The sequence below is a fragment of the Salvelinus alpinus genome, chromosome 2, assembly GCF_045679555.1.
Source record: "Salvelinus alpinus chromosome 2, SLU_Salpinus.1, whole genome shotgun sequence".
Classification (NCBI taxonomy): Eukaryota; Metazoa; Chordata; class Actinopteri; order Salmoniformes; family Salmonidae; genus Salvelinus; species Salvelinus alpinus.
The window spans coordinates 130,094,684-130,166,772 of NC_092087.1; the positions used below are offsets into that span (position 1 = coordinate 130,094,684).

The 72,089-nt window shown below is 43.1% G+C and overlaps 1 protein-coding gene across 3 annotated transcripts; it reads right to left on the minus strand.

Moving 5' to 3' along the window:
- Positions 1-22,540: 22,540 nt before the first annotated feature.
- Positions 22,541-58,301, minus strand: LOC139568820 (oocyte zinc finger protein XlCOF22-like). 3 transcript variants are annotated; one of them, XM_071390918.1, is made up of 2 exons: positions 57,700-58,301; positions 22,541-25,559 (listed from the first exon to the last, which is right to left on the minus strand). In XM_071390918.1, the coding sequence occupies exons 1-2, from the start codon at positions 58,043-58,045 to the stop codon at positions 24,433-24,435; spliced, it is 1,473 nt and encodes a 490-aa protein (XP_071247019.1). In that variant the 5' UTR covers positions 58,046-58,301; the 3' UTR covers positions 22,541-24,432. The 3 variants fall into 3 exon arrangements, with proteins under 3 accessions (XP_071247019.1, XP_071247020.1, XP_071247018.1); XM_071390919.1 differs by lacking the exon at positions 57,700-58,301 and adding an exon at positions 34,681-35,253; XM_071390917.1 differs by lacking the exon at positions 22,541-25,559 and adding an exon at positions 42,027-43,992.
- Positions 58,302-72,089: the final 13,788 nt, after the last annotated feature.

The window sequence follows — 72,089 nt, forward strand, 5'->3', positions numbered from 1 at the left end:
CATTCCAACAACTCGCCTACAGCTCCTCGACTTAAATGCCTCAAGTACTGTCAAATGTAACAGGCTCACATACACACACACACAAGACGAATCGCCTGGGATATTTCTCAATCTCCATCCTAGCTATCTCAAACATTCGCAAAATGTCCTTCCTGGCATGTTTGGGTGTGAATAGAGGAGGACATTAATATTGGGCCTAATCACCGTTCAAGGTCCCTCATCCATGTATGGCCTTGCCCCCGACCCAGTGTTTGAAAAGCAGCTAATATCAGCCGGGAAGGAACAATGGACAAAGCTGAGCACTTGAGTCACAATGAAGGAGAAGGAACTGCCCTGCTAACACAAGCTGTGAAGATCCACCCGACCGACAGATGCCTCACAATACGCCAAACAATAAATCACAGTGATTGAAACAAAAGAACCCAGACTATAACCTCTTATTGCCCCCTAAATACAGCACAAAAACCTATTCATTCATGTATAGTTTCCACCGGGAAATTTGATTCAAAACTCAATAAGCAAAATGGCCGTCAAACGGCACACAAACAACTTTTTTTTAAATTAGAGTGTTGTACTGGAAAACCCATACTATAATGGTCATTTCCTGGGTTTAAATAAATCATGAATAGGCTTTCAAAGGGCTATAGCAATGGCGGCTGTGAGAGAAGTGCTATTTCGGCTAAAGATTGGAATCAGGTCGGGGTCCCAGACAATACAAAGTGCCGTTGGCTATTTTTGGCGCTTCGTTGTCAGGGAAATGGGGTTCCTTTCTTTCATTGTATCCAGTATCCACTCTTTCTTTCTACCCCTAATCAAAAACAAAACATCCCAGGTCTGTACTATGGGGCAATCAGCGAAAGCGTATGTAATGCTATTCATTGCATTAGGAGGCTAAGGGGTTGAGACTAGTACATTCTTGTGGTCATTTTCGTAAGCCGTTGCACTGCAGTCACCCTATCCAGGTCAGCTCGTGGGAGTGCGTCGATGACTTCTTTGCTTTTACTGTTCATTGTTTTGGAAACGTGTGTTAAAAAATGGGCAAAGTTCATGTGGTCGACACACACAACAATATTTGATCATAATACATTTTCCTGGTGTAACTTTTGTCTTGTGTACTATAACAAACATTCCCCTCTCTTTTCAAAGAGTGACTGTATCTGACTTTGACTGGCATCGACTGAAATACTATAGGTCTCTTGGCCACAATTTAGAGGACGAAAAATACGTTGTTTTCCATTCACCCCAAAAAATACCCTTCGTTTTTCTGTAGAGAAAACATCCTAACAAAAAAGTGCATATTCCACGCATTATGTGGATATTTTCATCTTTCAGTTTCAATGTCTGTCCCATACTGGATTATGATCTTTATGTTCACTCAGTCCTGAACAGAAATCACAGAGCATAACAGAGGGTAAAGTCACTATTCATAGATAATAAACAGAGAGTAACAGCAGCATGTGTGAAGGAATGTGAATATGTGTGTGTGTGTGTGTGTGGGGGGGGGGGGGGGGGGGGGTCAATATGCATGTGTGTGTGTTTTGGTGTGTCAGTGTAGTGTGTGTAAGTGTATGGTTAAGAGTCCAGTGAGTGTATATCCAGCCTGTGCAAGCGAGTCAGTGCAGAAAAGAATAAATATGAATAAAATAAGGGGGTCAATGCACATTGTCCGGGTAACCATTTGAATAACTGTTCAGCAGTGCTATGGCTTAGAGGTAGAAGCTGATAAGGAGCCTTTTGGCTCTCCGGGACCGCTTGCTGTGCAGTAACAGAGAGAACATTCTATGACTTGGGTGGCTGGAGCCTTCGGCAAATTTTTAGGGCCTTCCTCTGACACTGCCTGGTATAGAGCTTGAAGAATATTGAAAAGAATAATGGGCAAATGTTGCACAATCCAGGTGTGGAAAGCTCTTACCCAGAAAGACTCACAGCTGTAATCGCTGCCAAAGGTGCTTGTTCAAAGTATTGACTCAAGGGTGTGAATACTTATGTAAATTAGATATATCTGTATTAAATATTCAATACATTTGCTAACATTTCTTAATATATGTTTTCACTTTTTCATGATGGTGTACTGTGTGTAGCTGGGTGAGAGAAAAACATATTTAATCCATTTTGAATTCAGGCTGTAACACAGCGAAATGTGGAATAAGTCAAGGTGTATGAATACTTTCTGAAGGCACTGTAGACAAGGATGGGGGCTTGGGGTTTTGATGGGAAAGGTCTAGACTTTACAGGGAAGGACCATGGCTAGCAGGGTTGGCCTTCATTCCATTTCAACTCAATTAACCCTGAAAATGAAGTCAAATGCAGTTCATGAGTTCACTCAGTTCAGGAAACGACAATATCATTGAATTGGATTTTCTACATTTTCAAATGTCCAATTACTACATTTGCTGAGCTGAGCCAGACAGGAATGGAATCAGAGTTTTGCAGGCAGATCACCCGTGATACAAGTCAGTATTCGACATCCATCCATGGCTGAGGATGTCAGGATATGACGTGGACACCGGCCACTAGAGGCAACAGGGAGCGCCGTTACCTTTAAGTAAGTTTTGGTTTTTCGAGGACATTGTGAATGTGGATAAGCATCTGCCTCTGATTCCAAAGGTTTCATGGTTGAATCCAGCGATGGAAAGTCATTATTGATAGTTTTGTTTTAAGCCCTATCCCAAACCTTACTTACCTTAACCATTTGGAGTTAATGCATAACCTTAAGATTTCGGAGTTAATGCCTAAACTTTAACCCTAACCTTAAAATCCGGAGTTAATCCCTAAATTTAACCTTAAACACTTTGAGATTTTACGTTTGGAACAACTTTGAAATTTGAAGTTTGAAAAACATGGATGAACGTCTAATTCTGATGTGAGACTGTGAGACCTTGCAGGAATTTTGACTCTTGCTGATAGATTTGTGGATCCAGGATCACATGTTGGGATGTGGCTCCCTCTAGTGGTGCTTTTCCATATAGACTTACCCACACTCCAGGGTTTCATGTTAATGTCAACTCTAAAGACTTATGGCGAGGGCATCAACAATCTCCGCATCATTCAAGTCTGTTGCTTTGTGAGAAGATGTTAAAGTTCACAGTTAGCCATTGTTATGTAAAAGACAGCTGAAAAGAACACAGAGCATTGACCAAGTGAGAGCAGGTCTACCAGACCCATGGGTAAAATACTGGGGTAAATCCTGTATGTAAATGCAGCATTAGAAGCTGGATGTAGAAACCAATGGTATAAACTCTGGGTGGTCGTGTTTGTGAGGCACCATCTTTTACTTGAACATTATTTAGGTCACTGTAAACAAGGGCAACAAAGCCCAAATCCAGTGATAATCAAACAGAACAGAAAATACAACCACTGTTGTAATGTGTGGCGGAAAGAAGCAAACATTATTTTTGTCCCCACCAGTGACTACGCTTTTCCACTTGTGTTTTAACTAGCTATCCCCCTTTCCCTTTCTTCACATTTTCTCATGAATGGATTTCATATGAATTCTTGGTTAGTCCCATCTATGCAAATGGTATGTCCGGCATCTAGTGTTTTGACTGGAATCCTGTCTATCTCTGTAAAATGCTGACCAGACCAGACGCGTCACGTGCGCGAGCGTTGCAAAATAAATGTTATTCAATCACTGCACCCACACTGCTTGCGAGCGTGAAGTGAGCATCTGCTTAGCCAGGTGCTGAACTTGGTTCTATTTTTGACACTGGACCCGCTGCAAGTCCTGCATCTTCCATCTCCTCATTGGTTTTTAGGAGCATATATCAAATCTAATTTCAAATCAAATGTATTTATAAAGCCCTTCTTACATCAGCTGATATCTCAAAGTGCTGTACAGAAACCCAGCCTAAAACTCCAAACAGCAAGCAATGCAGGTGTAGAAGCACGGTGGCTAGGAAATACTCCCTAGAAAGGCCAGAACCTAGGAAGAAACCTAGAGAGGAACCAGGCTATGAGGGGTGGCCAGTCCTCTTCTGGCTGTGCCGGGTGGAGATTTTAACAGAACATGGCCAAGATGTTCAGATGTTCATAGATGACCAGCAGGGTCAAATAATAATAATCACAGTGGTTGTCAAGGGTGCAACAGGTCAGCACCTCAGGAGTAAATGTCAGTTGGCTTTTCATAGCCGATCATTCAGAGTATCTCTACCGCTCCTTCTGTCTCTACAGAGTTGAAAACAACAGGTCTGGGACAGGGAGCAAGTCCGGTGAACAGGTCAGGGTTCCATAGCCGCAGGCAGAACAGTTGAAACTGGAGCAGCAGCACAGCCAGGTGGACTGGGGACAGCAAGGAGTCATCAGGCCAGGTAGTCCTGAGGCCAGGTAGTCCTGAGGCATGGTCTTAGGGCTCAGGTCCTCCGAGAGAGAGAAAGAAAGAGAAAGAAAGAAAGAAAGAAAGAAAGAAAGAAAGAAAGAGAGAATTAGAGAGAGCATACTTAAATTCACACAGGACACCGGATAAGACAGGAGAAGTACTCCAGATATAACCAACTGACCCTAGCCCCCCGACACATAAACTACTGCAGCATAAATACTGGAGGCTGAGACAGGAGAGGTCGGGAGACACTGTGGCCCCATCCGACGATACCCCCGGACAGGGCAAAACAGACAGGATATAACCCTCCCCACTTTGCCAAAGCACAGCCCCCACACCACTAGAGGGATATCTTCAACCACCAACTTACCATCCTGAGACAAGGCCGAGTATAGCCCACAAAGATCTCCGCCACGGCACAACCCAAGGGGGAGCGCCAACCCAGACAGGAAGATCACGTCAGTGACTCAACCCACTCAAGTAACGCACCCCTCCTAGGGACAGCATGGAAGAGCACCAGTAAGCAAATTTAAATAAAATATCCCCACAAAATTTTTTTTAATGCTCACGAATTTCTACAAAATTAGCACAAATTTATATAAAACATGGCTACAAATTATGAAATGAGCTCACAAATTGTATAACTTCCACGTACTGTAATATACATCCACTATACTTTTAGTTTTGGGCCCTGCGTGCCCATTCGGTAATCTGGCCCTGATCATCAAGTTAAACCACAGGTATTGTTGTTACACATCCTCACACTGTCTTGGAGGATAAAACTGAGACTGTAGCCAGCTTCCATTTCACCTAATTTTATTGTCCAAAGAATGTTCTCATAGTCCTGAAGTATTGGATAAAAATCCACAATGTTGGTGCCATACAGGAGCACTGACCAATCTGCCTCCAAAAGAGGACTGCTGGTTTTGAGGATGGTGTGGAGGTCAGTGGTTGATGATCTGAGCACCCCCTGAGATGGTGAGTATGGTTTCAGTAGACCACTATTGAGCTGGTAGATCAGATAGGAGCTTCGAGGTAAGGTAATTTAGTGCTTTGAATGTGGTTTATATTGCCTTATAGTGGATTCAGGACTTGGACAAGGAGTCAATGCAGCTTAAAGATGGATTTACATGGGGGTTTGGATGATAGTGTCAAATTTCTTAGAATGAGCGAAAATATTGGAGTTGGGGACTGGAGGGGAAAATAGTCAAGTTGGGAAATGTGCAAATATTTTGATACAAATATATAGTCAAATTGGGGATTATTCAGATATTCCTGTTGAAAAAGAGAAAAGACAGAAAGATAAAATCTTACAGTATATTTAATTCATATCATTGTGCCAAAACTGGTTGAATAAACGTTGTTTCCACCTCATTTCAACAACAACAAAATCTATGTGATGACGGTGAATCAACATGGAAAACACAATTGGATTTTTTTCACCCAACTTTTAACCAACATTTTTGGTTGATTTCACATTTTGGTTGAATCCCAGTGGGATTGGATTTCTGTAATCATATCAGCTCATTTGTCATACTTCTTCTAATCATCCAGAGAGAATGTATCTTTCTTTGAGGTTAACCTTTGAGATGACTTCCCTCAAGGATTCTCGCTGGGTATTAACCGTTCGTTATTATGAAAATCTTAGCGAATCTGCACAGCGCTTGGCTCAGGTCGACCATTGTGATCAAGTAGGGTTGTCTTCATTAGGCACCAAATAGAAGGAAGGAAACTGAATCAGGTACTGACTATTTGGACTCATTTACATTTTAAATTTTTACCCCAATTCCATGGTATCCAATTGGTAGTTACAATCTTGTCCCATCGCTGCAACTCCCGTAAGGACTCTGGAGAGGCGAAGGTCGAGAGCCGTGAGTCCTCCGAAACACAACCCAGCCAAGCCGCACTGCTTCTTGACACAATGCCCGCTTAACCTGGAAGCCAGCTGCACCAATGTGTCGGAGGAAACACCATACATCTGGCGACCGTGTCAGCGTGCATTGCACCCTGCCCACCACAGGAGGTCGCTAGTTGGCGATGAGAGAAGAACATCCCTGCCGGCCTTTGGTTTTGGATTCGGCTAAGCTTTTGGGTTTTTAACTTTCAACCCCACATGAGTGCCTGGACTTGGATTTTCCTATGCCACGTAGCACTTATTTGTGTTTATAATTTTTCCTTTTTGTTTTCAATTACTATTCCCCTCCAAGAGAACTTGTGGTTGTTTTGGAATACCTAAAATCCGCAATTCAATCCATGACACCCTTTAGCATAGATGCTGTAGACAGCCAACAATGTGGCTTTTAAAGGCAGTTTCAATTTGTATTCGTGGTAAACGCTGCAGATGTCGACTCAAGAGTAAATTACCTTTAAAAGCTGCATGGTCGGCGATCTAGTGCAATAGAGAGCCATGGATTGGATCCCGGCCTTACATTATGTTTAAGCATTATGTTTTTGATTCCCATATAAAATCATAAATGTGGTGAATTTGTAAATACTATATATATATATATATCTATATATAAACTCAGCAAAAAAAGAAACGTCCCTTTTTTCCCTTTCAAAGACAATTCGTAAAAATCCAAGTAACTTCACAGATCTTCATTGTTGTAACGATTGTCTGTGGTGGAAGAAGGATCTGACCAAGGTGCGGCGTGGTAAGTGTTCATGTCTTTTTAATAAACAAAAACTGAACACTGGAACAAAACAATAAACGAAGTGAACAACCGAAACAGTACCGTGTGGCGACAAACACTGACACGGAAGACAAACACCCACAAACCAAAAGACAAAACAGGCTACCTAAATATGGTTCCCAATCAGGGACAACGATTGACAGCTGCCTCTGATTGAGAACCATATCAGGCCAAACACAGAAACGGGAAAACTAGACACACAACATAGAATACCCACTCAGCTCACGTCCTGACCAACACTAAAACAAAGAAAACACAAAATAACTATGGTCAGAACGTGACAATTGTAAAGGGTTTAAACACTGTTTCCCATGTTTCCCACACACAATCCCTCCATCAGTGCTCAGACTGTCCGCAAAAGGCTGAGAGAGGCTGGACTGAGGGCTTGTAGGCCTGTTGTAAGGCAGGTCCTCACCAGACATCACCGGCAACAGCGTTGCCTATGGGCACAAACCCAACGTCGCTGGACCAGACAGGACTGCCAAAAAGTGCTCTTCACTGACGAGTCGCAGTTTTGTCTCACCAGGGGTGATGGTCGGATTTACGTTTATCGTCGAAGGAATGAGCGTTACACCGAGGCCTGTACTCTGGAGCGGGATCGATTTGGAGGTGGAGGGTCCGTCATGGTCTGGGGCGGTGTGTCACAGCATCATCGGACTAAGCTTGTTGTCATTGCAGGCAGTCTCAACGCTGTGTATTACAGGGAAGACATCCTCCTCCCTCATGTGGTACAATTCCTGCAGGCTCATCCTGACATAACCCTCCATCATGACATAGCCACCAGCCATACTGCTCATTCTGTGCATGATTTCCTGCAAGACAGGAATATCAGTGTTCTGCCATGGTCAGCGAAGAGCCCGGATCTCAATCCCATTGAGCACGTCTGGGACCTGTTGGATCAGAGGGTGAGAGCTAGGGCCATTCCCCCCAGAAATGTCTGGGTACTTGCAGGTGCCTTGGTGGAAGAGTGGGGTAACATCTCACAGGAAGAACTGGCAAATCTGGCGCAGTCCATGAGGAGGAGATGCACTGCAGTACTTAATGCAGTTGGTGGCCACACCAGATACTGACTGTTTCTTTTGATTTTGACCCCCCCCCCCCCCCCTTTGTTCAGGGACACATTATACAATTTCTGTTAGTCACAAGTCTGTGGAACTGGTTCAGTTTATGTCTCAGATGTTGAATCGTGTTATGTTGATACAAATATTTACACATGTTAAGTTTGCTGAAAATAAACGCAGTTGACAATGAGAGGATGTTTCTTTTTTATATATATATACACACAATATACAGTTGAAGTCGGAAATTTACATACACCTTAGCCAAATACATTTCAACTCAGTATTTCACAATTCCTGAAATTGAATCCTTGTAAAATTCCCCTGTCTTAGGTCAGTTAGGATCACCACTTCATTTTAAGAATTTGAAATGTCAGAATAATAGTAGAGAGATTGATTTATTTCAGCTTGTATTTCTTTCATCACATTCCCAGTGGGTCAGAAGTTTACATATGGTTAATTTCAGCTTTTATTTCTTTCATCACATTCCCAGTGGGTCAGAAGTTTAGCATTGCCTTTAAATTGTTTAACTTTGGTCAAACGTTTTGGGTAGCCTTCCAAAAGCTTCCCACAATAAGTTGTGTGAATTTTGGCCCATTCCTCCTGACAGAGCAGGTGTAACCGAGTCAGGTTTGTAGGCCTTCTTGCACGCACATGTTTTTTCAGTTCTGCCCACACATTTTTTATAGGATTGAGGTCAGGGCTTTGTGATGGCCACTCCAATACCTTGCCTTTGTTGTCTTTAAGCCATTTTGCCACAACTTTGGAAGTATGATTGGGGTCATTGCACATTTGGAAGACCCATTTGCGACCAAGTTTTAACTTCCTGACTGATTTTGCTTCAATATATCCACATAATTTTCCTGCCTCATGATGCCATCTATTTTGTGAAGAGCACCAGTACCTCCTGCAGCAAAGCAACCCCACAACATGATGCTGCCACCCCTGTGATTCACGTTTGGGATGGTGTTCTTCGTCTTGCAAGCATCCCCCTTTTTCCTCCAAACATAATGATGGTCATTATGGCCAAACAGTTCTATTTTTGTTTCATCAGACCAAAGGACATTTCTCCAAAAAGTACGATCGTTGTCCCCATGTGCAGTTGCAAACCGTAGTCTGGCTTTTTTATGGCAGTTTTGGAGCAGTTGCTTCTTCCTTGCTGAGCGGCCTTTCAGGTTATGTCAATATAGGACTCGTTTTACTGTAGATATAGATACTTTTGTACCTGTTTCCTCCATCATCTTCACAAGGTCCTTTGCTGTTGTTCTGGGATTGATTTGCACTGATTTGACCCCAGCCCTGGTGGTGACTATACAAAATACTCTTTATTCAGGGAGAAGATGGAGTTTAGTTCAGTCGAAAAGGAAGAGGTTTGTGTTGTTCAATGGCACCTTGTATACTTTGTATACATTACGACATCATACTTTGTACTCAAATTAGCACACTTAGAGTGTGATTCAATCAGTAGCTGAGAATATCTGCGTTGTAGTTCATGTTTAAATAACATTTTTGATTGAGCCGACATATGCAGTGTTTACCATGAATGCAGCCTCCGCAACTGCGGAAACATTGCCTTTGTCAGTTCAGGTTTAAAGATAATTTCTGATTGAGCCGACATATGCAGTGTTTACCGTGAATGCAGTATCCGCAACTGCGGGAACATTGCCTTTGTCAATCGCCCTATAAAGTGGATCTCATCGCTTCAGATTGAATTTAGATTTAGTCAATAATCTTTTTTGGGGGAATAAATCATGGAAACATACTTCGAGTAAATAATAATTTGAGTGGGGAGATTTTAGAAAAGAGAACCTCTCTATGTCTTCAATATGTTTTTTCATCAATACATTATTGATGTGTGTGTACAACACATATAGCCTAACCCGGTATATATGGAACGCCGTTTGGGTCAAAAAGATAGTCAAATAACACTTCTTGACCAATCAGGACCTGAATATGACTCCACGTCACATAATAATTTAATGCGTTCATAAATTTTTTCGTAGTTATTACACATTGATTACACTCTCACTCATATTTCATATGTCACAACGATTCACCGATACGTATGCTATGAGTCATAGATTTTGTCACTGATGATTATGAGTTACAGCCAGAAGAGGATAGGCTCTCTGAGCTGGGTTCCTCTCCAGGTTCCTATATGGGAATTTTTCCCAAGCCACTGTGCTCTCACTTCTGCTTTGCTTGCACTTTGGGGTCTAGGCTGGGTTACTGTAAAGCACTTTGTGATAACTACTGATGTATAAAGGTCTTTATAAATACATTTGATTGATTGATCTCATCAGTTTACAAATTGGTGTCAACTGTGTGTCCGTTAGCAGAGCCATGCCAGCGAAGTTGGTGCAGTTCACCGGTTGGGAGGCTGTGGTTGAGAAGCAGATTGTCCTGAAACCTGGCCAGGCACCACGGGGCAGACAAGGCTACACCATGTACCACGGCACCCACCGTGACAGCACTCGAGCCATCATCACAGGGGGGTTCCGGCCCTCGGCGAGGGGCACGTTGGGCCCGGGGGTCTACTACAGACGGGACATAGCCAACCACAGCCTCCCAGAACAGGGCTCCGGGCAACCGAGCGGAAATGGAGGAAAACTCGCCTCCCTGCGGACCTGGCATCCTTTCACTCCCTCCTCTCTACATTTTCCTCTTCTGTCTCTGCTGCTAAAGCCACTTTCTACCACTCTAAATTCCAAGCATCTGCCTCTAACCCTAGGAAGCTCTTTGCCACCTTCTCCTCCCTCCTGAATCCTCCCTCCCCCCCCCCCCCTCCTCCCTCTCTGCAGATGACTTCGTCAACCATTTTGAAAAGAAGGTCGACGACATCCGATCCTCGTTTGCTAAGTCAAACGACACCGCTGGTTCTGCTCACACTGCCCTACCCTGTGCTCTGACCTCTTTCTCCCCTCTCTCTCCAGATGAAATCTCGCGTCTTGTGACGGCCGGCCGCCCAACAACCTGCCCGCTTGACCCTATCCCCTCCTCTCTTCTCCAGACCATTCCCGGAGACCTTCTCCCTTACCTCACCTCGCTCATCAACTCATCCCTGACCGCTGGCTACGTCCCTTCCGTCTTCAAGAGAGCGAGAGTTGCACCCCTTCTGAAAAAACCTACACTCGATCCCTCCGATGTCAACAACTACAGACCAGTATCCCTTCTTTCTTTTCTCTCCAAAACTCTTGAACGTGCCGTCCTTGGCCAGCTCTCCCGCTATCTCTCTCAGAATGACCTTCTTGATCCAAATCAGTCAGGTTTCAAGACTAGTCATTCAACTGAGACTGCTCTTCTCTGTATCACGGAGGCGCTCCGCACTGCTAAAGCTAACTCTCTCTCCTCTGCTCTCATCCTTCTAGACCTATCGGCTGCCTTCGATACTGTGAACCATCAGATCCTCCTCTCCACCCTCTCCGAGTTGGGCATCTCCGGCGCGGCCCACGCTTGGATTGCGTCCTACCTGACAGGTCGCTCCTACCAGGTGGCGTGGCGAGAATCTGTCTCCTCACCACGTGCTCTCACCACTGGTGTCCCCCAGGGCTCTGTTCTAGGCCCTCTCCTATTCTCGCTATACACCAAGTCACTTGGCTCTGTCATAACCTCACATGGTCTCTCCTATCATTGCTATGCAGACGACACACAACTAATCTTCTCCTTTCCCCCTTCTGATGACCAGGTGGCGAATCGCATCTCTGCATGTCTGGCAGACATATCAGTGTGGATGACGGATCACCACCTCAAGCTGAACCTCGGCAAGACGGAGCTGCTCTTCCTCCCGGGGAAGGACTGCCCGTTCCATGATCTCGCCATCACGGTTGACAACTCCATTGTGTCCTCCTCCCAGAGCGCTAAGAACCTTGGCGTGATCCTGGACAACACCCTGTCGTTCTCAACTAACATCAAGGCGGTGGCCCGTTCCTGTAGGTTCATGCTCTACAACATCCGCAGAGTACGACCCTGCCTCACACAGGAAGCGGCGCAGGTCCTAATCCAGGCACTTGTCATCTCCCGTCTGGATTACTGCAACTCGCTGTTGGCTGGGCTCCCTGCCTGTGCCATTAAACCCCTACAACTCATCCAGAACGCCGCAGCCCGTCTGGTGTTCAACCTTCCCAAGTTCTCTCACGTCACCCCGCTCCTCCGCTCTCTCCACTGGCTTCCAGTTGAAGCTCGCATCCGCTACAAGACCATGGTGCTTGCCTACGGAGCTGTGAGGGGAACGGCACCTCAGTACCTCCAGGCTCTGATCAGGCCCTACACCCAAACAAGGGCACTGCGTTCATCCACCTCTGGCCTGCTCGCCTCCCTACCACTGAGGAAGTACAGTTCCTGCTCAGCCCAGTCAAAACTGTTCGCTGCTCTGGCCCCCCAATGGTGGAACAAACTCCCTCACGACGCCAGGACAGCGGAGTCAATCACCACCTTCCGGAGACACCTGAAACCCCACCTCTTTAAGGAATACCTAGGATAGGATAAAGTAATCCTTCTCACCCCCCCCCTCCCCCTTAAAAGATTTAGATGCACTATTGTAAAGTGGCTGTTCCACTGGATGTCATAAGGTGAATGCACCAATTTGTAAGTCGCTCTGGATAAGAGCGTCTGCTAAATGACTTAAATGTAAATGTAAATGTAAGGCATAGTCAGAGGCAGATTTTCAAAAGTTTGTGAATATTTAATCGCTGTTTGTGATTTTATGAAGCCTGTGCTGGTTAAAAAATATTTTGATGTGGGGCGCCGTCCTCAAACAATCGCATGGCATGCTCCCACTGTAAAGCCTATTGTAAATCGGACAATGCAGTTAGATGAACAATACTTTATAAGCTTTTCACCAGTATAAGACACTTGTATGTACCTAAAAGTTTAATATCCATAATTTTTATGGTTATTTATTTGAATTGCGCGCCCTCCAATTTCACCGGAAGTTGTCGCCCTAACGGTATTTATGGTCACGGATGAGAAGAGGAAGGAGAAGTCAAGGAGAGGACAGACTTTTTCCCAATTGAGAATATTCCCTTGTTATAAGAGGCCCTTGCTCTGGCTTGAGCTAGTCCTACCTGTCACAGATTAAACATGGAATAGCATTTTTGTAATTCTTTTATAGTAGGACATTTACATACATTTTTGATCACTTAAATGAATGGTATTTACACATTGAATCCGACTGCAGATTACTTTAGCATAGTGGTAGATACAGTATCTCAGAAGGTGTCACGGCCATCAAAAGGAGGAGACCAAGGCGCAGCGTGGTATGCGTACATTCTTCTTTATTATAAGAATGAACACTGAACAAAACTAACAAAATAACAAAACGAACCGTGAAGCTATACAAATGAGTGCTGACAGGCAACTACACATAGACAAGAACCTAAGAACACAAAAGGGAAAATGGCTACCTAAATATGATCCCCAATCAGAGACAACGATAAACAACTGCCTCTGATTGGAAACCATATCAGGCCACCATAGACATATAAATCACCTAGACCTACAACAACCCTTGACATACAAAAACCATAGACAATACAAAACTAACGTACCCACCCTAGTCACACCCTGACCTAACCAAAATATAAAGAAAACAGAGATAACTCAGGTCAGGGCATGACAGAAGGACTGTTCCGACTAGGGGTTAGGCAAACTTAGTCCTTATCTCATGTTTCAGGCAAATGTGGATTTAGGCTGGGATTTAATCCCCTTAAACACGCTTGACATCTAAACGTAATTTCCGATTGAGCATTCATCTGCCGAATTTATTGTTAATTCGATCTCTGCGTACATCGAGGAAAATTAATTTAAACACTGCATCGTCAGCTTTCCAGTGTGCTGCGCTATAAATTGAATCCCTGCCTAAACTGGACTGAACAGCTAATGATTTAGGTTTGTTAGGTTTGTATGCTTAATTCAACATTTGTGTTACTCTTGGACCAACCGTGACTCTAAAAAGCAAATACTGAAGAAACACTAAAGTCCAGAAAGTTAGTCTACTCCTGGTTGATACAAGGCTGCTCTGTGAAGTCTAAAGAATTTTGTAATAACACACACACACACACACACACACACACACACACAGTATGACTATGTCTGCCCAACCTGGTCTCAGAGCATTTCGTATTATTCTGTATGGAAATCCAAACCTCCATTTAGTATGATATGTTATGTTTCGTATGGTTCATAAGACAAATGGTTACTTAAGGCCAAAATGAAAGTACAGTGGTTGGTCAGGGTAGATAGGTGGGCGTATAACGTGAACGTCTAGCAACCCAAAGGTTGCCAGTTCAAATCTCATCATGGACAACTTTAGCATGTTAGCTAATTAGCAACTTTTCAACTACTTACTACTTTTAAGCTACTTTGCAAATACTTAGCATGTTAGCTAACCCTTCCCCTAAACATAAACTTAACCCTTTTAGCTAACCCTAACCTTAACCCTTTTAGCTAACCCTTCCCCTTTATACCTAACTCCCAACCCTAACCTTAACCCAAACCCCTAGCCTAGCTAATGCCAACCAGGTAGCTAACGCTACCCACCTAGCTAGAATTTGTGGCATATCATACATTTCACAAATTCTTAACATATAATACGTGTACCAAATTTGTAACATATTGTACGTTTTGCAAATGTGTAACATAATATGAATTGTAACATATCATACAAAATGGGTGATGGACAACCAGAAATGAATACATACCATACGAAAGGTAACATATCATACTTACTAAAGTGTCTCGGATTTACATACAGAATACATACTGACTTGCCTAGTTAAATAAAGGTTAAATAAATAAAAACTATAATAGTACAAAATGCTCTGAGACCAGGTTGGTCTGCCCCCAGAACAAAATCTAGTAGATGGCCAGCATGCATGCAAAATTTGGTTCTGGGTTCTGAGACTGCTGAGCTATACATGGGTTGCACGTTTCATCACAATATTGTTTTGAACGTTCGTTTTAGGACTGCCAGGACGGCCGGCTGAACATTTACTCAATACATCCTCAATAGGCACGGATGAAGATTTGGTCTAAAGTGCATTACTGTGGCTTAAAAACACGATGCAATTTCTAAAGAAGGCAACTTATTAGTAGCAAAACCTTGTGTCTTCATTTTGATGTCTCCAGATTGACTTTAGTTGCAGTGTAACGTTAACTAGCTAGCTAAGAGATTGAGTGGAGACCACCAAATGTGTTCTTACAAACTTTGCTAGCTAATGACAACATTGCCATCTGTCTAAAGTAAATTCAATGACATGATGATATAATGGCAGTCATTTCCTACTAAATATTTGCCTACTTTAGCAATGTCATCGTATTTTGAAGCCACTATAGTGTAATTTAGGTGAAACAGTCATAGCTCCCATTCAAAGTCATTTACTTTTGGACATCAATGTGGCTGTAGAACGTTGATAACAATGCCAACCACTCGACCGCGTGATGGAGTTGCAACCCAAATGTACGCTCCAATTCAGATACCTACTGACTTTGTCTCTACCAATGTGATCAAGTTGCTTGTCTCACGCGACATACATTACAGATTACATTTACGCAACGTGTCTCTCTCTCATTTACTGTCACCGTCTCTCTCAGGCACAGACCTATCAGGAAAAGTGATCTTCTATGGGAAGGGTTTTGTACGATTACACCGAAGAGTCACATCGAGTCTTCAACTGTCTGCCTGACTTACTTCACCGACCTCTCCCTTCTTTGGACCACTCTCTTCTTGCTCAACAACCTACATCTGAAGCTATCACGAGATATCAGGCGCTTCCAGTATTAGGCACTTTCAGGTTCTGAGAAAAGCACCAGGCAGCTATAAAGAGTCTCTTAACAACTCCACAAGGCTGCTGGGCCAGCTGGATTACCAGGACATGTACTCAGAGCCAGGGGCAGGCCTTTGGTTTTAGAAGTGGCGGGAGGTCTGGGGGTCCTACCTATGAATCTTTGGGGCATCTAAAGCTCATTTCCTGCATTTCCACACAATCTAATACGACCCTTTTGGGGTCATTTTGTGGTCACTTTTATTGTAAATAAGAATAGAATATGTTCAGGGCCTAAAATTAACAGCCACCAACTGTCAAATGCAGGTAGATTTTGGCAGTGTTGGGTAAGATGTCTATTTCACTAGCCACGTTGATGGGTGGGCAGGGCTCCACTGTGCCAGCATTTCACTCACTTGTAAATCAAAATAGTCAAGTATGATCACATTTATAGTAAAATAAATGCTGCAGTAGCTGTATTTCTCCTGTTTTGTTTCATAGCTAGTAAATGAATCGCACAAAGTCAAAGAACAACGAATTCTATATAGCCTATCCCACCTTGCGCTGCAACACTGTCTGGTTGGGGGTTGTGCGCACATGAAGATCTGAGTGAAAGATACATTTTTAGAAGCGCTGAGCACAGGAATAAAAATTGGTCTAATTTACTTGAAACTAAAGTCTACTGGAGGGAGACTTTGTCCTTGTGTTTCTTGGCTATTTACATTGTTTTGTTCACAAGCTAGGTTGTTTTTCAATGTTTGAGTTTCAACTGCTAGGGAAGAGAAGACAAAGCTGCTACTAGTCAGACTCAATCTCACAGGTAGTGGTGGGGAGTCGACTTCAAAAGAATTGAGTCCGTCCACTCCCAGTGTCGACTACAATTTTGGGGTGTCAAGCTTGGCGGAATGGACTCCTCGACTCCTAAGATTCAGTATTTTCTACAACGGAGGAAACTATTTTCCATGGTTTACTTCAACAGCACAAACTCTTGCATCTTTCACAGCAAAGAAAGACGGAGTTAGCGATGGAGAGAGAGAGATGGGAGGGGCAAAGCCAGGCATAGGTAGGCACGGAGTTAGCGATGGAGAGAGAGAGATGGGAGGGGCAAAGCCAGGCATAGGTAGGCATGTTTGCCACCAGGCAGACAGTCAGAAACGTGCAACTATTTTCTGAAGTCTACTTCAACAACACAAATTCTTGGATCTTTCACAGCAAAGAAAGATAGCGATAGAGAGAGAGATGGGAGGGGCAAAGCCAGGCATAGGTAGGCATGTTGGCTACCAGGCAGACAGTCAGAAACGTGCATCAGTAATCAAAAGATTTAGGCTATAGGCTATTGCAATGCTGTATTGTGCAATTTCTTGGCTTGCAATGTCTCTTGCAAGTTCACTAAAGTATGGGCTATCGATGAGTATGCTGAGCTATTCGACATGCAACAGACCGAAGAGAAACGCACACTAGCGTTTTTCATAGCGAAGAGAAAGGGGAGCAGGCGAGGGAGAGTGAGGATCGGGGCAGGCAGAGAGACAGTCAACCGTGTGCATAGGCTATACCAGTGGTTCCCAACTTTTTTGGTTACTGTACCACCAACTGAATTTTGCTCTGCCTGGAGTACCCCTGAAGTACCCCCTTATGTGTATTTTACCAGTAGGCCTATGGTCTGATGAGTCTTTTCAAGTACCCCCTGTGGTTAGGCCAAGAACCCTCAGGGGTCCTAGTACCTGGTTGGGAACCACTGGGCTATATGTAACAGTTTAACTTTACGTCCGTCCCCTCGCCCCGACCCAGGCGCGAACCAGGGACCCTCTGCACACATCAACAACAGTCACCCACGAAGCATCGTTACCCATCGCTCCACAAAAGCCGCGGCCCTTGCAGAGCAAGGGGAACCACTAATTCAAGGTCTCAAAGCGAGTGACGTAACCGATTTGAAACGCTATTAGCGCGCACCACCGCTAACTAGCTAGCCATTTCACATCCGTTACATATACTGTATGTAACCCTCTCACCAGTTTTGAATATGACTCTCACAATATTAATTTACATTACATTTAAGTCATTTAGCAGACGCTCTTATCCAGAGCGACTTACAAATTGGTGCATTCACCTTATGATATCCAGTGGAACAACCACTTTACAATAGTGCATCTAACTCTTTTAAGGGGGGGGGGTTAGAAGGATTACTTTATCCTATCCTAGGTATTCCTTAAAGAGGTGGGGTTTCAGGTGTCTCCGGAAGGTGGTGATTGACTCCGCTGACCTGGCGTCGTGAGGGAGTTTGTTCCACCATTGGGGTGCCAACTTATGTAGAGTATCTCAACATCATGGGATGTTAGGTGAGAAGGACATCTACAATAAGAATTCCTATTGTAAACTGTCTAGGGTGATGACAATAGGGTATTAACTTCAGATTAAATTATTATAGGTTTCTGTTATTGTATCAGGATAGGCTATCCCATGCATTAAATTAAATTGAAACAGTAAATGACTCCACTAAGGCAACATACATAAGGTTCAATATGTGTATGATTACATTTTCATAGCACAACATCAAAAAGAAATAAAAAATAATAAACCCCAATGAGTCGTGCACAACCCATGTCCAAATTATTTAAAGCTTGCTTAATAACCCGTTGGTGCGGGTTGGAGCTATAAAAAAACGACGACACACATAAAGTCCAGAAGCACCTCACATTGTGATTACTCACTACTTGTAGATATTCCTTCAGCGAAGTATGGCAGTTCTGATATAATAATTTGTATGTTTAAGATAATGACTAAAGTATTCCACCCTGAAACCATATAATTGTATGAAATGTGTTAGAGTCATAATTCAATCATGTGTGTGACTTGGCCATTGTGTTACTATTTCGCAATATGAGCTGGGTATAGTTGAGACATTCAAGGACAACTGAACTGTCGACTTGTGATAACAGTGAAACTAATAACTGGAAAGAGGCCTCCCCACCCTAGGGAGGAGAAAAACTGTTAGAAATGGCTAGGCTTGCAGAAGATGATGAAACATGTTGCAGAAGGGTGATAAACAATGTATGTGAACTTTGGAAAAATACAGCCCACCTAAAGAGAGGTGGAGTTTCTACTGATGTGAGTTCATTTGTGTGTGTGTGTGTGTGTGTGTGTGTGTGTGTGTGTGTGTGTGTGTGTGTGTGTGTGCTATAAAACGATTGTGTTCTCATTTTGAAGACAGAGCGCTCTCTGAATAAAGTATTGATCTATTGCAGAATCTGAGACTTTGTCTAATTCTTTATTAACCGGAGATTTACGACCTCTGGGAAATAGACAAAGCTTGAGTGATAGTTGAGTTAAACCATTGAAATAGCAAAATTCTCGTGACAAGTTCCTTGCAGGTTTCCTCACAAAATCCACAGCAAGCACCGCTATCAATGCAGACAGTACTCCTTAGCCGTGACCGATATCCCATGGGAACATGAACTCGTTTTAAGCTTTCCCAATAAATTATCTCACGGTGTTACACAATGCTAGGCTAACCTCAAGGCTGTCAAATACCTCCACGATGAGACGGTAGCTTCAGCCTTTACTAAGTCATAACAAAATTATAACAACTCTCTTATTAAATAAAATCGGTAGTTCCCTTCATGTCTTAGCAGGTATGGGTTTTGTTCTAGTTTTGTCGCCTTCTTTTATAATTTTCTTCACCAACGGTCCAAATGTAAAACGTCCATCTTTTTCTCAAGGTCTCTTTCCCTCTCTTTTTTCCCCAAGCCTCCCATTAGCCAGGTCCACTCTCCCATTGGCCACAGCTTAACAAGCGACCTTATTGGTCAAAACTTTAACTTCAAAGCGAACCCAACTATTCACTTATACATCAAATAAATATCTATTCAAAAAGAAATGCATTAACAACATTACAATTTAGGAGCAATTCAATCACCTTTTAAACAGTACTGCAAAAAAAAAAAGTACTTACAGAGTGCATCAAACATGATATAGACCTTGTTAATGGAAAACTGTTTATAACTGTTTTTCATGGTTGCAACTTGCTGAAAATTGTCCAAGGTGTTCCTATCATCTAGTTTAAACAGTACTGCAAAACATTTTACTTACAGAGTGCATCAAACATGATTTAGACCTTGTTTATAGAGAACTGTTTATAACTGTATCTCATTGTTGCAACTTGCTGAAAATTGTCCAGTTATCCTGTTATCCTGTTCCGGCTCCCTCTAAGGGTGTGCACCTTAATCTCTTTCGGTGTGTTGAGGGGTTCAGTGGTTTTGGAGGGTCTAAAGTTCGATCTCTAGCGATGAGTGTGGGGTCTGTCCCGTGGTGCTGTCCCCCTCCCTCCTAAGGAGGAGCCACTGAGACATGTGATGAGGCCAAGGAACATCACTCTGCAAGGATGGGAGAGGACACATCACAACACTGCTGCTCATTCATATTCAAACACACCTCAGAGTACGCACACAAATGTGGACGCCCCCCCCACACACAAAATGAACTTACCTGTACATATCAGAATCATACATTCGACAGCCACCTCTACCCCTAAAGTTATTGATCCCCCACCTCAAACATGTTGAGTCAATTCCAGATGCTGGAATGGTGCTGGAATGCAGGTGCAGTAGGGCCTAGTATGTAATGATGTGATACCATGTGTACCCCATATCCTGTGTTTGTGTTGATGTTTTTTATTTTTTATTTAACTTTTATTTAAACAGGGAGTCACATTGAGATTAAACATCTATTTTACAAGAGTGCCCGGTTGCGCTCAAGATGGCGACATGAGAGGGTGTAACATTTCTAGCTGAGGAACAACTTTAGGGTATTCTCACAAAGTTTATAGTTTTAGACTGCAGTTGCAATTTGTTTGTTTTTCACAAAAAAATATATCTAACCATACAATGTAGCTATTTTGAATCATTTTGTAATTAATCAAACCATTGAAAGATTTTTTTGACAATTTCCAACGAACAAGCTAGCTATCGAAAAGTTTCAGCGTGTGTAGTTAAGTTAGCCTGCTAACGTCTTCATAGCTAGTAGCATGTAATCAGGACATGACCAAACTGTTGCTGAGATAATGGATGTTGAAACCTCCAAGGAGAAAAAAGGCATTGTTGAAACTCACTCATATGCTTGCAGTGTAAAAAAGGGGGGTGAATGTGATTCATACCCGAATACCCCAACCAAGGAGCAACTTCCAAAGAAGCTGAGAAGTGAACCATCAATGAGCCAGCTACAGGACAACATCGTTCGCATCCTCACGGCTAAAATCAAAGAGAGCGCAGATGACATCATGGATTTGGTGTAAAAGAACACTATCAGTATCGTTAACCTGAAGAAATCGATTGATTTCAGTGCTGAGGAAGTAAAAACTCTGAAGCAGCAGAACGCAACATTGAACATTCAGGTTGCAAAGCAGGAGAAGAAACTCACTGAAATGGAGTCAAAGGTAAACGAGAATGACCGGTATAGTCGGAGATGGAGTCTTCGAATGTACGGAATAGCAGAGAAATCTGACGAGAACATCAAAGCAAGAGTGAAGGACATTTGCTGGGCAATAGAAGGAGCGAAATCTTGTTGCAGGTTCTCTGGATGTAGTGCACCGCCTGGGTAGGCTGAGAGATGGGGAAAACAACCAGCCACCACGACCAGTGATCATGAGATTCATCTCCAGGACAGCGAGGGATACGACATGGAAAAGTGCAAAGAAAAATGACTATTTAAAGAAGAACAACCTGAGGATCTGACAGCATTTGACAAAGAAGCTCGGAATCGTCTGTGGCCGATAATTGAGAGAGCAAGGAAGGAAGGGAAAAGTGCATACTTTGCGGGAGCTAAGGCTTTTGTTAATGGAAGGAAAATTCACGCTGACGCCTAGTTTGTTGACTGCTGGACTTATCAAGTGAGTTGTGCAGGACTGAGTTTTATTTGCATCTGATAAAACTTGATATTTCTTGAAGAAAGAGCATCGTTTGTGTGAGCCTAACTTCTTTCATATATATATATTTTTATGGCAGGGAAATTCACACTGACACCAAATTTAGCTTGATGGCTATTCGTTTTTACCAATCTATGGTACAATGTTATTTGCAATTGTATAAATATATATATAATTTAGATCAACCACTTGTGTGGTGCAAAGGAATGTTTTTATTTGCAACTAGTAAGAACTTCTCTTTTTGTGAGACCCTGATTCATGTGAACGTATACAAGTTTAATATTCTTCATATAGTCACTGTGATAGTAAAATGTCAATTTCTGTTGTTTCTATTAATGCCAGGGGAATCCGTAATATGTTGAAAAGGAAATCTTTATTCTTGTTTTGTAAGGGTAAGTGTGCCGACTTTAATTTCATTCAAGAAACTCATGCCTGTTCCACAGATACTGCGTTTTGGAAGTGTCAATAGGGGAATGATATTTGGTTTTCATTTGGTACTAATCGGTCAGCAGGTGTCGCTATTTTAAAAGGTAACTTTAAGGGTCATATATTGAGTCATGAAGCAGATAATACAGGGAGATGGGTTAATCTATTGGTAGATGTCAACCATGTTCAATTCATTGTTGTAAATACTTATGCTTCCAATAACAAGTCAAGTAACTGTATTTTATTTAGAGACATTGAGAGGAAAATAAGTAAAATTATGTCTAAATTTCCATTGGCAAAACTAATATGGGGTGGAGATTTTAATAGGTGTCACGGCATTCATCGGAAGAAGAGGAATCGTCAGACCAAAATGCAGCGGGGTACGTGTTCATCTTTATTAGCTTAACTGACTGAACACTGAATACAAAATAACAAAAAAATAATAGCCGAAACAGTTCTGCAAGGTGCAACCAACACTAAACAGAAAATAACCACCCACAACTAACAGTGGGAAAACAGGATACCTAAGTATGGTTCTCAATCAGAGACAACGATAGACAGCCGCCTCTGATTGGGAACCATACCAGGCCAAACACATAGAAATAGAAAACATAGACATACAAACATAGAATGCCCACCCACATCACACCCTGACCAAACAATTCCCACAGCAAGATTATTTTGGTCAGATATCTATGGTGATATACAATGGGGGAAAGCATGGAAAATTGCTAACAAATATTGTATCAGTAACAAAGTAAAGGAAGTTTCATTTAAAATGTTACATAGAATTTATCCTGTGAAACATGTTTTGGAAAGATTCAAGCTGAATATTGAATATAACTGTGATTTCTGTGGAATGGAGAAGGAGACCATTTTACATTTGTTTTTTACCTGTATTTATAGCAGAATGTTTTGGATTGACATACAGAATTTGTGACAAAAAAAATAGGACCGGTTGTACTATTTAATGGTTTTGATATGATTTATTTCAGAAATTCTGACATAGATAAAGATGTAGTATATTTAATTCAACTGCTAATAATACTAGGTACATTTCATTTTCACAAATGTTCTAATTGAAAACCTAACTTTTTTCACTTTATAAATGAGTTTAAACAATATGGCACCACTTTCACTAAAATGAAAATCAAAAAGGCAATTAAAACTTGTTGTATTATTAATGAATATGATTAGTTAGTTTAGGATTCCTGGCAATGGAAATAGTTTGCTATTTAGTAGCAGACAGTATCTGCTGTAAAAACACTACTCTTTATGTAGAGACCAGGGTCTGGCCCTGGGGTCATCTCTCCCTGGTACCATATAGAACAGAAACATTAACTCATGCTCTGGAATGCGGTCTCTTTATGTTTCATCACCCAAAAGACATTGTAAATCTCCTGTCAGTGTTTTCTCCCAGAGGCCCATCCTCAGTAGAACACACAGACACAATAGTTCTAAGAACCCTCTATTCTGTTGCATAAAACAACCATTTGATGCAATAAAAGTATTATAACATAATCTTGCAATTTTTGCTCTGTGTTCACTGAAAGTTGACTAGTAACAACAACTGGGACATAAAAGACACCCACTAAATCTGCCCAAGAAGAGGCAAACAAAATAACTGGTGTAACACATACTGACTAACGAGGTGACACCAATCAGTGCGTCCTACGTGCTAACGAGCTATACAAGCTAACGAGCTATACGTGCTAAAATCCAACCTCAAAACATAAATGGAAAAACCAAAGCCAGTGACACCTTCCCCCTTTAAGACAACAATAAATATATCCTATATTTTTGTTGGAAAAGTTTGCGCACCACCAACAGAAAACAACTTCCATTTCACATTATAATTTTTACATTTACATTTAAGTCATTTAGCAGACGCTCTTATCCAGAGCGACTTACAAGTTGGATCAACTACAATGCTTCACCTTCACCAATATAAACATGGTGTCTACTGGCTGTCAACAATTAAAAACAAGAAAAAACATTTATTTCTAAATAATAATATACAATAGTATTATTTCTCACCTTTTCCTTTCTATAGAATCTTAAAACTAATTTTGAAAAAAACTCCACTAGCTTCTAGAACTCTCGTCCCCTTGGAACGAGCGCAAAAAAAACTCAAACTTGCAGTCAAAATAAATTGTGATGCACTGGCTAAAAGCAAAACACAAAACCTTTTGACTGCCCACCCTTGAGACAATCAGCAACCAAATACTCCTTCTACAATGTTTGACATAATGAAAAAACTCCTTCATGCATGTATTTTCTGATGTTTAATCAGATATCTTTTATCAGAGTATCTCTTGTCACATTGATCACAGCTATGAGGTTTCTCTCCTGTATGTGTTCTCTGGTGTGATATCAGGTGGCTTGACTGAGTAAAACTTTTCCCACATTGAGTACAGCTATAAGGATTATTTCCTGTGTGTGTTCTCTGGTGAGTAGTTAGCTGGCTAGATGTAGTAAAACTCTTCCCACATTGAGCACAGCTATGAGGTTTCTCTCCTGTGTGTGTTCTCTGGTGTGATATCAAGTGGCTTGACTGAGTAAAATGCTTCCCACATTGATCACAGCTATACGGTTTCTCTCCTGTGTGTGTTCTCTGGTGTGATATCAGGGTGTGTGGCCAAGTAAAACTCTTCCCACATTGACTACAGCTATAAGATTTCTCTCCTGTGTGTGTTCTCTGGTGTGATATCAGGGTATGTGGCTGAGTAAAACTCTTCCCACATTGATCACAGCAATAAGGTTTCTCTCCTGTGTGTGTTCTCTGGTGTACCATCAGATTGTTAAATGTAGTGTAACTCTTCCCACATTCATCACAGCTACAGGGTTTCTCTCCTGTGTGTGTTCTCTGGTGTGATTTTAATTGTCCTGAGAGAAGAAAACTCTTTCCACAGTCAGAGCAGCTAAAAGGTTTCTCTCCTGTATGGATTTTCTGATGTACTTTAACAACTTTTGAGGAGGTGAATCTCTTCCCACATTGAGCACAGCTATAAGGTTTCACTCCTGTGTGTATTCTCTGGTGTGATATCAGGATGGTTGACTGAGTAAAACTCTTCCCACATTGAGTACAGCTATAAGGTTTCTCTCCTGTGTGTATTCTCTGGTGTGATTTCAGGCTGGTTGACTGAGTAAAACTCTTCCCACATTGAGTACAGCTAAAGGGTTTCTCTCCTGTGTGGATTCTCTGATGAATTGTAATGCCTGATGAGGTGAATCTCTTCCCACAATCAGAGCAGCAGTGAGTTCTCTTCCCTTTGGATCTCTGCTGGTGTTTCTTGAGGTGTTCTGATGTGGAGAGACTCTTCTCTGCCTTGTCAGCATCATGAGGTTGTTGAGGCTCCCCAGAGGATCCACAATAGTCACGTCTCTCTCCTGTGTGAACAACAAAGTCAGACAGATGGTTAAAGGCCCACAACAGCAGAACTCCACTGTAAAAGGTGATGCCGACAGCGTAGCCATGACGTTGTACAACAATTGACGTCTGTAATGAATGTTAAATTTATTTAACAAATGTCTTAAAATGAGAAAGAAGTCATATTTTCATCTTGTTTTCACATTAGTAGTAACATTGATGATTGTAGGCTAGAAAAAAGTTATTAAAGTTGTTGAAATCCTAAGCAGTGTGCCAGACAACGTTTGGTTTCCAATATAGGCCCCTTTCTGTGTTTGCTAAAATTGCGCCCCGAGGGCGATGCACACACAATTTGGTTGCAGAAACTCCTCCTCACTAATGAGGAAACCACTAGTTATGGATGTAGCATCTCTGCCTGGAGCAAAAATGGTGAGCGAAGATGTGTTTTTCACAATGTATTCTGAATATTACAGCGCACTATCAGTGCAAGATCAGGAGTGCTACTCAAGGAAACTTACATTAACTTCTTCAGTCAATTTAAACTCACATTCTTAAGCCTAGGTGTCCCGCTAGCGTGAAACATTTAGGTACATATACAGTTGAAGTCGGAAGTTTACATACACCTTAGCCCAAAACATTTAAACTCAGTTTTTTCACAATTCCTGATATTTAATCCTAGTAAAAATTCCCTGTCTTAGGTCAGTTAGGGTCACCACTTTATTTTAAGAATATGAAATGTCAGAATAATAGTAGAGAGAATTATTTATTTCAGCTTTTATTTCGTTCATCACATTCCCAGTGGGTCAGAAGTTTACATAAACTCAATTAGTATTTGGTAGCATTGCCTTTAAACTGTTTAACTTCGGTCAAACAATTCGGGTAGCCTTCCACAAGCTTCCCACAATAAGTTGGGTGAATTTTGGCCCATTCCCCCTGACAGAGCTGGTGTAACTGAGTCGGGTTTGTAGGCATCCTTGCCCACAAACGCTTTTTCAGTTCTGCCTACACATTTTCTATAGGATTGAGGTCAGGGCTTTGTGATGGCCACTCCAATACCTTGACTTTGTTGTCCTTAAGCCATTTTGCCTCATCTTATGGAAGTATGCTTGCGGTCATTGTCCATTTGGAAGACCCATTTGCGACCAAGCTTCAACTTCCTGACTGATGTCTTGAGATGTTGCTTCAATATATCCACATAATTTCCCCCCCTCATGATGCCATCTATTTTTTTAAGTGCACCAGTCCCTCCTGCAGCAAAGCACCCCCACAACATGATGCTGCCACCCCCGTGCTTCACGATTGGGATGGTGTTCTTCGGCTTGCAAGCCTCCCCCTTTTAACTCCAAACATAACAATGGTCATTATGGCCAAGCAGTTCTATTTTTGTTTCATCAGACCAGAGGACATTTCTCCACAAAGAACGATCTTTGTCCCCATGTGCAGTTGCAAACCGTAGTCTGGCTTTTTTATGGCGCTTTTGGAGCAGTGGCTTCTTCCTTGCTGAGCGGCCTTTTGGTGTTTATACTTGCGTACTATTGTTTGTACAGATCAACGTGGTACCCTCAGGCATTTGGATATTGCTCCCAAGGATGAACCAGACTTGTGAAGGTCTACAATTGTTTTTCTGAGGTCTTGGGTGAATTCTTTAGATTTTCACAGGCACTGAGTCTGAAGGTAGGCCTTGAAATACATCCACAGGTACACCTCCAATGACTCAAATTATGTCAATTAGCCTATCAGAAGATTCTAAAGCCATGACATAATTTTCTGGAATTTTCCAAGCTGTTTAAAGGCACAGTCAACTTAGTGTATGTAAACTCCTGACCCACTGGTTGAGTAATCCACTCGTTCAACATGCAGACAAAGAAATCCAAAAAGCTACCCCTAAACTTTGTTTCAACAAGTCAAAATACATTTCTATATACTCCTCAGATACCCTAAATGTAATCAAACTATAATATTTCTTACGGAAAGAAGTATGTTCAATAGGAAACCGATTTTAGCAGGTGCGTCCTGTCTTCATGTCGTGCGTGCAAACACGAATTTCCAAGACTGTCCCTGTACTAAAACTGATATTTCTTATTCCTTTTGGAAGTTACAAGCCTGAAACCTTGAACAAAGACTGCTGACACCCTGTGAAGCAATAGGGATTGCATCCCTATTGCATCCCCTAGCAAATTTTCAGTATGCCCTTTCTCTTGCAATTCTAAGAGGATGGTCTCTCAAAAAAAAAAATCTGGTTGGTTTTTCTTTAAATTTTATCTACATTATTTTAACATTTCTACAAACTTCAAAGTGTTTTCTTTCCAATGGTACCAATTATATGCATATCCTGGCTTCAGGGCCTGAGCAACAGGCAGTTTACTTTGGTCATGTCATTCAGGCGGAAATTGAGAAAAAAGGGGCCTAGCCCTAAGAAGTTTAAGCTCTGTCTATTCACTAGTTCACCAACGTGGGGGGAAACTCAGGGGAGTAACCTCCATTTACAGGTTGATGAGTGCATTTCACATTACTTTTGGATTATAATTGTATGGCTTGAATCACCTGCTTAATATGTTTGTGTTATTGTCGCAAATCAACTGATTTATAGTTAAACACTTCAACTAGAAAAATGCTCTTTGGCTAGCTTTGCCATCAGCCTGACAATAAGGGTTTGTAAGTGTTTGCCAAATTGGCCCATAACTTCACCTAACAATAACATAGACCTACTGTAGGACCCATAAGGCCACCAAACAACAAATATACCTATGTCGTGATGTTTGTCATTTGACAGTCATTCAGAAAATGATTTCTTGAATCAGCTGATGATAGTTCAAATCAAATTTTATTTGTCACATACACATGGTTAGCAGATGTTAATGCGAGTGTAGCGAAATGCTTGTGCTTCTAGTTCCGACAATGCAGTAATAACCAACGAGTAATTTAACCTAACAATTCCACAACTACTACCTTATACACACAAGTGTAAAGGGATAAAGAATATGTACATAAAGATATATGAATGAGTGATGGTACAGAACGGCATAGGCAAGATGCAGTAGATGGTATAGAGTACAGTATATACATATGAGATGAGTAATGTAGGGTATATAAACATAAAGTGGCATAGTTTAAAGTGGCTAGTGATACATGTATTACATAAAGATGGCAAGATGCAGTAGATGATATAGAGTACAGTATATACATATACACATGAGATGAGTAATGTAGGGTATGTAAACATTATATTAAGTGGCATTGTTTAAAGTGGCTAGTGATACATTTTTACATACATTTCCATCAATTCCCATTATTAAAGTGGCTGGAGTTGAGTCAGTATGTTGGCAGCGGCCACTAAATGTTAGTGGTGGCTGTTTAACAGTCTGATGGCCTTGAGATAGAAGCTGTTTTTCAGTCTCTCGGTCCCTGCTTTGATGCACCTGTACTGACCTGCCTTCTGGATGATAGCGGGGTGAACAGGCAGTGGCTCGGGTGGTTGTTGTCCTTGATGATCTTTATGGCCTTCCTGTGACATCGGGTGGTGTAGGTGTCCTGGAGGGCAGGTAGTTTGCCCCCGGTGATGCGTTGTGCAGACCTCACTACCCTCTGGAGAGCCTTACGGTTGTGGGCGGAGCAGTTGCCGTACCAGGCGGTGATACAGCCCGACAGGATGCTCTCGATTGTGCATCTGTAGAAGTTGGTGAGTGCTTTTGGTGACAAGCCGAATTTCTTCAGCCTCCTGTCTGTGTGGGTGGACCAATTCAGTTTGTCCGTGATGTGTACACCGAGGAACTTAAAACTTACTACCCTCTCCACTACTGTCCCGTCGATGTGGATAGGGAGTGCTCCCTCTGCTGTTTCCTGAAGTCCACAATCATCTCCTTTGTTTTGTTGACGTTGAGTGTGAGGTTATTTTCCTGACACCACACTCCGAGGGCCCTCACCTCCTCCCTGTAGGCCGTCTCGTCGTTGTTGGTAATCAAGCCTACCACTGTAGTGTCGTCCGCAAACTTGATGATTGAGTTGGAGGCGTGCATGGGCACGCAGTCGTGGGTGAACAGGGAGTACAGGAGAGGGCTCAGAACGCTCCCTTGTGGGGCCCCAGTGTTGAGGATCAGCGGGGTGGAGATGTTGTTACCTACCCTCACCACCTGGGGGCGGCCCGTCAGGAAGTCCAGTACCCAGTTGCACAGGGCGGGGTCAAGACCCAGGGTCTCGAGCTTGATGACGAGTTTGGAGGGTACTATGGTGTTAAATGTTGAGCTGTAGTCGATGAACAGCATTCTCACATAGGTATTCCTCTTGTCCAGATGGGTTAGGGCAGTGTGGTTGCGATTGCGTCGTCTGTGGACCTATTGGGTCGGTAAGCAAATTGGAGTGGGTCTAGGGTGTCCGGTAGGGTGGAGGTGATATGGTCCTTGACTAGTCTCTCAAAGCACTTCATGATGACGGAAGTGAGTGCTACGGGGCGGTAGTCGTTTAGCTCAGTTACCTTAGCTTTCTTGGGAACAGGAACAATGGTGGCCCTCTTGAAGCATGTGGGAACAGCAGACTGGGATAAGGATTGATTGAATATGTCCTTAAACACACCAGCCAGCTGGTCTGCGCATGCTCTGAGGACGCGGCTGGGAATGCCGCCTGGGCCTGCAGCCTTGCGAGGGTTAACACGTTTAAATGTTTTACTCACCTCGGCTGCAGTGAAGGAGAGCCCGCAGGTTTTGGTAGCGTGTCAGTGGCACTGTATTGTCCTCAAAGCGAGCAAAAAAGTTATTTAGTCTGTCTGGGAGCAAGACATCCTGGTCCGCGACGGGGCTGGTTTTCTTTTTGTAATCCGTGATTGACTGTAGACCCTGCCACATACCTCTTGTGTCTGAGCTGTTGAATTGCGACTCTACTTTTTCTCTATACTGGCACTTAGCTTGTTTGATTGCCTTGCGGAGGGAATAGCTACACTGTTTGTATTCGGTCATGTTTCCGGTCACCTTGCCCTGGTTAAAAGCAGTGGTTCGCGCTTTCAGTTTCATGCGAATGCCACCATCAATCCACGGTTTCTGGTTTGGGAATGTTTTAATCGTCGCTGTGGGTATTACGTCGCCGATGCACTTTCTAATGAACTCGCTCACCGAATCAGTGTATTCGTCAATGTTGTTGTTGGACGCAATGCGGAACATATCCCAATCCACGTGATCGAAGCAGTCTTGAAGCGTGGAATCAGATTGGTCGGACCAGCGTTGAACAGACCTGAGCGCTGGAGCTTCTTGTTTTAGTTTCTGTTTGTAGGCTGGAAGCAACAAAATGGAGTCGTGGTCAGCTTTTCCGAAAGGAGGGCCCCCGCCTTATATGCGTCGCGGAAGTTAGAATAACAATGATCCAGGGTTTTACCAGCCCTGGTAACACAATCGATATGCTGATAGAATTTATGGAGTTTTGTTTTCAGATTAGCCTTGTTAAAATCCCCAGCTACGATGAATGCAGCCTCAGGGTGTGTGGTTTCCAGTTTACATAGAGTCAGATAAAGTCCGTTCAGGGCCATCGATGTGTCTGCTTGGGGGGGGAATATATACGCCTGTGATTATAATCGAAGAGAATTTCCTTGGTAAGATAATGCGGTCGACATTTGATTGTGAGGAATTCTAAGTCAGGTGAACAGAATGACTTGAGTTCCTGTATGTTGTTATGATCACACCACATCTCGTTGATCATAAGGCATACCCCCCCGCCCCTCTTCTTACCAGAAAGATGTTTGTTTCTGTCGGCGCGATATGTGAAGAAACCAGCTGGCTGCACCGACTCCGTTAGCGTCTCTCGAGTGAGCCATGTTTTCGTGAAGCAAAGAACGTTAGTCTCTGATGTCTCTCTGGAATGCTAGCCTTGCTCGGATTTCATCAACCTTGTTGTCAAGAGACTGGACATTGGCGAGTAGTTTGCTAGGGAGTGGAGCGCGATGTGCCCGTCTCCGAAGCCTGACCAGAAGACCGCTTTGTTTGCCCCTTTTACGGCGTCGTTGTTTAGGGTCGCCGGCTGGGATCAGATCCATTGTACTGGGTGGAAGGCAAAACACAGGATCCGCTTCGGGAGAGTCATATTCCTGGTCGTAATGATAGTGAGTTGACGTTGCTCTTATATTCAGTAGTTCCCCCCGACTGTATGTAATGAAACCTAAGATTACCTGGGGTACCAATGTAAGAAATAACACGTAAAAAAACTAAATACTGCATAGTTTCCTAGGAACGCGAAGCGAGGCGGCCATCTCTGTCGGCGCCGGAAGTACACATAGTTGAACATGTGACTGTAACTAAACAGCTACAATATTAAGAATGATGTGTAATTATTGAAGAACCACGTTAATGACAGTATCCATTTGGGTGTTGTCAGAGAGAATAAAGTAGACGGCACACGTTTGATTTATGACCCTATGTGCGGATGACGTGTGCATGCCCATATTTGGATATCCGGTCAGGACATCCTGGCGGGGAGTTATTACGTGCTCTAGGGAGTGCCAATATAGGGGCATCCTGTCAGGACATCCTGTTCCTGTTCACACGCCTTAGAGTGAGTGTTAATTTATGTATATAATGCATCTATTCCTTTGAAGTTGTCATGATGATTGATCCCCCCGGTGTACATGCACCGAACATCCATAGGCTGGAGCCACCTGGAAGCTCGGTGCATGTACAAATAAAGAGAACTAAATAGGAAACTCAACAGTGTGTTATGCCGAGAAACATTATTTAGATGGTTGTTTTATTGTTGTTGAAAGCTTGAAATGTACACAATGAGAAGGGACCTTGTTTCTAACACCCCTGTAGAGAGACACACACACACACACAATCCCCCATAGACAACAACCCTAAGGGCAATAAAATAGGGTGGGTATGGGGCCATACTCTTTGAAATGTTCAAACACATCCCCCCAGTTCAACGGGGTCCCTAGACATCAATCATCATGACAACTTCAAAGGAATAGATGCATTATATACATAAATTAACACTCACTCTATGGCGTGAGAACAGGAACAGGATGTCCTGACAGGATGCCCCTATATGGGCATAACCACGTGATAACTTCCCGCCAGGATGTCCTGACCGGATGCCCAAATATGAGCCTGCACACGTCATCCGGACATAGGGTCATAAATCAAACGTTTGACGTGTGCCGTCTACTTTATTCTCTCTCTGTTGTCAATCAACTTCAGATGACTCTGTTAAAACCATTGCTAAATCCAAACTCTGAAATTATTTATAATTTATGATGAAAACTGTTTTCCCAGCGTAACATAAGGAGACACTAAATGTTAGGTAGTTCGAGTGCATTTCAGAGATCTGAATACAAAAAACTGTCTGACAACAAGATCCCATATTTAAGATGACTTCTTATCCTTTGCAAAAATAGCCTAAAGCTGTGTCTCTCCCAAACTCACTGGAAAACTGAGGGCCCAGAATATTTTATACAATGTCGCAAGCTTACTATCGCGAGTTTCGGCCGACCCAGTTGATAGAATGTTTCAAGTTCGTGCAGCCAATGTGATTTATAGAATATAAATTTTTTATCCTGATATTTTCTACCTGCAATGTTTTTATTTGATGGCTTTATGTAGGCTATTTTTACATAGTTGGCAATGGCAATAAAATTATTTTAGATTTGTATAATTTTCTTCTTCTGGTTAGGTTATATGGATGACTGGCTCCCTCTAGTAATTTGTCTATCTGTAATTATTTAATCAAACAGCGTGCTTAAAGCATCAGACAAGTTATTTACATATAGTTGATTTTATAAAAACACATGGGGCGATTGGTAGAAAGAACAGATGACTCTTGGTTGACCAAGATTTATTTTAGTTGGGGACAGCACTAGAACATGATTTTGGGGTTCCCGAGTGGCGCAGCGGTCTAAGACAATGCATCTCAGTGCTCGAGGCGTCACTACAGACACAGCCTGGATTCAAACCAGGCTATCACAACCGGCCTTGATTGGGAGGCCCATAGGGCGGCGCCAATTGGCCCAGTGTCGTTCGTGTTAGGCAGTCATTGTCTATAAGAATTTGTTGTTAACTGACTTGCCTAGTTAAATAAAGGTTACATTTAAATAATTAAGTGTTTTTTGACAAACCGATTTTTACAAATCCTTCAAGGAACCAACTTTGAGAAGGTTCAAAAACAAAAGTTTCAAACCAATTCATGAATGTAATTGAATCTACGTATGTTTTGCCTTTAATATAACGTCATGAAAAAACATTGGCTGAATATTATATATCTAAGACACTGCATCTCGGTGCTCAAGGCTACAGACTTACTTACAAGCCCTTAACCAACAAAGAAGTCAAGAAAAATGAGTGTTAAGTAAAAAATACAAAATAAAAGTAACAAATAATTAAACAGCAGCAGTAAAATAACAATAGTAAGGCTATATACAGGGGGTACCGGTACAGTCAATGTGCGGGGATAATGGTTAGTCGAGGTAATTGAGGTAACATGTACATGTAGGTAGAGTTATAAATGTCTATAAATGTTAAACTGTCGTACCCCATCATAACCCAAAATATACGCTTTTTTTTACTCGATAAACACAGAATAAAAGGAGCAAGAAGGTATGACTTTCTCTTTCATTTTGAGCCCACGGGAAGAAGGCACCAGAACCTACCGTGCTAACGCATTCCCACTAGATAACACAACCACACAGTGCATGAAAAGCATGAGGTGTGGCTAACGTTTGCACGCTTTCGCTAGCTACCAAGCTAACATACAAACTCGGTTGAGAAGAGTAGATCCTCCATTATGACGTTGAGAAATAGTGCATTGTGGGTAGTGTAGAAGACCCCTCTTTTACGCTGCTGCTACTGTTATCTATGAGTCACTTGAAGTGATTTCTTCAAGAAACAATGGGTACATATCATTAATGTATAAGTCCCAAAATGGATGTAACAACTGCTGATATCCCCTTTAAGACTACATATTGGGCTAATCTAATAGGAGATATTGAGGACTGCAGTATTTCAGGCATTGTCATTGGATGCATTTGATCAATTGTTAACGTTTTGTTGATGGTCCACTCTTGATGTTCTACACGTTACAGTGTAGCTTCAGCCATTCCTACAGAACAACATTAAAGTGTAGAACCCCTTTACTGCACATTGGTTCAACGACTGCAGAGACGGTACTTACTGGTGTTAAACAGATCTCCAACCTCCTCTTCCTCATCCAATGTCACAGTAATCTCCCCCTCCTCCTCTTTCACTCCAAAAACCGCATCCTCCTCTTTCTCTGCCTCTTCTTTTACTGTAACACCTTCCTCCTCTTTCACTCTGAACGCGTCTTCCTCTTCTTTCACTGAAACGTCTTTCTCTTCTTCTTTCACTGTAACAGCCTCACCCTCTACTTGTTTTTGTATTGTAACATCTTTCTCTTCCTCCTCCTCTTTGGCGAGTGCTTCATTCTCCGTCCAGCAGACCGCCTCTTCTTTAGCAGGAGAGTAACTTAGTGAATTCATGGTCGGGGATAATAGCTAGCTAGCATTAGCGACTAGCCTAGTTCTAAGATAACTTAGCAAACCAGCTAGCTGACAAACAACGTAAATATATAATTAAATGGGCCAACAAGTACATACGACAGAGGTGTGTTTAATACACAGCGACTAATATACACCAAAACAGTGTAAAGAGCGTGAATGTTGTAGCTATGTTTGCTAGAAAGCTACCGAGATGTCTGACTAGCTGTTGTTGTTGAAGGAGCGTCCCGTCCACTAGATTAGACGTCACACTGGCAGCATCACCTGAACCTAAAAGACGCCATCTGCTGACTGGAGTGGGCAACGCAGTTGAGGAACCAAAAGTTTATTTTTCATTTATTTCATAAAAGGTTAATATTATATTAAGTCGTTCAAAGAGAAGCATGTGTTGATTGATTCGTTTTTAATGAGTGAGAATTTAAAACAAACTTTACACCCACTACATATTTGCATTGAACCATACTTCTGACATGGATCATTTTGGCCCCAGAGGCATATCTTTTATCATAGCCAAAATGTGGTTTATTCAATTCTTCCAATGTTTCATGACTTTGTCAATCAACTGGTTCTTATTAAATCTAAATAATCGTTTAGTGTTTCTGTATCAAAATTGACTTTTAACAAATTCAAATCCTTTGGAGTCATTTTGACCCCAGGCAAAAGCACCTTTGATTAATATGACATTTATTTCAAATCAAAATCAAATCACATTTTATTGGTCACTTACACGTGTTTAGCAGATATTATTGATGGTGTAACAAAATGCTTGTGTTTCTAGCTCCGACAGTGCAGTAATATCTAACAAGTAATATCTAACAATTTCACAACATATACCCAAAACACACAAACCAAAAACAGGGCGTATCCTTAAGAGGTTTTAATCATTGCTACATAAAGGCCTGATTGGTGGAGTGCTGCAGAGATGATTGTCCTTCTGGAAGGTTCTCCCATCTCCACAGAGGAACGCTAGAGCCCTGTCAGAGTGACGATTGGGTTCTTGGTCACCTCCACGACGAAGGCCCTTCTCCCCCAATTGCTCAGGTTGGCCAGGTGGCCAGCTCTAGGAAGAGTCTTTGTGGTTTCAAACTTCTTCCATTAAAGAATGATGGTGGCCGCTGTGTTCTTGAGGACCTCCAATGCTACAGACATTTTTGGTACCCTTCCCCAGATCTGTGCCTCGACACAATTTGTTTTACCATTATCTACATTGTAGAATAATAGTGAGGACATCAAAACTATGAACAGTTATGGAATCATGTAGTAACCAAAAAAGTGGTAAACAATTCAAAATATATTTGAGATTTTTCAAAGTAGCCACCCTTTGCTTTGATGACAGCTTTGCACACTCTTGGCATTCTCTCAACCAGCTTCACCTGGAATGCTTTTCCAACAGTCTTGAAGGAGTTCCCACATATGCTGAGCACTTGTTGGCTGCTTTTCCTTCACTCCGTCCAACTCATCCCAAACCATCTCAATTAGGTTGAGGTCGAGTGATTGTGGAGGGCAGGTCATCTGATGCAGCACTCCATCACTCTCCTTCTTGGTCAAATAGCCTTTACACAGCCTGGAGGTTTGTTGGGTCATTGACCTGTTGAAAAACAAATGATCGTCCCACTAAGCGCAAACCAGATGGGATGGGGGAACCGCTTCAGAATGCTGTGGTAGCCAGACAGGTGTGTGCCTTTCCAAATCATGTCCAAGCAAGCTGTAGAAACATCTCAATGATGATCAATGGAAACAGTATGCACACCTGAGCTCAATTTCAAGTCTCATAGCAAAGGGTCTGAATACTTATTTAAATAAGCTATTTCTGTTTTTTATTTTTAATAAATGTGACATTTTGTCTCCAAACCCATTTTCTCTTTGTCATTATGGGGTATTGTGTGTAGACTGATGAGGATTTTTATTTATTTAATGCATTGTAGAATAAGGCTGTAACGTAACAAAATGTGGAAAGGCAAAAAAAGGGGGGTTAAAGACACGTATCTCTCAGATATAGGACAGACACTTCAGAACAAACTTCCTTTAGATGTTTTGGGGGAAACAATGTTACTATGGTTACTGTTGTTCCATGTTGTGAATGTTATCTAATGTGTTACTATGTGTTATAACAGTGTGGCCAAATAATGTTTTACCTAAAATAACTTTTGAATATTTTTTTATTGATACTTCCATGGGTCTTACAGTTCAAAATCAAATAGCAAACTGATCCTTGGTATAACCTTCTTAAAACAGTACTGTACTGGGGAAACCCTTCATGTTGTTTAAACCTTCTTAAAACAATTCCATATAGCTTAGAAGAACCTCCCCCCTCAGACAGGGCTTAGACTGTAAAACTATCATTTAGATCTGATGATCGGTGGGACAAGGACATCCTCAGACTGGTCTTAGACTAATGGGTTGAAACTATCATTTTGATCTTATGATCGGTGGGACAAGGACATCCAAGCCGGCCAAACCCTCCCCTATCCCAGGCGACGATGGGCCAATTGTGTGCCGCCTCATAGGTCTCCCGGTTGCGGCTGGCTGCGACACAGTCCGGGATCGAACCCAGATCTGTAGTGCGATGCATTGCTGCGCCACTCGGGAGGCTATTGATACCTAGCACTACCTATTATACTTGCTAGCACCACTCGGGAGGCTGTTGATACCTAGCACTACCTATTATACTTGCTAGCACCACTCGGGAGGCTGTTGATACCTAGGACTACCTGTTATACTTGCTAGCACCACTCGAGAGGCTGTTGATACCTAGCACTTACCTATTATACTTGCTAGCACCACTCGAGAGGCTGTTGATACCTAGCACTTACCTATTATACTTGCTAGCACCATTCGGGAGGCTTTTGATACCTAGCACTACCTATTATGCTTGCTAGCCCCACTGGGGAGGCTGTTGATACCTAGCACTACCTATTATGCTTGCAAGCACCAGTGGGGAGGCTGTTGATACCTAGCACTACCTATTATGCTTGCTAGCACCACTGGGGAGGCTGTTGATACCTAGCACTACCTATTATGCTTGCTAGCACCACTGGGGAGGCTGTTGATACCTAGCACTACCTATTATGCTTGCTAGCACCGCTCGGGAGGCTGTTGATACCTAGCACTACCTATTATGCTTGCTAGCACCGCTCGGGAGGCTGTTGATACCTTGCACTACCTATTATACTTGCTAGCACCACTGGGGAGGATGTTGATACCTAGCACTACCTATTATACTTGCTAGCACCACTCGGGAGGCTGTTGATACCTAGCACTACCTATTATACTTGCAAGCACCACTCGGGAGGCTGTTGATACCTAGCACTACCTATTATGCTTGCTAGCACCACTGGGGAGGCTGTTGATACCTAGCACTACCTATTATGCTTGCAAGCACCACTGGGGAGGCTGTTGATACCTAGCACTACCTATTATGCTTGCTAGCACCACTGGGGAGGCTGTTGATACCTAGCACTACCTATTATACTTGCTAGCGCCACTCTGGAGGCTGTTGATACCTAGCACTACCTATTATGCTTGCTAGCGCCACTCGGGAGGCTGTTGATACCTAGCACTACCTATTATACTTGCTAGCACCACTCAGGAGGCTGTTGATACCTAGCACTACCTATTATGCTTGTTAGCACCACTCGGGAGGCTGTTGATACCTAGCACTACCAATTATACTTGCTAGCACCACTGGGGAGGCTGTTGATACCTAGCACTACCTATTATGCTTGCTAGCGCCACTCGGAAGGCTGTTGATACCTAGCACTACCTATTATGCTTGCTAGCGCCACTCGGAAGGCTGTTGATACCTAGCACTACCTATTATACTTGCTAGCACCACTCGGGAGGCTGTTGATACCTAGCACTACCTATTATGCTTGCTAGCACCGCTCGGGAGGCTGTTGATACCTTGCACTACCTATTATACTTGCTAGCACCACTCGGGAGGCTGTTGATACCTAGCACTACCTATTATACTTGCTAGCACCACTGGGGAGGATGTTGATACCTAGCACTACCTATTATACTTGCAAGCACCACTCGGGAGGCTGTTGATACCTAGCACTACCTATTATGCTTGCTAGCACCACTGGGGAGGCTGTTGATACCTAGCACTACCTATTATGCTTGCAAGCACCACTGGGGAGGCTGTTGATACCTAGCACTACCTATTATGCTTGCTAGCACCACTGGGGAGGCTGTTGATACCTAGCACTACCTATTATACTTGCTAGCACCACTGGGGAGGCTGTTGATACCTAGCACTACCTATTATACTTGCTAGCACCACTGGGGAGGCTGTTGATACCTAGCACTACATATTATACTTGCTAGCGCCACTCTGGAGGCTGTTGATACCTAGCACTACCTATTATGCTTGCTAGCGCCACTCGGGAGGCTGTTGATACCTATAACTACCTATTATACTTGCTAGCACCACTCAGGAGGCTGTTGATACCTAGCACTACCTATTATACTTGCTAGCACCACTCGGGAGGCTGTTGATACCTAGCACTACCTATTATACTTGCTAGCACCACTCGGGAGGCTGTTGATACCTAGCACTACCTATTATGCTTGTTAGCACCACTCGGGAGGCTGTTGATACCTAGCACTACCAATTATACTTGCTAGCACCACTGGGGAGGCTGTTGATACCTAGCACTACCTATTATGCTTGCTAGCGCCACTCGGGAGGCTGTTGATACCTAGCACTACCTATTATGCTTGCTAGCGCCACTCGGAAGGCTGTTGATACCTAGCACTACCTATTATACTTGCTAGCACCACTCGGGAGGCTGTTGATACCTAGCACTACCTATTATGCTTGCTAGCACCGCTCGGGAGGCTGTTGATACCTTGCACTACCTATTATACTTGCTAGCACCACTCGGGAGGCTGTTGATACCTAGCACTACCTATTATACTTGCTAGCACCACTGGGGAGGATGTTGATACCTAGCACTACCTATTATACTTGCAAGCACCACTCGGGAGGCTGTTGATACCTAGCACTACCTATTATGCTTGCTAGCACCACTGGGGAGGCTGTTGATACCTAGCACTACCTATTATGCTTGCAAGCACCACTGGGGAGGCTGTTGATACCTAGCACTACCTATTATGCTTGCTAGCACCACTGGGGAGGCTGTTGATACCTAGCACTACCTATTATACTTGCTAGCACCACTGGGGAGGCTGTTGATACCTAGCACTACCTATTATACTTGCTAGCACCACTGGGGAGGCTGTTGATACCTAGCACTACCTATTATACTTGCTAGCACCACTGGGGAGGCTGTTGATACCTAGCACTACCTATTATACTTGCTAGCGCCACTCTGGAGGCTGTTGATACCTAGCACTACCTATTATGCTTGCTAGCGCCACTCGGGAGGCTGTTGATACCTATAACTACCTATTATACTTGCTAGCACCACTCAGGAGGCTGTTGATACCTAGCACTACCTATTATACTTGCTAGCACCACTGGGGAGGCTGTTGATACCTAGCACTACCTATTATACTTGCTAGCACCACTCGGGAGGCTGTTGATACCTAGCACTACCTATTATACTTGCTAGCACCACTCGGGAGGCTGTTGATACCTAGCACTACCTATTATGCTTGTTAGCACCACTCGGGAGGCTGTTGATACCTAGCACTACCAATTATACTTGCTAGCACCACTGGGGAGGCTGTTGATACCTAGCACTACCTATTATGCTTGCTAGCACCACTCGGGAGGCTGTTGATAACTAGCACTACCTATTATGCTTGCTAGCACCACTCGGGAGGCTGTTGATACCTAGCACTACCTATTATACTTGCTGGCGCCACACGAAAGCGAAGCTAGCGTGGTTATCCACATGTTTTACCAATAGTATAAACGCCCCGTTATCTGCAAGCTCTTCCTCAACAACAATGCAGTGTTCAATATCAAAAGTAAAGAAATTTTAAAAAATTGCAGGGACCCAAGACTAAAGATTCTATTTTAACAAACCAAACATAAATCTTAAAAAACTCGCATGGTGCAGCTGAGTTGTGGGTGTCAGAAATAATGTAGCTATTTTTACAGCAGGAATTCTGATAAATAAGTTGTAGCTGTGGCGAGGGCTTGACCTCTCACTGGCCAATGAAAACATGTTCCCAACCATTTCATGTGGTTGCATCAAGTTGTGTATTTACGGTGTTTGATGTTGTGTTGTCATAACCTCTGGGAGGAGAGCATGGATGTAAATCCTGGGAGATTCCATGCCAGCGGAGCCTGGAAATATTTCTCAGAACAATCCGAGATATCAAAAATATTTTCAGGCTAGGCTGCTGTGTGTGTGAATGCGTAATGTGTGGATAGTCAAGAAGCTCCCGACGAACAGTTTTTGTGCTGACATTGCTTCCTGAGGCAGTTTGGAACAGTTTGGATTTTTATGTGCTACGCGCTTCAGCACTCAGCGGACCCGTTCTGTAAGCTTGTGTGGCCTACCACTTCGCGGCTGAGCCATTGTTGCTCCTAGACGTTTCCACTTCACAATAACAGCACTTACAGTTGGCCGGGGCAGCTCAAGTAGGGCAGAAATTTGACAAACTGACTTGTTGGAAAGGTGCCATCCTATGACGGTGCCACGTTGAAAGTCAATGAGCTCTTCAGTAAGGCCATTCTACTGCCTATGTTTGTCTATGGAGATTGCATGGTTGTGTGCTCGATTTTATACACCTGTCAGCAATGGGGGTGGCTGATTTAGCCGAATGTAAACTTAAGTTAACAATAAATGTATTGGTTCTGCAATGTTGAAAATCCTATAAGGTGTGGAGACCATCAATTTCAACTTATTTTAGAAGAAATAGGTCATTATTTAAGAAAGGTGCAAGGGTGCCAATATGTTTATCTGCAACTGTATCCAATTAAATTAATTTAGCAATATTTAAATCATATATCAAATCCAATTCAAGAGCTTTCAAGGCTGGAATCAAGAAATGCAAAATTCCATTAATCTATATTACAACTTAATAGACTATCAAATCAAACTTTATTAGTCACATGCGCCAAATACAACAGGTGTAGACCTTACAGTGAAATACTTACTTACAAGCCCTAACCAACAGGTGTAGACCTGACAGTGAAATACTTACAAGCCCTAACCAACAATGCAGTTTAAAAATAAAAAAATACAAATAAGAAATCAAAGTAACAAGCTGCCTCACTACGGAAACAGGAGATAGACTCCTGTTACTATACTGTGGTACTGTATAGACTAGACTCCTGTTACTATACTGTGGTACTGTATAGACTAGACTCCTGTTACTATACTGTGGTACTGTATAGACTAGAGTCCTGTCCAGGGGAAGTACTGTACATCAAGATGCCTCACTACAGAACCAGGAGATAGACTCCTGTTACTATACTGTGGTACTGTATAGACTAGACTCCTGTTACTATACTGTGGTACTGTATAGACTAGACTCCTGTTACTATACTGTGGTACTGTATAGACTAGAATCCTGTACAGAAACAGGAGATAGGCTCCTGTTACTATGAGCTGTTCTGGATCAGACAAGCCAAGGCTCCTGCAAGGCTACTTACTTACTATCGTGGAAAATTATGCACCTGCGCTGTATGAGCCTGAAACCTGTACACTTGTATAGAAAATATCAATGTACATCATTTTTTTAAATCTCATTTTAGAAACGAAACAAACATTTTTTTAAGTAAACCTATTTTGTTGAAGACTTCATATAAACAATATGATTTCATGTGGTATGTACAAAAACACAAATGCTCAGTCAAAATCACAAGTCAGAACAAAGCCTTTCTATTCTCTCATGTGCTTTCAGGTCCTCTGACTGGGTAAATGTCTTTCCACAATGAGAGCAGTGGTATGTCTTCTCCTCCTGTGTATGTATTCTTTCATGCTTATTCAGATGCCTTAACCTGTTAAATGTCTTTCCGCACAGGGAGCAGTGATACGTCTTATCCCCTCCTGTGTGTGTCCTCTCATGCCTTGTCAGACCCCCTAACTTTGTAAAACGCTTTCCACACAAGGAGCATTGGTAAGGCTTTTCTTGTGGGTGTGTCCTCTCATGCTGTTTCAGGTTCACCAAACCCCTAAAATTCTTTCCACACTGGGAACATTGATAAGGCTTCTCTCCTGTGTGTATTCGCTCATGAGTTTTCATGTTTACTAACCAGGTAAAAGTCATACCACAGTGGGAGCAGTGGTAAGGCTTCTCTCCTGTATGTATTCTCCCATGTAATTTCATGGACTTTAACTGGGTAAATCTCTTTCCACACATGGTGCATTGGTACGGTTTTTCTCCTGTGTGTGTCCTCTCATGCATTTTCAAAGTCCCTAACCATCTAAAACTCTTTCCACACTGGGAACAGTGATACGGCTTCTCTCCTGTGTGTATTCTCTTATGCTGTTTCAGGCTCACTAAACCTCTAAAACTCTTTCTACACTGAGAGCATTGGTAAGGCTTCTCTCCTGTGTGTGTCCTCTTGTGCCGATTTAGGTTCCCTAACTGGGTAAAATTCTTTCCACAGTGGGAACATTGGAAAGGATTTTCTCCAGTGTGTATTCTCTCATGCGTTTTAAGGCTCCCTAACCAGGTAAAAGTCATTCTACATTTGGAGCAGTGGTAAGGCTTCTCTCCAGAGTGTATTCTCTTATGTATTAATAGGTACCCTAATTCGTTAAAACTTTTTCCACAATGGGAGCATTGGAAAGGTTTTTCTCCTGTGTGTGTCCTCTCATGCCTATTCAGGTGATATAACCAAAGAAAACCTTTTCCACACTGGGAACATTGGAAAGTCTTTTTTCCTGTGTGTGTCCTCTCATGTTTCTTCAGGCTCCCTAAGTTTGTAAAACTCTTTCCACAGTGGGAGCAGTGATGTCCTCCTGTTGCTTTGGGCATCTCTGGGTCTGATTCCCCTGAAGGACTCTTCCTGCTGTCAGAGGGAGAGTCTGGTCTCTCTCCTGTCAAAGACAAACAGAGTATCTAGTTACTTAGTTGTCTACTGTGCTGTACTGTGTGGCCAAACTTGTGAAACATATGAGTCTATGTTTGGTTCAGATTTGTTCTTGTTTTGGGGGAGTTCATTAAAATCAAGACCCAGTTTCATCACCGCCCTCTCCTGACACTGAAACCCCAGAGACTTGCACTTTGCCCGGGTGTGCGGTTTTGTCTGGGGGCGCTAAAATGAACATTCGAGACCATCAAACATCCGTGGGGCGACGCACAATTGGCATAGCGTCGTCCGGGTTAGGGAGGGTTTGGCCGGTAGGGAGGGTTTGGCCGGTAGGGATATCCTTGTCTCAGTAAGTAAAAAAAAAATGTAATAAAATGTATGCACTCTACTGTAAGTCGCTCTGGATAAGAGCGTCTGCTAAATGACTAAAATGTAAATGTAAAAATATCAAGCTACTATGCTCGGAGATAGTTGTCATTTCAACTGAGGTAGTGGCTACAATTCAGACCTGAATACAAGAGGTTTCTGATACTTTCAAAGCAGATTGAACTAATTTGTGATACGAGACTGTGCCAGTTATTGCCTCACTCAAAACAACAGTTCCACACCATGATGATTGCAGCACTTTACACCTGACTACCTCTCTGGAGGCTGACGTGAATCGCTGCTGATCTGATAAAGGTGCAGGAGAGCTGTGTGAGCTTAGAGGTGGTTTCTCGCAGTAATATCCTGAGAACGATATTACATTTTGGGCCAATACCGATGTCCAATATTTTCCTTGCCCCAAAAAACGATACCGATTACCGATATTTAAAATTTTAGCAGTCTTTTAAGCATTCTAGTACAGTTAAATAGTTAACACACACACGGATGCAGCAGTCTAAGCCACTGCATCTCAGTGCAAGAGGCATCACTACAGTCCATGGTTTGAATCCAGGCTGTATCCAGGCTGTATGATTGGGAGGCCCACAGTAGTTGTCTGTTATTGGTGTAGAGCGGACGACAAAGGAGAGGCAACCAACAGTAGTTGTCTGTTATTGGTGTAGAGAGGACGACAAAGGAGAAGCAACCAACAGTAGTTGTCTGTTATTGGTGTAGAGAGGACGACAAAGGAGAAGCAACCAACAGTAGTTGTCTGTTATTGGTGTAGAGCGGACGACAAAGCAGAGGGATCCAACATGTGGATAGGAAGATACAAATGATCATTATTACTGGAAAATATTCATTTAAAATCAAGGAATTTTACAACTTTAGCTCTCTAGGTCATGCCATTAGGATACAGTAGGTTGTATCTCTCTAGGTCATGCCAGTAGGTTACAGTAGGTTGTATCTCTCTAGGTCATGCCAGTAGGCTACAGTAGGTTGTAACTCTCTGGGTCATGCCAATAGGTTACAGTAGGTTGTAACTCTCTAGGTCATGCCAGTAGGCTACAGTAGGTTGTATCTCTCTAGGTCATGCCAGTAGGTTACAGTAGGTTGTATCTCTCTAGGTCATGCCAGTAGGCTACAGTAGGTTGTAACTCTCTAGGTCATGCCAATAGGTTACAGTAGGTTGTATCTCTCTAGGTCATGCCAGTAGGTTACAGTAGGTTGTATCTCTCTAGGTCATGCCAGTAGGCTACAGTAGGTTGTAACTCTCTAGGTCATGCCAATAGGTTACAGTAGGTTGTAACTCTCTAGGTCATGCCAGTAGGTTACAGTAGGTTGTATCTCTCTAGGTTATGCAAATATATTACAGTAGGTTGTATCTCTCTAGGTCATGCCAGTAGGCTACAGTAGGTTGTAACTCTCTAGGTCATGCCAGTAGGTTACAGTAGGTTGTATCTCTCTAGGTCATGCCAGTAGGCTACAGTAGGTTGTATCTCTCTAGGTCATGTCAGTAGGTTACAGTAGGTTGTATCGCTCTAGGTTATGCCAGTAGGTTACAGTAGGTTGTATCTCTCTAGGTCATGCCAGTAGGTTACAGTAGGTTGTATCTCTCTAGGTCATGTCAGTAGGTTACAGTAGGTTGTATCTCTCTAGGTCATGCCAGTAGGTTACAGTAGGTTGTATCTCTCTAGGTCATGTCAGTAGGTTACAGTAGGTTGTATCTCTCTAGGTCATGTCAGTAGGTTACAGTAGGTTGTAACTCTCTAGGTCATGCCAGTAGGCTACAGTAGGTTGTATCTCTCTAGGTCATGTCAGTAGGTTACAGTAGGTTGTATCTCTCTAGGTCATGCCAGTAGGTTACAGTAGGTTGTATCGCTATAGGTTATGCCAGTAGGTTACAGTAGGTTGTATCTCTCTAGGTCATGTCAGTAGGTTACAGTAGGTTGTATTTCTCTAGGTCATGCCAGTAGGCTACAGTAGGTTGTAACTCTCTAGGTCATGCCAGTAGGTTACAGTAGGTTGTAACTCTCTAGGTCATGCCAGTAGGTTACAGTAGGTTGTAACTCTCTAGGTCATGCCAGTAGGTTACAGTAGGTTGGATCTCTCTAGGTCATGCCAGTAGGCTACAGTAGGTTGTATCTCTCTAGGTCATGTCAGTAGGTTACAGTAGGTTGTATTTCTCTAGGTCATGCCAGTAGGCTACAGTAGGTTGTAACTCTCTAGGTCATGCCAATAGGTTACAGTAGGTTGTAACTCTCTAGGTCATGCCAGTAGGTTACAGTAGGTTGTATCTCTCTAGGTTATGCAAATATATTACAGTAGGTTGTATCTCTCTAGGTCATGCCAGTAGGCTACAGTAGGTTGTAACTCTCTAGGTCATGCCAGTAGGTTACAGTAGGTTGTATCTCTCTAGGTCATGCCAGTAGGCTACAGTAGGTTGTATCTCTCTAGGTCATGTCAGTAGGTTACAGTAGGTTGTATCGCTCTAGGTTATGCCAGTAGGTTACAGTAGGTTGTATCTCTCTAGGTCATGTCAGTAGGTTACAGTAGGTTGTATCTCTCTAGGTCATGTCAGTAGGTTACAGTAGGTTGTATCTCTCTAGGTCATGCCAGTAGGTTACAGTAGGTTGTATCTCTCTAGGTCATGTCAGTAGGTTACAGTAGGTTGTATCTCTCTAGGTCATGTCAGTAGGTTACAGTAGGTTGTATCTCTCTAGGTCATGTCAGTAGGTTACAGTAGGTTGTATCTCTCTAGGTCATGCCAGTAGGTTACAGTAGGTTGTATCGCTATAGGTTATGCCAGTAGGTTACAGTAGGTTGTATCTCTCTAGGTCATGTCAGTAGGTTACAGTAGGTTGTATTTCTCTAGGTCATGCCAGTAGGCTACAGTAGGTTGTAACTCTCTAGGTCATGCCAGTAGGTTACAGTAGGTTGTAACTCTAGGTCATGCCAGTAGGTTACAGTAGGTTGTAACTCTCTAGGTCATGCCAGTAGGTTACAGTAGGTTGGATCTCTCTAGGTCATGCCAGTAGGCTACAGTAGGTTGTATCTCTCTAGGTCATGTCAGTAGGTTACAGTAGGTTGTATCTCTCTAGGTCATGTCAGTAGGTTACAGTAGGTTGTATCTCTCTAGGTCATGCCAGTAGGTTACAGTAGGTTGTATCTCTCTAGGTCATGCCAGTAGGCTACAGTAGGTTGTAACTCTCTAGGTCATGCCAATAGGTTACAGTAGGTTGTAACTCTCTAGGTCATGCCAGTAGGTTACAGTAGGTTGTATCTCTCTAGGTCATGCCAATATATTACAGTAGGTTGTATCTCTCTAGGTCATGTCAGTAGGTTACAGTAGGTTGTATCTCTCTAGGTCATGCCAGTAGGATACAGTAGGTTGTATCTCTCTAGGTCATGCCAGTAGGCTACAGTAGGTTGTATCTCTCTAGGTCATGCCAGTAGGCTACAGTAGGTTGTATCTCTCTAGGTCATGTCAGTAGGTTACAGTAGGTTGTATCTCTCTAGGTCATGTCAGTAGGTTACAGTAGGTTGTATCTCTCTAGGTCATGCCAGTAGGTTACAGTAGGTTGTATCTCTCTAGGTCATGCCAGTAGGCTACAATAGGTTGTAACTCTCTAGGTCATGCCAATAGGTTACAGTAGGTTGTAACTCTCTAGGTCATGCCAGTAGGTTACAGTAGGTTGTATCTCTCTAGGTCATGCCAATATATTACAGTAGGTTGTATCTCTCTAGGTCATGTCAGTAGGTTACAGTAGGTTGTATCTCTCTAGGTCATGCCAGTAGGATACAGTAGGTTGTATCTCTCTAGGTCATGCCAGTAGGCTACAGTAGGTTGTAACTCTCTAGGTCATGTCAGTAGGTTACAGTAGGTTGTATCGCTCTAGGTTATGCCAGTAGGTTACAGTAGGTTGTATCTCTCTAGGTCATGTCAGTAGGTTACAGTAGGTTGTATTTCTCTAGGTCATGCCAGTAGGCTACAGTAGGTTGTAACTCTCTAGGTCATGCCAGTAGGTTACAGTAGGTTGTAACTCTCTAGGTCATGCCAGTAGGTTACAGTAGGTTGTATCTCTCTAGGTCATGCCAGTAGGCTACAGTAGGTTGTATCGCTCTAGGTCATGTCAGTAGGTTACAGTAGGTTGTATCGCTCTAGGTTATGCCAGTAGGTTACAGTAGGTTGTATCTCTCTAGGTCATGTCAGTAGGTTACAGTAGGTTGTATCTCTCTAGGTCATGCCAGTAGGTTACAGTAGGTTGTATCTCTCTAGGTCATGCCAATAGGTTACAGTAGGTTGTAACTCTCTAGGTCATGCCAGTAGGTTACAGTAGGTTGTATCTCTCTAGGTCATGCCAATATATTACAGTAGGTTGTATCTCTCTAGGTCATGCCAGTAGGCTACAGTAGGTTGTAACTCTCTAGGTCATGCCAGTAGGTTACAGTAGGTTGTAACTCTCTAGGTCATGCCAGTAGGTTACAGTAGGTTGTATCTCTCTAGGTCATGCCAGTAGGCTACAGTAGGTTGTATCTCTCTAGGTCATGTCAGTAGGTTACAGTAGGTTGTATCTCTCTAGGTCATGTCAGTAGGTTACAGGAGGTTGTATCTCTCTAGGTCATGCCAGTAGGTTACAGTAGGTTGTATCTCTCTAGGTCATGCCAGTAGGCTACAGTAGGTTGTAACTCTCTAGGTCATGCCAATAGGTTACAGTAGGTTGTAACTCTCTAGGTCATGCCAGTAGGTTACAGTAGGTTGTATCTCTCTAGGTCATGCCAATATATTACAGTAGGTTGTATCTCTCTAGGTCATGCCAGTAGGCTACAGTAGGTTGTAACTCTCTAGGTTATGCCAGTAGGTTACAGTAGGTTGTATCTCTCTAGGTCATGTCAGTAGGTTACAGTAGGTTGTATCTCTCTAGGTCATGCCAGTAGGATACAGTAGGTTGTATCTCTCTAGGTCATGCCAGTAGGCTACAGTAGGTTGTAACTCTCTAGGTCATGTCAGTAGGTTACAGTAGGTTGTATCGCTCTAGGTTATGCCAGTAGGTTACAGTAGGTTGTATCTCTCTAGGTCATGTCAGTAGGTTACAGTAGGTTGTATCTCTCTAGGTCATGCCAGTAGGATACAGTAGGTTGTATCTCTCTAGGTCATGCCAGTAGGTTACAGTAGGTTGTATCTCTCTAGGTCATGCCAGTAGGCTACAGTAGGTTGTAACTCTCTAGGTCATGCCAATAGGTTACAGTAGGTTGTAACTCTCTAGGTCATGCCAGTAGGTTACAGTAGGTTGTATCTCTCTAGGTCATGCCAATATATTACAGTAGGTTGTATCTCTCTAGGTCATGCCAGTAGGCTACAGTAGGTTGTAACTCTCTAGGTCATGCCAGTAAGCTACAGTAGGTTGTAACTCTCTAGGTCATGCCAATAGGTTACAGTAGGTTGTAACTCTCTAGGTCATGCCAGTAGGTTACAGTAGGTTGTATCTCTCTAGGTCATGCCAGTAGGCTACAGTAGGTTGTAACTCTCTAGGCCATGCCAGTAGGTTACAGTAGGTTGTAACTCTCTAGGCCATGCCAGTAGGTTACAGTAGGTTGTAACTCTCTAGGTCATGCCAGTAGGTTACAGTAGGTTGTATCTCTCTAGGTCATGCCAGTAGGCTACAGTAGGTTGTATCTCTCTAGGTCATGTCAGTAGGTTACAGTAGGTTGTATCTCTCTAGGTCATGTCAGTAGGTTACAGTAGGTTGTATCTCTCTAGGTCATGTCAGTAGGTTACAGTAGGTTGTATCTCTCTAGGTCATGTCAGTAGGTTACAGTAGGTTGTATCTCTCTAGGTCATGCCAGTAGGTTACAGTAGGTTGTATCTCTCTAGGTCATGCCAGTAGGCTACAGTAGGTTGTATCTCTCTAGGTCATGTCAGTAGGTTACAGTAGGTTGTATCTCTCTAGGTCATGCCAGTAGGCTACAGTAGGTTGTAACTCTCTAGGTCATGCCAATAGGTTACAGTAGGTTGTAACTCTCTAGGTCATGCCAGTAGGTTACAGTAGGTTGTATCTCTCTATGTCATGCCAATATATTACAGTAGGTTGTATCTCTCTAGGTCATGCCAGTAGGCTACAGTAGGTTGTAACTCTCTAGGTTATGCCAGTAGGTTACAGTAGGTTGTATCTCTCTAGGTCATGTCAGTAGGTTACAGTAGGTTGTATCTCTCTAGGTCATGCCAGTAGGATACAGTAGGTTGTATCTCTCTAGGTCATGCCAGTAGGTTACAGTAGGTTGTATCTCTCTAGGTCATGCCAGTAGGTTAAGGTAGGTTGTATCTCTCTAGGTCATGCCAGTAGGTTACAGTAGGTTGTATCTCTCTAGGTCATGCCAGTAGGCTACAGTAGGTTGTATCTCTCTAGGTCATGTCAGTAGGTTACAGTAGGTTGTATCTCTCTAGGTCATGTCAGTAGGTTACAGGAGGTTGTATCTCTCTAGGTCATGCCAGTAGGTTACAGTAGGTTGTATCTCTCTAGGTCATGCCAGTAGGCTACAGTAGGTTGTAACTCTCTAGGTCATGCCAATAGGTTACAGTAGGTTGTAACTCTCTAGGTCATGCCAGTAGGTTACAGTAGGTTGTATCTCTCTATGTCATGCCAATATATTACAGTAGGTTGTATCTCTCTAGGTCATGCCAGTAGGCTACAGTAGGTTGTAACTCTCTAGGTTATGCCAGTAGGTTACAGTAGGTTGTATCTCTCTAGGTCATGTCAGTAGGTTACAGTAGGTTGTATCTCTCTAGGTCATGCCAGTAGGATACAGTAGGTTGTATCTCTCTAGGTCATGCCAGTAGGCTACAGTAGGTTGTAACTCTCTAGGTCATGTCAGTAGGTTACAGTAGGTTGTATCGCTCTAGGTTATGCCAGTAGGTTACAGTAGGTTGTATCTCTCTAGGTCATGTCAGTAGGTTACAGTAGGTTGTATCTCTCTAGGTCATGCCAGTAGGATACAGTAGGTTGTATCTCTCTAGGTCATGCCAGTAGGTTACAGTAGGTTGTATCTCTCTAGGTCATGCCAGTAGGCTACAGTAGGTTGTAACTCTCTAGGTCATGCCAATAGGTTACAGTAGGTTGTAACTCTCTAGGTCATGCCAGTAGGTTACAGTAGGTTGTATCTCTCTAGGTCATGCCAATATATTACAGTAGGTTGTATCTCTCTAGGTCATGCCAGTAGGCTACAGTAGGTTGTAACTCTCTAGGTCATGCCAGTAAGCTACAGTAGGTTGTAACTCTCTAGGTCATGCCAATAGGTTACAGTAGGTTGTAACTCTCTAGGTCATGCCAGTAGGTTACAGTAGGTTGTATCTCTCTAGGTCATGCCAGTAGGCTACAGTAGGTTGTAACTCTCTAGGCCATGCCAGTAGGCTACAGTAGGTTGTAACTCTCTAGGCCATGCCAGTAGGTTACAGTAGGTTGTAACTCTCTAGGTCATGCCAGTAGGTTACAGTAGGTTGTATCTCTCTAGGTCATGCCAGTAGGCTACAGTAGGTTGTATCTCTCTAGGTCATGTCAGTAGGTTACAGTAGGTTGTATCTCTCTAGGTCATGTCAGTAGGTTACAGTAGGTTGTATCTCTCTAGGTCATGCCAGTAGGTTACAGTAGGTTGTATCTCTCTAGGTCATGCCAGTAGGCTACAGTAGGTTGTATCTCTCTAGGTCATGTCAGTAGGTTACAGTAGGTTGTATCTCTCTAGGTCATGTCAGTAGGTTACAGTAGGTTGTATCTCTCTAGGTCATGCCAGTAGGTTAAGGTAGGTTGTATCTCTCTAGGTCATGCCAGTAGGTTACAGTAGGTTGTATCTCTCTAGGTCATGCCAGTAGGCTACAGTAGGTTGTAACTCTCTAGGTCATGCCAGTAGGATACAGTAGGTTGTATCTCTCTAGGTCATGCCAGTAGGCTACAGTAGGTTGTAACTCTCTAGGTCATGTCAGTAGGTTACAGTAGGTTGTATCGCTCTAGGTTATGCCAGTAGGTTACAGTAGGTTGTATCTCTCTAGGTCATGTCAGTAGGTTACAGTAGGTTGTATCTCTCTAGGTCATGCCAGTAGGATACAGTAGGTTGTATCTCTCTAGGTCATGCCAGTAGGTTACAGTAGGTTGTATCTCTCTAGGTCATGCCAGTAGGTACAGTAGGTTGTAACTCTCTAGGTCATGCCAATAGGTTACAGTAGGTTGTAACTCTCTAGGTCATGCCAGTAGGTTACAGTAGGTTGTATCTCTCGAGGTCATGCCAATATATTACAGTAGGTTGTATCTCTCTAGGTCATGCCAGTAGGCTACAGTAGGTTGTAACTCTCTAGGTCATGCCAGTAGGCTACAGTAGGTTGTAACTCTCTAGGTCATGCCAATAGGTTACAGTAGGTTGTAACTCTCTAGGTCATGCCAGTAGGTTACAGTAGGTTGTATCTCTCTAGGTCATGCCAATATATTACAGTAGGTTGTATCTCTCTAGGTCATGCCAATATATTACAGTAGGTTGTATCTCTCTAGGTCATGCCAGTAGGCTACAGTAGGTTGTAACTCTCTAGGTTATGCCAGTAGGTTACAGTAGGTTGCATCTCTCTAGGTCATGTCAGTAGGTTACAGTAGGTTGTATCTCTCTAGGTCATGCCAGTAGGATACAGTAGGTTGTATCTCTCTAGGTCATGTCAGTAGGCTACAGTAGGTTGTAACTCTCTAGGTCATGTCAGTAGGTTACAGTAGGTTGTATCGCTCTAGGTTATGCCAGTAGGTTACAGTAGGTTGTATCTCTCTAGGTCATGTCAGTAGGTTACAGTAGGTTGTAACTCTCTAGGTCATGCCAATAGGTTACAGTAGGTTGTAACTCTCTAGGTCATGCCAGTAGGTTACAGTAGGTTGTATCTCTCTAGGTCATGCCAATATATTACAGTAGGTTGTATCTCTCTAGGTCATGCCAGTAGGCTACAGTAGGTTGTAACTCTCTAGGTCATGCCAGTAGGCTACAGTAGGTTGTAACTCTCTAGGTCATGCCAATAGGTTACAGTAGGTTGTAACTCTCTAGGTCATGCCAGTAGGTTACAGTAGGTTGTATCTCTCTAGGTCATGCCAATATATTACAGTAGGTTGTATCTCTCTAGGTCATGCCAGTAGGCTACAGTAGGTTGTAACTCTCTAGGTCATGCCAGTAGGTTACAGTAGGTTGTAACTCTCTAGGTCATGCCAGTAGGTTACAGTAGGTTGTATCTCTCTAGGTCATGCCAGTAGGCTACAGTAGGTTGTATCTCTCTAGGTCATGTCAGTAGGTTACAGTAGGTTGTATCTCTCTAGGTCATGCCAGTAGGTTACAGTAGGTTGTATCTCTCTAGGTCATGCCAGTAGGCTACAGTAGGTTGTAACTCTCTAGGTCATGCCAGTAGGATACAGTAGGTTGTATCTCTCTAGGTCATGCCAGTAGGCTACAGTAGGTTGTAACTCTCTAGGTCATGTCAGTAGGTTACAGTAGGTTGTATCGCTCTAGGTTATGCCAGTAGGTTACAGTAGGTTGTATCTCTCGAGGTCATGTCAGTAGGTTACAGTAGGTTGTATCTCTCTAGGTCATGCCAGTAGGATACAGTAGGTTGTATCTCTCTAGGTCATGCCAGTAGGTTACAGTAGGTTGTATCTCTCTAGGTCATGCCAGTAGGCTACAGTAGGTTGTAACTCTCTAGGTCATGCCAATAGGTTACAGTAGGTTGTAACTCTCTAGGTCATGCCAGTAGGTTACAGTAGGTTGTATCTCTCTAGGTCATGCCAATATATTACAGTAGGTTGTATCTCTCTAGGTCATGCCAGTAGGCTACAGTAGGTTGTAACTCTCTAGGTCATGCCAGTAGGCTACAGTAGGTTGTAACTCTCTAGGTCATGCCAATAGGTTACAGTAGGTTGTAACTCTCTAGGTCATGCCAGTAGGTTACAGTAGGTTGTATCTCTCTAGGTCATGCCAATATATTACAGTAGGTTGTATCTCTCTAGGTCATGCCAGTAGGCTACAGTAGGTTGTAACTCTCTAGGTTATGCCAGTAGGTTACAGTAGGTTGTATCTCTCTAGGTCATGTCAGTAGGTTACAGTAGGTTGTATCTCTCTAGGTCATGCCAGTAGGATACAGTAGGTTGTATCTCTCTAGGTCATGCCAGTAGGCTACAGTAGGTTGTAACTCTCTAGGTCATGTCAGTAGGTTACAGTAGGTTGTATCGCTCTAGGTTATGCCAGTAGGTTACAGTAGGTTGTATCTCTCTAGGTCATGTCAGTAGGTTACAGTAGGTTGTATCTCTCTAGGTCATGCCAGTAGGATACAGTAGGTTTTATCTCTCTAGGTCATGCCAGTAGGCTACAGTAGGTTGTAACTCTCTAGGTCATGCCAATAGGTTACAGTAGGTTGTAACTCTCTAGGTCATGCCAGTAGGTTACAGTAGGTTGTATCTCTCTAGGTCATGCCAATATATTACAGTAGGTTGTATCTCTCTAGGTCATGCCAGTAGGCTACAGTAGGTTGTAACTCTCTAGGTCATGCCAGTAGGCTACAGTAGGTTGTAACTCTCTAGGTCATGTCAGTAGGTTACAGTAGGTTGTATCGCTCTAGGTTATGCCAGTAGGTTACAGTAGGTTGTATCTCTCTAGGTCATGTCAGTAGGTTACAGTAGGTTGTATCTCTCTAGGTCATGCCAGTAGGATACAGTAGGTTTTATCTCTCTAGGTCATGCCAGTAGGCTACAGTAGGTTGTAACTCTAGGTCATGCCAATAGGTTACAGTAGGTTGTAACTCTCTAGGTCATGCCAGTAGGTTACAGTAGGTTGTATCTCTCTAGGTCATGCCAATATATTACAGTAGGTTGTATCTCTCTAGGTCATGCCAGTAGGCTACAGTAGGTTGTAACTCTCTAGGTCATGCCAGTAGGCTACAGTAGGTTGTATCCAAGTGGAAACAATTATCAACACAGTGTGGAAAGTGTCGAATTTGGTCAACAACAAAATGAATGGCTTATTTGCTACGTGAGGTTTACTTGATCCAACAGAAGTTTCGTAATGCTTAAGTTGTTATGTTGACACAGACAACCTTTATTTAATTTTATTTATTTATTTATTTCACCTTTATTTAACCAGGTAGGCAAGTTGAGAACACATTCTAATTTACAATTGCGACCTGGCCAAGATAAAGCAAAGCATGGAGTAAAACAAACATACAGTCAATAATACAGTAGAAAAATAAGTCTATATACAATGTGAGCAAGTGAGGTGAGATAAGGGAGGTAAAGGCAAAAAAAGGCCATGGTGGCGAAGTAAATACAATATAGCAAGTGAAACACTGGAATGGTTGATTTGCAGTGGAAGAATGTGCAAAGTAGAGATAGAAATAATGGGGTGCAAAGGAGCAAATAAATAAATAAATAAATACATTAGGGAAAGAGGTAGTTGTTTGGGCTAAATTATAGATGGGCTATGTACAGGTGCAGTAATCTATGAGCTGCTCTGACAGCTGGTGCTTAAAGCTAGTGAGGGACATAAGTGTTTCCAGTTTCAGAGATTTTTGTAGTTCGTTCCAGTCATTGGCAGCAGAGAACTGGAAGGAGAGGCGGCCAAAGGAAGAATTGGTTTTGGGGGAGACCAGAGAGATATACCTGCTGGAGCGCGTGCTACAGGTGGGTGCTGCTATGGTGACCAGCGAGCTGAGATAAGGGGGGACATTACCTAGCAGGGTCTTGTAGATGACCTGGAGCCAGTGGGTTTGGCGACGAGTATGAAGCGAGGGCCAGCCAACGAGAGTGTACAGGTCGCAGTGGTGGGTAGTATATGTAACGGATGTGAAATGGCTAGCTAGTTAGCGGGTACGCGCTAATAGCATTTCAATCAGTTACGTCACTTGCTCTGAAACCTAGAAGTAGTGTTTCCCCTTGCTCTGCAAGGGCCGCGGCTTTTGTGGAGCGATGGGTAACGACGCTTCGTGGGTGTCAGTTGTTGATGTGTGCAGAGGGTCCCTGGTTCGCGCCCGTGTCGGGGCGAGGGGACGGTTTAAAGTTATACTGTTACATTGATGCTGTTGACCCGGATCACTGGTTGCTGCGGAAAAGGAGGAGGTTGAAAGGGGGGTGAGTGTAACGGATGTGAAATGGCTAGCTAGTTAGCGGGTACGCGCTAATAGCGTTTCAATCAGTTACGTCACTTGCTCTGAAACCTAGAAGTAGTGTTTCCCCTTGCTCTGCAAGGGCCGCGGCTTTTGTGGAGCGATGGGTAACGACGCTTCGTGGGTGTCAGTTGTTGATGTGTGCAGAGGGTCCCTGGTTCGCGCCCGTGTAGGGGCGAGGGGACGCCGTAAAGTTATACTGTTACATATATGGGGCTTTGGTAACAAAATGGATGGCACTGTGATAGACTGCATCCAATTTATTGAGTAGGGTATTGGAGGCTATTTTGTAAATGACATCACCGAAGTCGAGGATTGGTAGGATGGTCAGTTTTACAAGGGTATGTTTGGCAGCATGAGTGAAGGATGCTTTGTTGCGGAATAGGAAGCCAATTCTAGATTTAACTTTGGATTGGAGATGTTTGATGTGAGTCTGGAAGGAGAGTTTACAGTCTAACCAGACACTTAGGTATTTGTAGTTGTCCACATATTCTAAGTCAGAGCCGTCCAGAGTAGTGATGTTTGACAGGCAGCGATCGGTTGAAGAGCATGCATTTAGTTTTACTTGTATTTAAGAGCAATTGGAGGCCACGGAAGGAGAGTTGTATGGCATTGAAGCTCGCCTGGAGGGTAATAAAAACACTATAGGAGTTGTCTCCAGATCGCTATGCATATTCATGCTAGTAGCTTAGCATCTCTCTCCATTGAATACAGGCGGTTGACCACAACAACCCTCATAGAATATAAACAATAGATTTCAATAATAAGATGAATCCACCAATCCAAAGAAAGGATAGGCGGGAGCTAGACAACCCGCAGTGAAGCTTTGTGGACAACGACCTCCCTTTGTTAGGGCGGAGAGACATCTTGTCAGTATATCCATAATCTTTGGTGTAGCCAACCCAACTCTCACATGGCACTATTGGGGGGCACTGTAGTAAATCATCACTACATGAAAATCACTACATGCCGTGCCCCCCAGTCTGCGGTCAGCAGATAGACCCTTCTCAAATATATATGTTAAGTCACTTTTTGGAAACGGAACGGAGAAAACAAGGGGTAGCTTGCTCTCTACTTCGTCTGATTCTAGAAATACCAGTCATCATCCCAGGGCCCTCCGTTGAAGAGGTATTGAGGAGACAACCCCCTAATATCCAAAGTTAAAAACACATTTAAGGCTGTACTTACTGGTGTTAATCAGATCCCCGTTCTCCACCTCTTCATCTTTCAATGTGACAGTAATCTCCCCTTCCTTCTTCACTCCAAAAACTGCATCCTCCTCTTTCCCTTCCTCCTCTTCTTTTACTGTAACATCCTCCTCCTCTTTCACTCTGAACGCGTCTTCCTCTTCTTTCACTGAAACGTCTTTCTCTTCTTCTTTCACTGTAACAGACTCATCCTCTACTTCTTGTTTTACTGTGACATCCTCTTCTTCCTTCTCCTCTTTCACGACAATGTTCAACCCCAGAGCTTCTTCCTCCGTCCAGCAGACCTCCTCTTCTTTAACAGGAGGGGAGTAGTTTAGGGAGCTCATGTTCGGGGATGTTAGCTAGCTAGCTTCAATTAGCGACTAGGCTAGTGCTAACTTAACCAGCCAGCTACTATAGCTGACTAATACAAAATAACGTAATATTAAATTAAATAGGTTAACAAGTAGATACGACCGACGTCTAAAACAGTAGCTAATATAGACCGAAATCGTATAAATAGCTAGAATCTTTCGGCTATGTTGGCTAGCAAGCTACCGAGTTGGTTGACGAGCTGTTTATGAAGAACCGTCCACTAGATTAGACGTCACGCTGGCAGCATCGCCTGAAAGACGCACATCGCCGTCTGAAGACTGGAGTGGGAAACGCAGTTGAGGATCATATTTTATTTTCAGACAAAGATTATTTTAAATGGACTTAATTAAATAATACTATTATATTGAGATATACAAAGACAGGAATGTGTTGATTGATTAGTGCGAATATATATATTTTTTACTACAGCACATTTAAGGCAGTTTCATTAAGTCAAACTAAATCTAAATAAGTAGCTAGCTACTGTAGGTCTATACTGCTCCTACATGGTGTAACAATACATCATGTAGATGTATATAATGAACAGACTAGGTCTATAATGCTCCTATGTGGTGTAACAATACATTATGTATAAGTATATAATGAACAGTCTAGGTCTATACTGCTCCAACGTGGTGTAACAATACATCATATAGATGTATATAATGAACAGACTAATTCTATACTGCTCCTACATGGTGTAACAATACATCATGAAGATGTATATAATGAACAGACTAGGTCTATACTGCTCCTACATGGTGTAACAATACATAATGTAGATGTATATAATGAACAGACTAGGTCTATACTGCTCCTACATGGTGTAACAATACATCATGAACATGTATACTACCGTTCAAAAGTTTGAGGTCACTTAGAAATGTCCTAGTTTTTGAAAGAAAAACATTTTTTTTGTCCATTAAAATAACATCAAATTGATCAGAAATACAGTGTAGACATTGTTTATGTTGTAAATGACTATTGTAGCTGGAAACGGCAGATTTGTTATGAAATATCTACATAGGCGTACAGAGGCCCATTATCAGCAACCATAAATCCTGTGTTCTAATGGCACGATGTGTTAGTTAATCCAAGTTTATCATTTTAAGAGGCTAATTGATCATTAGGGGGAAAAAATGCAATTATGTTAGCACAGCTGAAAACTGTTGTTCTGATTTAACAAAGCTTTTGTCAACAGTCTGTGACCCTTCTTGTTCTTTAACAAAGCTTTTGTAAATAGCGTTTTTGCATAACAATCAGGCAGTAGAACAACAATAATCATCACCCTCCTGACCAATCTTCCCTCCCCTTAACATTGGGTTTGATTCAGACCCTGTCAGTGTACCAGGTGGACATTGGGTTTGATTCAGACCCTGTCAGTGTGCCAGGTGGGCATTAGGCTTGATTCAGACCCTGTCAGTGTACCAGGTGGATATTGGGTTTGATTCAGACCCTGCCAATGTGCCAGGTGGACATTAGGTTTGATTCAGACCCTGCCAGTGTACCAGGTGGACATTGGGTTTGATTCAGACCCTGTCAGTGTGCCAGGTGGGCATTGGGTTTGATTCAGACCCTGTCAGTGTGCCAGGTGGGCATTGGGTTTGATTCAGACCCTGCCAGTGTACCAGGTGGACATTGGGTTTGATTCAGATCCTGCCAGTGTGCCAGGTGGACATTGGGTTTGATTCAGACCCTGCCAGTGTACCAGGTGGACATTGGGTTTGATTCAGACCCTGCCAGTGTGCCAGGTGGAAATTAGGTTTGATTCAGACCCTGCCAGTGTACCAGGTGGACATTGGGTTTGATTCAGACCCTGCCAGTGTACCAGGTGGACATTGGGTTTGATTCAGACCCTGCCAGTGTGCCAGGTGGACATTAGGTTTGATTCAGACCCTGCCAGTGTACCAGGTGGACATTGGGTTTGATTCAGACCCTGCCAACATGGCCAGAGATGTAACTTATAACCACAGAACCACCCCAGACCTTTCATGCCTGACTAAAAACAACTAAGAATTAGATTTACTGCCCTGGTCTAGCATGTCACCGCCTCAGACACCATTCACAATGCTGGCTGAGGTACGAGTAAAACATGACATATTATTTCCTAACCATTCACAATGCTGGCTGAGGTACGAGTAAAACATGACATATTATTTCCTAACCATTCACAATGCTGTCTGAGGTACAAGTAAAACATGACATTTTATTTCCTAACCATTCACAATGCTGGCTGAGGTACGAGTAAATCATGACATATTATTTCCTAACCATTCACAAAGCTGGCTGAGGTACTGAGTAAAACATTACATATTATTTCCTAACCATTCACAATACTGGCGGAGGTACGAGTAAAACATGACATATTATTTCCTAACCATTCACAATGCTGGCGGAGGTACGAGTAAAACATGGCATATTGTTTCCTAATCATTCACTATGCTGGCTGAGGTACGAGTAAAACATGACATATTATTTCCTAACCATTCGCAATGCTGGCGGAGGTACGAGTAAAACATGGCATATTGTTTCCTAATCATTCACTATGCTGGCTGAGGTACGAGTAAAACATTACATATTATTTCCTAACCATTCACAATGCTGGCTGAGGTACGAGTAAAACATGACATATTATTTCCTAACCATTCACAATGCTGGCTGAGGTACGAGTAAAACATGACATATTATTTCCTAACCGTTCACAATGCTGGCTGAGGTACGAGTAAAACATGACATATTATTTCCTAACCGTTCACAATGCTGGCTGAGGTACGAGTAAAACATGACATATTATTTCCTAACCGTTCAAAATGCTGGCTGAGGTACGAGTAAAACATGACATATTATTTCCTAACCATTCACAATGCTGGCTGAGATACGAGTAAAACATGACATATTATTTCCTAACCATTCACAATGCTGGCTGAGATACGAGTAAAACATGACATATTATTTCCTAACCATTCACAATGCTGGCTGAGGTACGAGTAAAACATGACATATTATTTCCTAACCGTTCACAATGCTGGCTGAGGTACGAGTAAAACATGACATATTATTTCCTAACCGTTCACAATGCTGGCTGAGGTACGAGTAAAACATGACATATTATTTCCTAACCATTCACAATGCTGGCTGAGATACGAGTAAAACATGACATATTATTTCCTAACCATTCACAATGCTGGCTGAGATACGAGTAAAACATGACATATTATTTCCTAACCATTCACAATGCTGGCTGAGGTACGAGTAAAACATGACATATTATTTCCTAACCATTCACAATGCTGGCTGAGATACGAGTAAAACATGACATATTATTTCCTAACCATTCACAATGCTGGCTGAGGTACGAGTAAAACATGACATATTATTTCCTAACCATTCACAATGCTGGCTGAGATACGAGTAAAACATGACATATTATTTCCTAACCATTCACAATGCTGGCTGAGGTACGAGTAAAACATGACATATTATTTCCTAACCGTTCACAATGCTGGCTGAGGTATGAGTAAAACATGACATAGTATTGCCTAACCGTTCACAATGCTGGCTGAGGTACGAGTAAAACATGACATATTATTTCCTAACCATTCACAATGCTGGCTGAGGTACGAGTAAAACATGACATATTATTTCCTAACCGTTCACAATGCTGGCTGAGGTACGAGTAAAACATGACATAGTATTGCCTAACCGTTCACAATGCTGGCTGAGGTACGAGTAAAACATGACATATTATTTCCGAACCGTTCACAATGCTGGCTGAGGTACGAGTAAAACATGACATATTATTTCCTAACCGTTCACAATGCTGGCTGAGGTACTGAGTAAAACATGCCATATTATTTCCTAACCATTCACAATGCTGGCTGAGGTACGAGTAAAACATGACATATTATTTCCTAACCATTCACAAAGCTGGCTGAGGTACTGAGTAAAACATTACATATTATTTCCGAACCGTTCACAATGCTGGCTGAGGTACAGAGTAAAACATGCCATATTATTTCCTAATTGTCAAAAAATCCCCACTCCTTTATCAACTAGTCTCCCACTGTTTAACTAGAATAACATGAGTTGTGTCCTTCAAACTGTTAGACTCTTAGTCCATAATCAACTAGTCTCTCACTGTTTAACCAGAATAACATGAGTTGTGTCCTTCAGACTGTTAGACTGTTAGTCCATAATCAACTAGTCTCTCACTGTTTAACCAGAATAACATAAGTTGTGTCCTTCAACTGTTAGATGTCATGTATTGTCATGTTATGCTCTATTAGATGTCATGTATTGTCATGTTATGTTCTCTATGATGAAACATCACCAAGTGAAATAAAGTTGATAAGATACTCTTAATAGACATTAAATAAAAAATGGTTGTTCAGAAATCATTAATTAATATGTTGCTCTCATGAAATTCAGTACATGTGTAGAGGGATAATTCCAGTGCAGTACATGTGTAGAGGGATAATTCCAGTGCAGTACATGTGTAGAGGGATAATTCCAGTGCAGTACATGTGTAGAGGGATAATTCCAGTGCAGTACATGTGTAGAGGGATAATTCCAGTGCAGTACATGTGTAAAGGGATAATTCCAGTGCAGTACATGTGTAGAGGGATAATTCCAGTACAGTACATGTGTAAGGGGATAATTCCAGTGCAGTACATGTGTAGAGGCATAATTCCAGTACAGTACATGTGTAGAGGGATAATTCCAGTGCAGTACATGTGTAAAGGGTGTAGAGGGATAATTCCAGTACAGTACGTGTGTAAAGGATGTAGAGGGATAATTCCAGTGCACCGGTTATTGACTGGAGACTTAAAATGATGAAAACAGGTCCCTAGTGGAATGACAACAACATAGCTGCTTGTTAAAGATGAGATGGAGGGAGAGAGAGAGGTAACCATATGCTGAAAACATGTGTATTTATCCCTGTGTTTCCTGTCTCTGTGCCAGTTCATCTTGTATGTCCAAGTCAACCAGCGTGGTTATTCCCGTGCCCATGCCTTCTCTTTTTTATAGTCCTCCCGGTTCTGACCCTTGCCTGTATTCTGGACTCTGTACCCGCCTGCCTGACCATTCTGCCTGCCTTGACCTCGAGCCTGCCTGCCACTCTGTACCTCCTGGACTCTGATCTGGTTTTGACCTTTTGCCTGTCCACGACCATTCTCTTGCCTACTCCCTTTTTGGATCAATAAACATCTAAGTGTCCAACCATCTGCCTCCTGTGTCTGCATCTGGTTCTCGCCTTGTGCCCTGATACATATGTGTACTTGGTTAGGAGACTCTCCTGTGAGCGATGCAGAGAAGCCCCTGTATTGTCCCTGAATATTTGCTGCTCCGTCTGTTGCATTACCATCACACTGTTTGATATCTATGTCCATCTTCTCAAGGGTCTGTTTCACCAGGTCCACAAAGTACTGTCCAGTCGATGACTCACAGTCAATGACCTCAATGAGTCTCTGGTGGACAACATCAGTGACATATCGCAGAACTACTGCACACTGGTCTTTGGATGATAAATCCTGTGTTGTGTCCATTTGTATTGAGAACATCCCTGCCTTTCTCTCTTCAACAGCAATTGTCTGCTGAATCAACATTCTGATGACTTCAATGACTTTATTTACTGTTGTTTTGGACGTCATAGTTACCAAGGACCCTCTTCCTTTACTTCCCATCTGCTTCTTGCTCTTCTCAATGCTCCACCAACATGCTCTTGTAGGCAGACATCATATTTGCTTAGCAACAATATAAGCTCAAGAAACTTGTCATGATTGACAGCCATGTTTTCCAAGTTATACACAGCTTTGTGTCTGTGTCCTCTAGCTAAGCCCACATTTACTAATAACTTTAACTACATCAATCACACGTTCCATGACCTGCCTCTTCTTTCTGACCTGGTCTCGTTGAACTGACATTATCACTCAGAAGGGTACGGATGTCTGCTTTTCTGGCTCTGAGGAAAAAGGCTTCTGCACTTTCTCTATGGGTCTTGCTTCTCTCATGTTCCTGTACTCTCTGATGGGCATGTTTCCAAGCCTCCTTTGACAAATGTACTATCACTGGCTGAAGGTTTTGCGAATGCAAGACATACTGAGCAGAACAAGGAGGGAGTTACTTCATAGTATGTGTAACGGCAGTCCTCCTCCTCTTCATCTGAAGAGGAGGAGTATTGAGGGAACCAAGGCGCAGCGTAGTGAAATGACATGATTTATTAAACAAACAAAACAGACGAAAACGAACTATACTTGATAACTAATAAAACAACAAACGATGTAGACAGACCTGAAACGACGAACTTACATATAACGTGAAGAACGCAAATAACAGGAACAGACTACATGAAACGAACAAACCGCAAACAGTCCCGTATGGTGTAACATCGACACAGACACGGAAGACAACCACCCACCAACAAACCTTGTGAACAGCCTACCTAAATATGACTCTCAATTAGAGGAACGCCAAACACCTGCCTCCAATTGAGAGCCATACCAGGCAACCCTAAACCAACATAGAAACAGACAACATAGAATGCCCACCCAAACTCACGTCCTGACCAACTAACACACAAAACTAAACAGAAAACAGGTCAGGAACGTGACATAACCCCCCCCTCAAGATGCGTACTCCGAACGCATCACCAAAAAGTCCAGGGGAGGGTCTGGGTGGGCATCTGACCACGGTGGTGGCTTAGGCTCCGGGCGTGGTTCCCACCCCACCATAATCAATCCCCGCTTCCGTATCCTCCCCACAATGACCACCCTCCAAATAACCCCACCTAAATTTAGGGGCAACACCAGAATCAAGGACAGCTCTGGGACAAGGTAGCTCAGGACATAGGGATAGCTCAGGACAGAGGGATAGCTTAGGAGAGAGAGGTAGCTCAGGATAAAGAGGTAGCTCAGGATAGAGGGGCAACTCCGGACTGAAGGGCAGCTCCGGACAGAGAGACAGCTCTGGACTGAGGGGCAGTTCTGAATTACTAGCCGCTTCTGGCTGAGGGACAGCTCATGGCTGACTGACGGCTCTGGACGCTCATGGCAGGCTGACGGCTCTGGACGCTCATGGCAGGCTGACGGCTCTGGACGCTCATGGCAGGCTGACGGCTCTGGACGCTCATGGCAGGCTGACGGCTCTGGACGCTCATGGCAGGCTGACGGCTCTGGACGCTCATGGCTCTCTGACGGCTCTGGCTGCTCATGGCTCTCTGACGGCTCTGGCTGCTCATGGCTCTCTGACGGCTCTGGCTGCTCATGGCTCTCTGACGGCTCTGGCTGCTCATGGCTCGCTGACGGCTCTGGACGCTCATGGCAGGCTGACGGCTCTGGACGCTCATGGCAGGCTGACGGCTCTGGACGCTCATGGCTCGCTGACGGCTCTGGCTGCTCATGGCTCGCTGACGGCTCTGGCTGCTCATGGCTCGCTGGCGGCTCTGGCAGATCCTGTCTGGCTGGCGGCTCTGGCAGATCCTGTCTGGCTGGCGGCTCTGGCAGATCCTGTCTGGCTGGCGGCTCTGGCAGATCCTGTCTGGTTGGCGGCTCTGGCAGATCCTGTCTGGTTGGCGGCTCTGGCAGACCCTGTCTGACGGACGGCTCTAGCGGCTCCTGTCTGGCGGGCGGCTCTAGCGGCTCCTGTCTGGCGGACGGCTCTGTAGGCTCATGGCAGACGGGCGGCTTTGCAGGCTCATGGCAGACGGGCGGCTTTGCAGGCTCATTGCAGACGGGCGGCTCAGACGGCGCTGGGGAGACGGATGGCTCAGATGGCGCTGGGGAGACGGATGGCTCAGATGGCGCTGGGGAGACGGATGGCTCAGATGGCGCTGAGGAGACGGATGGCTCAGATGGCGCTGGGTAGACGGATGGCTCTGGCCGGATAAGGCGCACTGTAGACCTGGTGCGTGGTGCCGGAACTGGAGGCACCGGGCTAAGGACACGCACCTTCATACTAGTGCGGGAAGCAGGGACAGGGCACACTGGACTCTCAAAGCGTACTCTATACCTGGTGCGTGGTACCGGCACTGGTGGCACCGGGCTGAGGGCACGCACCTCAGGACTAGTACGGGGAGAAGTGACAGTGTGTACAGGACTTAGGAGACGCACAGGTGGCTTAGTGCGTGGGGCCGGAACTGGAGGCACCGAACTGGATACACGCACTACAGGGAGAGTGCGTAGAGGAGGAACAGGGCTCTGGAAACGCACTGGTAGCCTAGTGCGTAGTGTAGGCACTGTAGGTACTAGGCTGGGGCGGGGAGGTGGCGCCGGAAATACCGGACCGTGCAGGCGTACTGGCTCTCTTGAGCATTGAGCCTGCCCAACCTTACCTGGTTGAATGCTCCCGGTCGCCCGCCCAGTGCGGGGAGGTGGAATAACCCGCACCGGGCTGTGTAGGCGAACCGGGGAAACCATGCGTAAGGCAGGTGCCATGTATGCCGGCCCGAGGAGACGCACTGGAGACCAGACGCGTTGAGCCGGCCTCATGACACCTGGCTCAATGCCCAATCTAGCCCTACCAGTGCGGGGAGGTGGAATAACCCGCACCGGGCTATGCACACGTACAGGAGACACCGTGCGCTCTACTGCGTAACACGGTGTCTGCCCGTACTCCCGCTCTCCACGGTTAGCCTGGGAAGTGGGCGCAGGTCTCCTACCTGCCCTAGGCCCACTACCCCTTAGCCCCCCCCCAAGAAATTTTTGGGAGTTACTCACGGGCTTTTCGGGCTTCCGTGCAAGACGCGTCCCTTCATAACGCCGGTTCCTCTCTCTATTTTCCTCCGCTCTCCGAGCTGCCTCCAGCCGTTCCCATGGACGGTGATTTACTTTAGCCCATGGTCCTTCTCCGTTAAATATTTGCTCCCAACTCCACAAGTCCTGTATACTTGCCCGTTGCTCCAAATTACGCTGCTTGGCTCTGGATTGGTGGGTGGTTCTGTAACGGCAGTCCTCCTCCTCTTCATCTGAAGAGGAGGAGTATTGAGGGAACCAAGGCGCAGCGTAGTGAAATGACATGATTTATTAAACAAACAAAACAGACGAAAACGAACTATACTTGATAACTAATAAAACAACAAACGATGTAGACAGACCTGAAACGACGAACTTACATATAACGTGAAGAACGCAAATAACAGGAACAGACTACATGAAACGAACAAACCGCAAACAGTCCGGTATGGTGTAACATCGACACAGACACAGGAGACAACCACCCACAAACAAACCTTGTGAACAGCCTACCTAAATATGACTCTCAATTAGAGGAACGCCAAACACCTGCCTCCAATTGAGAGCCATACCAGGCAACCCTAAACCAACATAGAAACAGACAACATAGAATGCCCACCCAAACTCACGTCCTGATCAACTAACACACAAAACTAAACAGAAAACAGGTCAGGAACGTGACAGTATGTCAGACATTTTCTGTTTGTGCCATCTTTGGAGTGGAATACATTGGGAATGACTCTTTGAGGGGTTGTTTTGGTACTGAAAAAATAAGTCAAAATCCTTGGACTGAGGAAGGGCAAAATAATCAAAAGGATTTTTTTGTACTTTCGCTGTCCCTTTATTTTCCCTGTACTGGGCTCTGAACCTCTCTCTCGCTCTCTCTCTGCACATCTGGTTGCTCTGCAGAATTGTAAGAACCGACGCCGGACAGGAGAAGCAGGTACGGGGAGTCAAACATGTATTCTGGAACGGACAAAGAACACGACAGGAACAGCGTTGTATACTTGCTAGCACCACTCGGGAGGCTGTTGATACCTAGCACTACCTATTATATATGTCCATCTCGTTAGTGGGAAGGTGTTTCACCTGAGCTGGTCCAGGTTCTATTTAAGAGTGTCTGGCCCAGTGCTCCAGTTGTCTTGATAGAATTGGAGAGTCAACACCTTTAGTTGCGCTACCTTTTTTGGGTTGCTTCCTTTTTTTTCAGTTTGGTGTGGGTTTTTCTTTTGCTTCCAATTTAGTGGGTCTCATGGTGGGTGACTTTTATGTCCCAGTTGTTGTTACTAGTCAACTTTCAGTGGACACTGAGAGCAAAACTGCAAGATTATGTTATAATACTTTTATTGCATCAAAGGGTTGTTTTATGCAACAGAATAGAGGGTTCTTAGAACTATTGTGTCTGTGTGTTCTACTGAGGATGGGCCTCTGGGAGATAACACTGACAGGAGATTTACAATGTCTTTTGGGTGATAAAACCTAAAGAGACCGCATTCCAGAGCATGAGTTAATGTTTCTGTTCTATATGGTACCAGGGAGAGATGACCCCAGGCCCAGACCCTGGTCTCTACACAAAGAGTACTGTTTTTACAGCAGATACTGTCTGCTGAGAATTCTAAGTATCTTTCATACCAATCTTAACCTTGTGACCCGTTCTATACATCTGCGTTCGTCATGTAGATTGAAAGGGATGTATTTTGGCTGTAAAAGACCTTGGTACTTTTGTCTCAGGGCTCTCAATGAATCATCTGGGGGTGATTCGTCGACCAGCCATCATTTATCATAGAGCACTCAATTGATTCACTTTATATGTGTGTGTTGTATTGACCTGCTCCCTTATTATTAAGTGAATAAAGATTTAGTTTAAGTATAACTCTGACTTGTGTGATAAGTTTCTCTTATTTGATATTTAAGAAATTAACAACCACATTTGGCGATGGGGACGTGAATCTTGACTTGGTGACTGACGATCTGGGTAAATGACCTGGCTCCTGATGACCTGGGTAAAGGGTAAAGGGTGCACGAGGGATCCCTCTAACTTGGGATCTCAGGGAGACCACACTTCTGGAGCAGATGAACCCACCTTTGATCTGAGTGGATACCACAACTTAAACCTAGTTTAAAAAAAAGAATGAGGTGAGCAAAACATGCAAAGTGTAGTTTTTAGAAAATCCTCGTAGGCTCTGAGTGTGTATTCCTGTGTGAGGGGGGGCACCTTGGAGGTGTAAACAGGGCCGATTCAGCTATCTGTGTGAACTGGATGAAAACTAGAATCTGTGTTTACTAGTTAAGACCATTTATGATATAGTATAAGCTAGTAAGGTGCACCTGTAATTGTTTTAAATCTGTAATTGTTTTATACCTGGACCCAATTTTAGAAGTATTGAAAGATGTGAATGTATGAGTTGCATTATCCTAGGAAATAACCATGAGATAGAAATTAGAAAATATTCCTGCAGGTTAAAATATTGTTGAAAAACAACTAATTGATTAGGTATGTTTGGGAATAGCATTGTGTGACTGTGATATGAGAGTTGTGTGACTGTGATATGAGAGTTGTGTGACTGTGATATTGTGTGACTGTGATATGAGAGTTTGTGACTGAGTCTTAATCTGAAGTTTGGATAGTAACGTAGAGATCTATAGTTCCTCACAGAGATCTATAGGTCCTCACATAGATCTATAGTTCCTCACAGAGATCTATAGTTCCTCCAAGAGATCTATAGTTCCTCATATAGAAATATGCTTAATCAGATGATTAACATTTGGATAATAAGCTTTGATATGACGTTATCTTTGGGTTCCATTCCTTCACTGCCCATCATAGAAGATCACGGGGTGGTATTGAGAGGGGATGATATTTTAGAAAGCAGCGGAAGGTCTATAGTTCCTGGGAGGCTTGATTTTGCCGAGGTCTCTGGGAGGTTAGAGAACTGTTGAATTCCGGTCATTGTCCGGGAAAAAAACGTATATTTTTTGGGGTTCCACTGGGAGTATGTTTGGAGAGCTGCTTCGTAGCTGTGGAGAGTTCTTGAAAAAGCAAATGGAATGTTTGTCGTGAGTACCTGAGAATTTCTTACATTTTATATGGGTTCTGTGAATATATGAAAATATGATGAATTGTATGTGTCTATAATCGATTACTAGAGACTTGATAAAGTAATACTGGGAATATAATTTGATACAATTTAAACAACCCATATGTAGACAAATGTAGGTTTTAAGTTGGTATCTTTAATTGATACGTTGATAAAGATGAGGTTTAAGCATTATTAAACAGTCTACAAAGTCTGGGCAGTTGTCTCAGAAACTGGTGGGAGTGTGTCCACTTTAGGTTAACTTACCCTAACGATGTAACTATGAAACGCTTATTCGATTTTCTCCGTCCGGGTACTACATTTGAAATAAAACTGCCCTTAAGGTCTGGGGGGGGGGGGTTCTTCCCAGTATGAGAGGAGTTGCTGATTTATATTATTTTTATTGATTATTTGAATAAACCTTTTTCCATAAAGTAAAAAAATATTTAATAATAATAACAATAATGACAATATTGATTTATAAACAAACCATTGTTTATTTAGTGGCACCACAAATGTGAATTAATTATTTCCAAAACAATTTACCAAACAAAACACATTACAAAATTGCAACATTTCTGCAGACATGTCAGACCATAATAAATAATAAATTGACTTTGTATAGTGCTTTTCATGACATTTAAAAAATTAAAAAATAATGATGTACAATAAAAACAACATACATTAAAAATTAATCATAGGTAAACAAACAATATTGTAGACTTGATGCTAAATACAGATTTTTCAGCTTTAGTGTGTATATCGTATCCACTTAGTTATGTTAGGAAGTTTGCCATCTTTATGACCGGCCCTGGTAACTTCACCTCAACTTCTCTTCTCCCCAGAACACAGTAACTTAAAAACTTCATGACGTACGGATCCCTTTAGCGGGATCATTTTCGTAAACATCCGCTGAATTGCAGAGCGCCAATTTTTTTTTAAATTGCTAAAAATATTTATATTCATGAAATCACAAGTGCAATATAGCAAAACACAGCTTAGCTTGTTGTTAATCCACCTGTCGTGTCAGATTTTGAAAATATGCTTTACAGCGAAAGCAATCCAAGCGTTTGTGTGAGTTTATCGATCACTAGACAAAAAATTAAGAACACCTAGCAGCAATGTAGATTGGTTGCGAAAGCCAGAAAAGCAATAAAATTAATCGCTTACCTTTGATGATCTTCGGATGTTTGCACTCACGAGACTCCCAGTTACACAATAAATGTTCCTTTTGTTCGATAAAGATTATTTTTATATCAGAAAACCTCCATTTGTTTGGCGCGTTATGTTCAGTATTCCACAGCCTTAGGCAGGTCATCAAGGCTTGACGAAAATTCCAAATAGTATCCGTAAAGTTCGTAGAAATATGTCAAACGTTTTTAATAATCAATCCTCAGGTTGTTTTTAACATCAATAATCGATAATATTTCAACCGGACTGTAAACTATTCAATACTGGAGAGAAAGAAAATGTCGAGCAACCAGTGCATGAACTGACGCGTTTTGATAAATCTAGCTCATTTTTCAGAATAAAAGCTTGAAACTATGTCTAAAGACTGTTCACACGCTGAGGGAGCCATTGGAAAGGGAATCTGGTTAATATCCCTTTAAATGGACGAAAGACAGGCAATGGAACAGTGATTTTTCAAAATAAGAGTCACTTCCGGGTTGGACTTCCTCAGGTTTCGCCTGCAAAATCAGTTCTGTTATACTCACAGACAATATTTTGACAGTTTTGGAAACTGTAGAGTGTTTTCTATCCTACTCTGTCAATTATATGCATATTCTAGCATCTGGACCTGAGAAATAGGCAGCTTACATTGGGAACGTTATTTTTCCAAACATAAAAATTCTGCCCCCTAGCTTCAAGAGGTTATTAACATAAGTGTTTTTCTGACATTTTGGGGAAATTTAAGGGGGGAAAAATAATTCAGCCCTAGCAGAGCCCCAAGTCCCATGGGGACGTCCTCGAGGGCGTGGATGTTCTCCCCCATCAAAGGCCAGCGGGATTTCACTCTCATGGTGAACTGGATTTCTGCCGATGTGCAGTAAAGGAGTGATGAGCGGTGAAATCTGTGTCAACAAAAGTAAGAAAATATGAATACACATACAATTAACAAAGAACATAACAAATGTTCAGCTGTAGTTTTATATAAGCATGAACACCTATGTTTATGAAGAAACAGATGATTGGTGCATAGGCATACCTTG

Coding starts and splice junctions, on each gene's coding strand:
- LOC139568820 (XM_071390917.1), bottom strand. CDS start 58,045: ATGAGCTCCCTAAACTACTCCCCTCCTGTTAAAGAAGAGGAGGTCTGC. Junction 43,993..57,699: donor CGGGGATCTGATTAACACCA/GTAAGTACAGCC, acceptor TGTCTTTGACAG/GAGAGAGACCAGACTCTCCC.